At 37.7% G+C, this 72089-nt stretch overlaps 1 non-coding gene across 1 annotated transcript; it reads left to right on the plus strand.

The window, feature by feature from the left end:
- Positions 1-32274: 32274 nt before the first annotated feature.
- TRNAN-GUU (transfer RNA asparagine (anticodon GUU)) lies at positions 32275-32348 on the plus strand. The gene has a single exon. It is a non-coding gene; the product is annotated as a tRNA-Asn (tRNA).
- The last annotated feature ends 39741 nt before the right edge of the window (positions 32349-72089 follow it).

The raw sequence follows: 72089 nt of genomic DNA on the forward strand, positions 1-72089 counted from the left end.
GAGGACTGAGTAACAGAGAGAAGCAGCCCTGAAGATACCAAGGTCCATGCAGAAAGAGGGCAGGAGCTGCTCCAGGCATTGAGCAGAAGTTCCCTGTGGCCCAGGAGTGGTGGAGCAGACTGTCCCCCTGCAGCCCATGGGGACCACAAGGAGCAGATGTCCACGTATAGCCATAGAGGAGCCTACGCAGTAGCACTGGATGAGGCCTGAAGGAGCCGCAGCCCACAAAGAGCCCCTGCAGGAACAGGCCCAGGCTGGAGCTGCAGATCATGGGGAGCAGCCTGTTGTGGGGCAGGAGGACTGGAGGAGCTGCTGCCTATGGGGGCAGTGCTGGAGCAGTGCCTGAAGGGCGGACACTGTGGTATGGAGCTGTGTTGGAGCGGTGCTTGAAGAGCTGCAGCCTGCGGGAAGCCTACGATGATCAGCACAGGAAGGATGCTATCGTGTGGAAGGGACCCTTTGTGGAGCAGGGGCAGACAGGTGTTGTAGGCTGCCCACAGCCCTCATTCCTCATTTCCATGTGCTGTTCAGGAGAGGAGATAGGTAGGAGGGGATGGATGGGGGAAGGTGGTATTTGCTTTTAGTTTCTCGCTACTAAGTCTGTTACTAGTTTGCAGTAAATCACATTAATCTCCCTTTTGCTATTTTCCCCATGATAGTAATTGGTGAGGATCTCCTTGGCATGCCTCAACCTAAGGACTTTTTTCATTGCGGTTTCTCCCCCTTGACTTTTTGAGGAGGCAGAGTGAGAACAACATGGGCGAGCTGAGCTACCTACCAGTGTATGTGTGGAAGCATCACTGCTTTCTGTGCTTGCTAGCACAGAAAGGCCTTACTACCTGTATTGAAATTTTCCTGTTATTTAAAGGACATTTGTTGCCTTAAGAAATACATCTATCTGTCACAAACACCTCAGCATTTGACCTGTTGTTATAGAGGTGTAGTGCAACATGGAGAGAACACAGAAGACCACAGCCTTTTCCCTGAGTTATCCAGGGATGTACGGTGCAGATAGAGCTGTACTGTTGTGTATCTTTTTATGTCTCAGCTCGATCCGTCTTTGTTACCAGTTCCACTAAACAATCCAGAAGTCACAACTCTTGCAGTGAATTATGACATATGAACTCATTCTTTTTATCGTAAGACTTTGAAAAGTCTTTAGTGTTATAGTCAACTATAAGCAAATGAACTCACATGGAGATTACAGTGCCAGCGAGAGAGAAAATGGGGACAGCTCTTGTAAGTCTGTGTGTGTTTTGGAAATCATAACTTGACTATAATATCATACAGCCCTTAAAATGCATTAAAAGTGAATAGTTTGAGGGCAGTCAGTTACATACTCAGAACGATTCAGTGTCTTCAAAATTACAGTGTTAGGCGTGCTTATCCAAAGGAGTGATCTGATGGGATAACTGGATGAAAATTCCTTAAGTGCTTTATAATGGCTGTGGCTTGCAGAGTAAATCATACACATTTTAAAGTTAAAAATAAATTGAGCTCATGTTGCTAAAGAAAATACCGCTACTATAGTTTTGGGAGATGTGTGTCCCCATTATCATGCTTAAATCTAAGCATCAGTAATAACCTAGAAAATAATTCTATTTTCCCAGTGTAATTTTGAGCATTTTGAAACTGCTGCAGCTGATGAATAATTTAAATCCTTATTTATTTATATTAACTATTTATTTTTATAAAAACTATAAAGAAATAATGAAGTATTTTAGTGTTTCATTCTCAACATATTGAACATTGGTACTTGACCCTGAAATTTTCTTGTGGATCCACAGCAGGAAGAAGTGTCATCTTAGAACACGTTGCTCCACAGATAAAGTTCATCTACTCACTGTAAGGTCTCAGGAAAATTAAGACAGTCTCAAAATCATTACATGCAACAGAAGGTGGGATGGAGCAACTGTAGGAATAGCCTTGAAATCCTACCGGGGACCCAATCACACAAGTGTGGGTTGGTTGTATGCGGTCAGATATAGATTCATGTCTGAAATTTTCCAAGCCTGCCTCTTCAGAAAGCAGAGCCCTTGCCTTTGTTTGGAAACTTTGTTCGGAGAAGTTTGAATTTAGAAATAAAGCTCTCATTTCCAGACTCCACTGCTGTGACTTTTTATGAACTATGACTGCTCAGGCACAATGTGTAGGGTAAACTAGGAATGGGAACGAGAACCAGATATCACATTGACCCTTGTTTTTCTAGAGATCAGCTCTGTGCCACAGGTAAGGACAGGAAGTGTATTCTTTTGCTTTACTGATGTGACTCTAATCAAAGAGGAGGATATGAACCTTTAGGTGAAGGAGGATCAAATCTGTCATATCATATAGAAGTCCTTTATTAAACCATGGAACTACTTATTAAAACTGAGTCAGCATCCTCCTTCTGTGCTTCTGAAGAAAGTTCTGTTTTTTCTGTTGTATTATCAGCAGTGGCTATGAAGAAAATCTACTGAATGACATTTAGAGATTTACTTTATAGGGATGGTAACTTAAGGATCCTTCTTTGGTTCTGATATCACGGAATCACAGAATAGTGAAAACCATGTGGGAGCTCTTATGCAAAACCCATGCTCTACAGGGTGACTTAGAACAGGCTCTTCCAGCATTGTCTGTGACATGAGCAGAGGTTTATTAAAATATAAGCAGTTCTGTGTTCATGTGCAAATAGGGCTTTCTAAATTTCGCAGTAAAAAAAACAAAACAGAATTTATCTGAAGACTCATTCAAGGCTTTTGAAGATTACATTTTTAGCCTTAGATCTGTACTCAGGCACTGTGCAGGTGTAACTTAACTTCCAGTGGATTGCTACAGTATGTAATATTTCAGATCAGATATAATGTATATCTAGAAAGTTAATGTCTGTGGATCTCAAGGGTATTCTGTACGATGATATTCTGAAAGCAATTCAACTTTATAGGGAGAGGGTTCTACCTCAGTTCATAAGACACTGTGACCTCTTTATGTAGGGAGGGATTTACTCTGTTGAACTAGGTATACCTAAACAACTAAGGAAGATGCTCTTTTGGAATATTATTATATTAAATACCTGCCAGGATAAAGTGGATATGTGACTTCAGATGGATGTTATCCTGGAGCACAGTGCAGGATTTAATGGACGCTTTTGTCTTTGGGAAAAGTCCAACTATGTTCATTTATTTTTTCCACTGTACGGATTTCTACAATATTAGCTCTTTGGATGTTAGCCCACTCAGCACTTCTTTTTCTTTAAAGATGTCTTGGTATTTGTTCTGTCTTCTGTCAGTGCAAGTTTGAAATTTAGAAAAGACTGGATAGCATGAGCAGCAAATACAGTGATTACTAAAAGTGAAAAGCTGAAATTCCCTGCACCTTGTAATTTGGCTGTTTCCAAAGCAGTTAGATAAGAAGCCCTGTACAGATGTGATGGACTTTTGAATCCAGTATTATTTTTGTTAGCTGTGTTTTCACCCTGTGGCGTTGGTGGCAGTCATTACACACGTTCATTTCCTGTGCATGTCCTACTTGGAATGCCATCAATAGGAGAAGCAGGTTAGTGAAATAGTTGTTAATTTTCCACTATGAATGACTGCTCTATCCTACTTGGTAGATTTTTTTTTCCCTGCGAGTTCAATAAATATTTATGTCAGCCTTGCTGTCAAGTAGCACTCTCAGTAACAGACAGTTGCTAAATTAAGATACTTTCCTTGGCAGTAATGGAAAGCTAATAATGCAGTTGCCATATGCAAGACTTTTAGAAGATTTGCTGTATAATTATCATGAGAGGCTGAACTGCAACTTCAAGAATAATAAAACATAGGGGAAAGGCTGAATTGCCACCAGTGAATTGAGATAGGACTGAGACAACTTGAAGAAAAGAGCTTGTCTTCCTCAGTAATGCAGTTTCACAGGAGCAGCTGTAAGTAAACTTGAAGTAAGAGGGGCAGAGGCTGGAGATAATGCTGCAGACTGTGATTTGCTCACAGGAGTGTTTCTCTAGCAATGCGTCCCAGAGGAGCTGGGCTGTTGGGAGTCCTGCTTACCCATTAGAAGGCTCCAGCACAGACAGATTTGTGCTAGTAGACGGAAAGTGCTACACATTCAGACAAACCTGTTTTTTCCCTCCTTCAGTGTCTCTCAGGCTTTGCTGCCCTTAGTAAAATGGGCAGATAGAGAAGTAATGCTCCTTTTTACGGTTACAGTTCAGGAAAGAAATCTTGGAATTATCACTGATGGTTCTCTGCAATCATTGAGTAACTAAAATAGCTAACAAAATATTGGATATCAGCAGAAAGGGTACTGACAACAAGATAAGTATCAACATTTTGCCGTGATGTAAAACTTTACTGAATCTCCTTCTTCTGCGCTGTGTGCAGTTCTAGCCTCTGCATCTCAAGAAACACATGGTAGAGTTAAAAAGGCTACATACAGGGGTAAATAAAATGATCAAGAATGTGGGGCTTATCCAGAGACTGAAAGAGTTGGGAGTTCCTGTGACTAGGAGCACTGAGAGATCCTGGCGTACACACTACTCTCTCTACGTTCACCTTGTGCAGAGAAGTGGCTGAAGTATCCTCCTAGAACAAGTTATCTCAAACTTCTCCTGGATTCCCGGATTGGAACATAGTAGTGGAAAAGCATTGTAACAGGGAAACTACACATGATAGTAGAACATAATAATAGCAGCAAGGTGCAGTGGTGTGAATAGTATATTGTTTGATGTGGGAAAGAGCCCGTAGAAAAAAAGCCAGTCCTATATGAGGGCATACTAAAACATCCCCCCAAGAATAGACTATAAGTTTTTTCAAATGGGAGACTCACAAGATAACTCAGAGGGTGTTCTATGCTCTATGCAGAATAACCAGTCATAGAATAGGAGCTTGAAAGCTCTGAACTAAATACATAGGTATTACCCATAAAAGCTTTGTTAATTTAACAGATAGGGATTAAGACACTTTGAGAAAGTAAAAGTTACACAGCTGAAATGTTAGTGATATATATGTGCACATATATGTCTACATGTGCACTTATTAGCAGTCACACAGGCATATTATGTACATACATATGCATTCACATCACTATGCATCACTAAGAAATGTTTATATGGATAATGATTTATACATGTATATATGTATATGATTTGCTACATTTCCAAAGCTGGGGGAATGATTTGCATACCCTGCTAGTGGTAGTTCCATTGGTTGCTATTAAGAAGTCAACACTTATGGGATAAATGTGAAAGACCACTTTCCCTTTACTGGCACATACACGCTTGAAGAAAGAGATAATTTTTAATATCCTGCAAAATGTTGATTTTTAAATATTACCTGCTGTGGATAAAAATAAGTGCTTATTTATTGCTTCTCTTTTGCTATGGGTGTTTGGTTCTTGAGTCTTTCAAACTTGCTACTAAAAGTAAAGAAAAAAATCCTTTCCAGTTATTTACACTGCCAGGCTAATCCATGGAATGTCACTATATTTTTGAAAAGGAGTGAAATCCTGACTTAGTTGATTTGTAATGAAAAAAACCGCTTTATTTTGAGGAAACTAGACATGCAGACTTGCTCAAGAGATTGTTGGTTTTTTTTGGACATAAGTGCCTTGGGCTTAACAAGGAGGATGGATCCTGTTAGTCCCTCTGACCACTGGGGATATAATGGCTTCTTAAAGTGAACATAATTGAACAAGTTGTGCATTAGTACTGTTGCACGCTACAGTGAGAATATACAGTATTTAATGTAGTACATTGAATCCTGCTGAAATCCGTGTACTACAAGTCATGTTTTGTTGTGTTGCTGCAGAAACAGCACAGGTAAAAGGTAGAAATAACATACAGGGCCTTAGGATCCAAAATCTACTTTGGTCTTTGAAAGGGTTACTCACGATAAGTAATCCTTCCACAACAACCTGTGTGGGGTTACTGTACTAGGTGTAACATAATCCTAGCAGCCGTGAAAGGTTGGCACCAGCTGGTGTGACTCCCTTGCAGCTGGACAAAAACACTGCGTGCATCTGCCAAGACTTTGCCAGAGTATTCTGCTGCCTTGAGCTGCATTGCAGGGCACTGCAGATGAGACCCCAGAAAAAACTGCCTCACTCCACATACCTACCCAGTACTGCCCAGCTGTACAGTATGGTATGTCAGCTGTTATCTCCTTTCATAGTCTTCATGTCTGCAGTTTATTTCTACAGAAACTGGAACTTCAGTATCTCCCAGAAGCATATATGATCAGTGCTGTTTTGCCTTCCTGCTGGCTGAGTTCAGTGGGAGTGTTGCTGTTCTACACAGGCACAGTGATTCACCTTGTCCTGGTCTGAAACAGCTGCATCTCATCCATACTGGGCACAGGGCTTCAGCCTTTCACCCAAATGGAAAATAACATTTCTATTTCACAGCAGTAAGGGAGTCCAAGGACTTTGGTTAAGCTTTTCATATCCAGAATGACATTTCTCCCACATGTCCTCCTACCAGTACCCTAAATTTGCAGACAACTTCAAATACCTTTAAATATGAACGTCGAAGGACCTTTTTACAGACTACATCCTCTGCAAATTGCAGGCAGATTTGTCAGAATTTTGTCTTCTGCCAGCAACGAGGATAAAATATGTATACCAATCACTCAGAAGTTCAAAAACTGCAATTCCCAGGCTTTTATTCACAATATGCATATTCAGGAATAACAAGCTGTGTGTGTGCATCTAGTGACTACCCAAGAGAACTATTAGCCAGAAAACAAAACCAAATTGATGTGGCTTTTATCAGACTTTCAGAATTTGTCCCATCAAATACATTCTAGCTAAGATTAAAGAAAAAGTACACTTGCAAAAACCACATGTTCATTTAGACATAGAGCAGCTTTCCTCCTGAATTTTTGTATTTTAATCAGCTTTGTACAGTATGTTCAATCTTCCATGAAGGCAATTCAATTCCAAGAGTCAACAGCTTTATCATATTTTTTTTCACTGACTTGAAAAAGCTATCGCTTCCAAGTAGTGGCAGAGGAGAACTGAAAAACTAGAATGTATTTACTTAAGATGTCCCACCTTTCATGTGACCTTCAAATTATTTTAAAAGCAGCATAAGGAGCTATAACTGGAATAATATGTCAAATCCACATCGCAGAAAATATCATTTATGAAACTGCTTGTTTCTGCTAGCTAATGGCTACACATTACTGCTGTTTAAATCCATTACTTGGGTTTCCAAAACACAGTGCTAAGTGTTTCTCAATTACAAAGGCGTGAATGCTTGATTTTAGAAGATTATTCTAAATGCATCATTATGTAATAAGTTTTCTTACCGAGTATCTGTATCCTGCATGTTTTTGTGCCTAAGTTTGTAGAAACTGAAATCCGGACACACAGAAGAGGCCTGCTAGGTGCTGGGTGCTCCCCTTTTGCAGGAAGTAAGCAACTTTGCCCAGTCTGGACCCATAGGTCCACTTTCATTCTTCTGACCTGGTGTACCAGACATCATAGCTCAACATAACACTATCATGCTGGGGAGAAGCTTTTAGTATGATGGTGTACGGGAACTGCTGAGTCACGGCCTGAACCTCTGATTAATCACCTGAGGCGAGCAATGAGTCAGCCAGGGGAGCACAGGTGAAAGCAATTCACCTGTGCTGCAGAAAGGGGTGGAGCCTGGCTCCACCTCTCCTAGACCCATTTAAGAGCTGACTACCAGCATGGAAGGATCTCTCTCTCTTTGGAAGATCCACTCTACTGGAGTTTCCTGAGTGAGCCCATGGCATGGGTAAGCATCCTATTTGTTCTCTTTGTCTCGCTGTGCCAAATGGCAGCTGACAATATAGCAGTTTGACTAAGAAGAAATAATTATCTCCCTAATTTTGTTCTGCCATTGAACATTTGTTATGATGTAGAATTATAAAAGGAAATATAACAATCTTAGAGCAGCATGCCTACAGATATTACACAGCAAGAAAAAGAAAACAAATGAGGTATGATACTACATGAGAGAGCATGCAACAGCAGAGTTTAGTTTGTTCCACATTTCGTAGCACAACTTCCAGTTACTCTTTAGTATCTTTGCCTATGGAGTTGACTGCAGGTTGCTGGAAGTCTTTACCATCTCTGAACTAGTATTAGAGTGTTTTTACATGAGAAAGAAACCTTCCTAATCTCTAATTTGGCCTCTGATATGGCCAGTGTTCCAGAACCATGTCCAAATGCCTCCACTGATAAACTCCACTATCTCTCTGGGCAACCTGTGCCAGTGCTTGATCACCTGCACACTAAATAAATGTTTCTTGATATTCAGAGCGAATCTCCTGTGATTCAAGTTGTGTCCGTTACCTCTTGTCTTGGTACTGTGCATCACTGAAAAGAGCCTGGCTCCATTCTTTTTGCATTCTCCCTTCAGGAATTCATAGACACTGATGAGATCCATCTGAACTGCTTCTCCCCCAGGCTGAACAGACCCAGCCCTCTCAGCCTTTCCTTATAGGAGTACCTTACAGCTTCCTTCATCATCTTCATTGCCCTTTGTTGGATTTTTTCCACTATGTCCATGTCTCTATTGTAGTATAGAACAGGTGTGTCCTCACCAGTGCTGAACAGAGGGGAAGTATCATGTGCTGTCAGTAATTCTACTAATGCATGCTAGGATACCATTAGATTTATCTGCAGTAAGGCACATTACTAGCTTACGGTCAACTTGGTGTCCACCAGGTTTTGTGTCAGGCTGTTTTCCAGCTGAGTGGCCCACAGCATGTACTGGTGCCTGGGCTGGTTTCCCCCTGAGTGTAGGACTTTGCACTTCCCTTTGATGAACTACACAGGGTTCATGTCAATCTACTTCTCCAGCCTGTTGCTTTGGATGACAGCACAACGCTCTGGTGTGCTGGTTAGCTGCTCCCAGTTTTGTGTGATTTTCAAACCTGATGAAGATGCACACTACATCACCATCCAAATCATTAAGTGCTTGATTCTTTTCCTAGCTCTTACAGGTACTGTTAATTTTGAAAGCTCCCCTGTTAGTATCATTTTCTTTTGCTGCTGGACTGCCTTGTCAGCTATCTTAATGAGTGCAAATCTAAGCTTAGGAGTAACTTTTGATAGAGAAGGGTGAAGTCTGTGTGTCAGACTGAATAGACTAATTCTAGCAAAAATTGTGTTTTCAAGTAGAGCACGATACTCTTACAGTCCACTTTTTTGTCAATGCTGTTGGAACTTCTTATTTGAGACCTTTTTCTTTTTCTGTCATAAACCATACATCAACTCTTCCAATATAATGACTCATTATATTCCCCAAGGTCTGTCAAAATCCTAGCAAACACTAGCTTGGAAACAGCTCACATCTGCCCCTCAGTTCAGGTTAAGATTTTATCTTCTTGCTTTCCCTTGTAAACAGCATATTTCAGCTACTACATTGTCTACAGGATCTTTCATTAATGTCTACCCTGTAGATAGGCATTCTTAAGAATGCTTAAGACACAAGTAGGATTTAAATCACCCATTTGGATTAATTCAAGTAAGCTCTAGTGTACCCTATTAAATTGGGTGTGTTCTCCATATAACAGATTGGCCATTTCTTACTGGTTAGTGGCTAGTCTGGAGAGCTACATAGATCTCTGGCCTTAGGGGATCCATATTTTTTATAACAGATTTCTAAATATACTCTTGACAGACACAAGCTATTAAAACAATTTTTATGTGATCAGGTTTACTGATAAGTATTTTTAAAATATAATTAATTTAGTAATATCATCTGTTCCAGATCATACTGCAGTCTGTTTCTCAGACTACTGTTGTAATGGTGAAAAGAGAAATCCTGTCTCATTACTTCAAATACCTATGAGCACAGGCAATGATTCCAAATAGTTATTTTTATGTATTACAACAATTCTTGTTATTTATCAGCACCTTTCTATAAGGAACAAATTTTTTATGTATGTTACAATCCATAGATGCCTAAAGGTCACCAACTAAAGAAATTCATATTGTTCTGGGAGAACACCTAAGAGAATCCTGCAGAATGGAGAAACTGATTTCAGTTCTCAGGTAACTGGATTTTTTGCTACAGAAAATGAGCATTATAGCTATAGTCAAGATCAAGCTTAGAAACTTTTAATAGGCCAAGTGTACTAGTGTATTATCCCTATGATTTTGTAATGATAGTATTATTGCCCATGTGTATGTATGTGTATATGTGTGTGTGTGTGTATACGTATAAAATCAATTCCTTTTAGAGTCAATGGGAAATTTATGCCAGTAAGTGGGTGGCTGTTTGGGGAATTATTAGAATTTATCTTGACAATAAATACTATTTGAATAACCAAAGCTTGTGGTTGCAGAAGGTTAGAATTCAAGTATCTGTTATGAAAACCTTTTAAAAAACACTATAAATGACTGTTACGGGTGTTACCATATTATCCTATTATTACAGATACAGCAGAATAGCTTGTATTTTTGAGGTATAATAGGAGTAATTCTAAAGGCAGTATATTATTTTGAAAGGAAAATTCCTAACTAAAAGTAAAACTTTAAAGTAGTTTAACTCTTAATTTGTCTTGTGTCACTTGTTAAATAATTTATCAATGATTTCTAATTGAAAATTTCTTATCATAGTTGTCTTTAAATTTTGGTGGAAAATATTCTTTTATTTTTCTACATGTCTAAAGGAAATGAGTTTCAATTTCAGAGACCTTAAATAGTCTTTGGCAAGGCTACTGTACCATGAAGGCATATTTAAACATCAGATTCCAATAAGATGGTCTTTAGAATTAAGGAAACAGATACAAACCTTGGGATTTTTTTTTTTGGACAATGTCTTTTTAAAATAAAGATGATAGCTCTGATAGTGAAAGCAACTGTGGTCAGCACAGCTGTAAATGAAAACTCTCAGATTTGGTTTTAGTGTTCGTGAAACTGTAGAGTTGGTTGAGAGATATCCAGAAAAAAAACTGTATGAAAAAAACCACCACAAACAGAACTTGAAATTAAATGTACGTATAAAAAGAGATAATTGGGCAATAAATCATAAGATCTTCAGACCTTCACCTCTGAGACATCAGCCTCGCCCATTAGACCATCTATTCTTTTCACTGCAGAGAAAGTTTAAAGCCTGAACAACATCTACTATGCCTTACAGAGTGCAGCTGACAATCAGATCATCACAGAATCACCTTATACCTTATATTATTTTAAATCCAGATCCTCTGAAGTCTGCCCTCAATAATACATTAATGCTCAGTTCTTTTTTATTCTTTTTTTTTTCCCCCTACAAGCTGCAAATAAGCATTAATGAAAAATCATTTCGCTTCTTCTCTGGATTTTTACCTCAAGGCTTGCTCTGGAGAGAAATTGCATTTACATATTTTCTTTCTCTTTTGTGTTTTCAAATCTTTTTCAAATCTGCAAACATAGGAACAAGTTTTTAAGTGAAATTTCCCACTGTTCCATGTCTTTGGCACTGTGTTTGTGAAGAAAACAATCACAGCCATGTCATAATTGCCTAATTATGCTACTTTATGACTTGTCATCTAACAATATAAAAGACTATAGGTGAAAAGGTAAGATAGAAATTAGAAGCATTATATGGCAAATTCTACTTTTGTCTGTCACCTCTTCACAAAAAGTTCTTCCAAGAACTGTAGTATCTCTAAAAGAATATAGCTTGAAGATACATGTTGGCTTTTCTTCCTTATATTCTCAATTCATGGCTGAGAGTTCATTTTTCTACCGTGAGAATAAAGAAGAAAAATTCTTGTGGATTTTTTTTGTAATGATCCTAACAAGCAACTCTAAACTGTCTTGTCCTTGTTTCCTAGTTTGATCAACCATTATCTCCTGAAATTCATTTCAGGGAGAGCTCACAGGCAGACAGAAAACCAATAGCTTAAGTGTGATGTTGTACTGGGCCTTGTTGATTTCACGAGGTTTCTGGGTAATCATCACATCCTTAAGAGACTAACTTTAGGCTGTCACTGTAAGGGAATGTGTCACTGCCTTTTAAGATCTGAGCAGGCTGAAATGGCGTGTGCCAGGGTCGTTCAAGCAGCCTGCAAGAATCAGAGGCATGTGGCAGACAGTTGTATATAGCTTTTTACACTGTATGTCATGCTAGAGTCTTCTTTTTAGAAAGCTTAGGTACTGCATAGTACCCAGGGTGAAACTTGAAAGAGAGAAAATACTTAAAATGAAGAACAGCAGTGAGAAAAAGGAGAATTTAAAAAAAAAAAAAAAAGGAAATATTGAAAACCCTTGCTGCTGAAACAATGCAGCAGTCACGGAACAGAGTAAAATAAGGATTTGATATCTAGATGTGGGCGGATGGACTCTGAGGAAGAGAGTTTAGAAAAGTTAATGTTTCTTCAACTATTATGGAACTACAAAAGTCTTTGATGGTTTAAGCTAGGATGAATTTATAAGAATGAGGAATGCTGTATTCTCAAGAAAAGCAAAGCAACTGAAACATAAAGGTTGCAAATGAAACTGTGAAAAAAAGGTTTTTGACTAACATTAACTTAGCAAGTCAGATGTGAAATCTTGCTACGTCGGTAGATTATGTTATTGGAGATTTGATTTTGGTTGGAATCGAAGGTCTAAAATGATTGGTGAACCCTAAGAAACCTTCTCAGACCTTGCAGAAATCACTCAAGAGAAAATAAAAATACTGAAAACCACTTAAATGTTAGAGACAGCAACATTAGACCTTGTCTAAGGGAACATGTAGCCTGGAAGAAGAAAGATGTGAGGAAGCTAAATATATCAGAGGAAAATTATAGAGCAAATGCCAAAAAAAATTGAAGTTATAACAGAGGCTTGAAATGGGATACACGCAGGACTCCAGACATGTCCACCACTAGAAAACATTACAACATTGCAATAGCATTTTGTAAGAGCATGCAATCAGAATTAGTAAATTAAACTAGAAAAAAGAGCAGGCACATTAATGCTGATGTGTTTATCAGGATGGGAATGAAGAAAAATTCTGTGTAGAAGTGTAGAAAGTGGGGAAAAAAAAAAAATGATGTGGGAAAATGTACTTCTTTACTTCAGATTTGTGAAACTGTTGTGAATTATTAACTGGGAGTTAATGCTCCAGTAAATATTACATTAAAAAAAAATATTGTAGAATATTGGAGTAAGAAATATAAATACATTGAAAAAGAACCACTACCTCTTAGCATTTACAGAGAATACCTGCATTATGTTAAAGTAAACATAAGGTAGCACCAAAACCTGTATTAAGAAGTACTCTGGAACTATTTATTTACTCTTAATAATGAGCTAATAATATGTCTTAAATATGGCAATTTCTTGGCTTGTTTAAGAGAGTACCTAAGCATCAGATAGTCATGAATAAAAGTAAAGGAAATCTTAAATAAATCAAAATGTCAGAGGATGCAGGAGATGATTAGTTACACTAGCAAAGAATATATTTAAATGTTGAGTTTTCACTTTCCTCTAAGATTGCACATCCTATTTAAAACAGAATAGTGTGTTAAATTTGTATTTGATGAATACAGAATCCCATATATTTATCTAATGATGTTCAACGTGACCCTCGGTTTGAACATGTATCGTAAACTCCTAGTCCTCCTTAGCTGACAGTCTGGTAGAAAATATTAACATCACGAAAAAGATTGCAGATTAAGTAATCTGAAAAAAAGTCCAATGCTCATTGCGCAGAAAGAGCAGAAAAACTTTTCACTGCAGTCAAAAGTGTGACAGAAAATAGAGCTTAGGAGAATAAAGTAAGAGAGATTGAGATGTATCTTGCATATGTGAGATATCCTAGTCATATTAAGGGTATAGTGGTTTGTAGATGCAGTTCATCTTCATAAGAGCATTGCACGAGTCTAGAAGGCTGCAGCTGGCAGAAAGATTGCTCCTTGTCCTTATCTGAGCTCCTGTCTTTTGAGCAATTGGTTTTAGGACAAGAGGGAACAACTACAATTTATTCCTTTGGAAAGAGGAAAATGAAGGTGGAACAGAAAAGGCCAAACCATCTGGAAGTAAATTGGAAATGAAGGGTTTTGTTGAACCACTAATGGAAAGAGTCGAAGCTGCAAGTGAACAGAAATTGAGAGAGTTCTTTGCACAGCAATCCAAACTCCTAAAATTCCTGAAAATCTCTTAATACATGTAATGTGGATAAAGGTGTTACCTACAAGGATTATATAGGTATGTAAATCACTGCATTACACAACTTTCTGTTTAAAGGGAAGTGTGCAAATATCACCTCTTTGAAATCTCAGCAGTGAGATGTTGCCTCAACTGAGGGGACATGGGATGTCCACAGGCAATTACAGCCTGGGATTGCCACATAAACTGGACAGTTTTTATGTCAGAAAGACTCTTTCCAGAAAGCATCCATCTGAAAGTGATCATTTTCTGAGACAAACTACACACAAAAACCAGATTTCAAAATACTGTTTCTGTTCTTTGGTGAGGCATAACTTTTGCTGCCCTCAAAGGAAATTTCTGTTTACACTGAAAACACTGGAAATGTATGTCTGTATTTATCCTATTATGTTTTATCTAACGAAAGTATGCTAATAAAAGTGTAAACACAATCTGAGGAAGAAGTCCTCCCCATAGATCCATTTTGCTTTGTGGCATTACTTTAACAAGATATTTTCAGGAACCCTTTGAAACTCTCAAAAATCTCCATGGAAGGGTTGCTTACAGAAGTCACTGAAGGTTTGTTGACTAGCACATGCATAGCCACTAAGCAAATAATTTGGGGATTTACAGTTATCCTTTTCTGTACAGCAAAAACAAAAACATGTTTCCACAATTTTTTTTGTTTCCACAGTCCAACCTGAAAAATGTGTGCAGTGTTTGTATTACGCACATTTATATGGGCATAGATTTTTTGTCTCTCTGTGGAACAATGCTAGCTCATGGCTGAAGAAGAGAAGAGAGGGTCTCAAGTGGAAAACTGCAGCATCAATTATAGGAGATTTCAATTAAATAGGAGAAAATATTAGAGTATTTTATTTAACTTCTAAGCCACAGCTGATACAAAATACTTAAAATATGCTCTGTCAGACAGTCTGATTGTTAATGGATGTGTGTGACTACGGCACTTTGAGGGGTATTTTAGATTATGGATCTGACTGCTCTGAAACTGTTCTGCCTGAAGTACTGGTCTTACTACTTTTAACGATTAGTTTTCAGTTTATTGCCACTCAATAATTCCCTGATACACTTAATATCCTTTTTAGACATACAGAATTAATTGAATATTAAGGACTCAAGATATTTTTAAATGGCATCCATTATTGCAATCTTAAATCTTCAATTTTAAATAGATGATATAATCCACAGTAAATAGTGCTCATGATAAATGCTTAAAAATGATGTATCTACTTAAAATATTCTGTCTGACGTTACATTTCTTTACATGTGACTTGTTCAAGCTGTATTTTCACCTTTATGTACAGAGAATCACTGTGAATCCCTTAGTATTTCTAGTATTGGGCTGGTTTTTTTACATACAAAATTGGGAAACAGCAAATTGGAAACTTAGATGATAGCCATGCAAACAATCTAGCACTGATGTTTAAAAAGCCCTTCACTGTGTGGAGCTGAAGAGCAAACTTTGGTACATGGAATACCTTGCTTTTTAGATGTGGCAAAGCATTTCTTGTGGCTACACATTGTTAGGAAGAGATTTACTCATACGTGCAGATTTTATTTAAAAATCATACCAAGCTTCAAGTTTGCATGTTTCCATGGGAGCCTAGAGAGGTCTCTGGTCATCTTCTCTTTTGATGTCTCTTCTCTTTTGACAGTGCTTGCACATCTGATTTGCTAATGGACACTTTCATGCAACATTTTCCTCTTTTGGCCATTTATTTTGAGTCTAAAATGATGCAAATTTGTTGACTTAATCTCATGCTTTAAGGTTCTTCCTTCTTAAAGTCTACCTGGAAAGAGCTGAGTTACCATGAATATCATATCTTGTCATTCTTTTGTTGTTGTTGTTTGTTTGTTTTTCTCCACGCGTAGTTAAGAACTAGAGAAACTGATTGTTTGGAAAGACTGCTTAGATGGATATACCAGCTCAAGAAAAGGTTAATATGTTTGCTTAAGTCCAACCCTACTTTAGAATTTGACCTCAGATACTTACATGAAATTGCACTGTTAAGCACAGAATAAGCAAATACTTTTCTATTCTTCTAAATAGATTTTATTCTTCTAAATAGATTCCTAAATTGGAAACAACAATTTTCAGTTGACAAAGAATTTAGAGAAATGCTTTCCACAAATTTTAATGAAAAATAATATATTTTAACTAGAAATATCAGCAAGCATGGAAAACAGAATTCCAGACAGAATTAGTAAGAAATAATAGAATTATTTATATGAGAGTTACATATAAGCTGGAAGACTTTTCAGTTTGTATTTTATCCAACACAAATTAAAGTGAATGAGGTATGTAGTAGCTCTGCAGCATAGTATTTTGTGAAGTAAATGCCAACAGATTCTTAACAGAAGTATCATAGCCTTGGTATGACTGTAGTGTTGTATGTGAATATGTGCTACCGTGTGGATGGGTACATCTGTAAGCAAGTCAGGAGAAAGAAAGTCTCATTTTTTCTCTGTTCTAATTACCTTGGTTCCAGTGGATTAGAAAATGGAAAATGTAGAATTCAAGCTGAAGATGGATCAGAGCTCAATTGCCTGCCAAGTTAAGTCTGACAAATGGCAACTGTGTGTAATTAATACTGTCATCCTTCTGGACCAAAGGATGACTGCAGTAACTATAGATTGTAATTGTCATCATTGTCACATAAAATGTGCTGTTATTAACTTCAGGCTCAATTTTATTGCTAAGAATGCTCATAAATTGAATGGTCAGTCATTTAAATTACCAAGTAAAGAACTCTGCAGTTAGCTCTAGAACTACTATCTAAGGCAGTGTCTTTGACTTTAGACTCCGGAAACTATCTACATTCCTTAAAGAGATGTTAGACAGGTTGCTACCTATAATAAGAGAGGATGCTTTGACAGATGCACTGCATGCCATTCATATTTTAATAATCTCTACACTCTAATTTGTAATTCTTTGTTGAAAAGCAAGAGCTGCATATGCTGCGATAGCAACTTAAATATCAGGAGTTATTATCTTGTTAGTGCACTAGAGAGAATGAATGAGGCTGGTTTTGAAATATGGATGAATAAAGTGTAGTTGCTTAAGATGGAAAGATGAAAGGGGATGAAAAAAATTGATGCATTGAAAAGAGAATCTTGAGATCAAGGAGTTCCCTAGCAGGATCTGAAGTCTTTCATTCTGGGGGTAAATCACAGGTCAGCAGTGATTTCAAGTCTTTTCTATCTGATAACTGGATAAATAAAAATTTCAAAAAGGCTGATACAGAGTGGTTGTGAAAATAATTGTCAACTAACATATGAAGGTTTGAGGAAGTGAACAGTATCAGAAAGGAACTGCATTGTTCATCACATCCTCTTTCTTCCTATTAGAAATAACAAGTTCATGTAATATCTTTCATAAACGGATTGGCTTTTTCTTAATATTAGTTTAGGTATTTCTCCTCACCATATAGTTGCTCCTTCAGAATCTGACTTTTCTAATGGTCAGTAAATCTCTCTTTATTGCTCACTGATTTGTGTGCTAGTCTCATCCTTTAGTTTAGATTCCTTATATCCTTCTAGTTTGACCTCAACTGTGTTTATAAGATAAGATTGTATTTCTACTTAGCTTTTGTTTTCCAGGCTACGGAAGACAAGATCTTTTTCTTTAGTGTGTATATTTGATATTCTCAATCTCTTTGATGCTTCCTATGCTGTCAGCCAGCTGGTGTAAACCAGCTCTGAACTGGGAGCCACATAACCTCTTTCTAACAGTATTATGTATTCAAGCTAATAGTATATATATAAATATGTATTCTTTTTTGTCCTCCTTTTAATAAAAATTCTCATTAAACTGCATCCTTCTAACTTGCATTATAAAATATTGCTTTTCATATCATGGATATAAAGTAGCCCAAAAAATGAACAAAGAACTGTGCTGTAGACAAAAATAATGTAAATGCTGGAGTGGCAAAAGGACAAGCAGTATTTTCTTTTTGCAGAATTTGAATTTGATTTTCTTTTTGCAGAATTTGAGTTTGTGAGATATAAAAACAGTGTTTGTAAGTGAAAGAACGATTGCACTGTCAGTTTGAACACATCCTGTTTCTGCTGAAAAAATATTAATACCCTCTTTTGCTAGGGTGTCAGAATAAATATTCACAAGCCCAAATTGTAAGTTAAAACATTACCATGGCCAGGTGTTAGATGAAGATTACAAGGAAAATGCCTTGATAATAGGAAAAAATGGTTTTGTGTGGTTTTGCTGATCTCATTTGTTTTAGTATGATGTAGGCTTTCAAATCAAATGCGAGTAGGACAATGACATTTTAACAAGGTTGCTGAGAGATGTATCACAGTTAAGGTATTAACTATATCTGCACAAAGGATTGTTCCTCCTCTGCCCAGTGCACACTCATGCTCTCCACATAGTCTAAGTGCACTGACAGCATAATGCCCTCCACAGCCCATGGGCGTGAGAAGATAAACTGCAAGTATTAAATTGCCTCCCCAAGGCTTCTTATTCTTTCAGATAAACTCTAAAACACTTCTGTGTGTGGCTTGTTGTTGTTACTGGATTTTTTCCTAAGAAACTCTTCTGACTTGAGTGAAAGAAATAAAGAAAGCAGTTAAAAATCACATTGTTTGTCACATAAAACAGTAGGTGTTACACAAAAAGCTGCTGAATAAGATCCATTTAAATCATGGGATTGAGCCCATGGCTAAGAACTGTGGTGGAATTCCATCAGAGGAACATTCCAAACTGCAGTATTTAAAGGTTTGCTTCTGTGTAAACTGATATGGATTGTAAAACTTTCCATGATTTTGGCCGAATCTTGTGTTTTAATGTTAGGAAAGTAACCCCAAACTGAAAAATCGTTCTTGCCTTCACCATCCTGACAGGACAGATATTCTCAAACTTCACAATACATTATTTTTATCTAGTAAAATGATTTTTGCAATCAGCTCCCATAACTTCACAGAATCAAACAGAGCTGTAGGGGAAAGTGACTGAAACTTCACAGGTGTAAATTGAGTCACATCTGCTGGTGTAGACCTTAATTAAGTAAACCTTAATTTATTACTCCTGTTTTTAATCTCAGGAATTATACAAGAACTGAATGGCACTAATCTTTTATTTAACAGGAAGAGTATAATCAGAATGTACTAAGCAATTTTTTGAACAAGAGTTCCATATTTGTATTTGCATTTGTATCCCAGATTACTTTTTCTAGGCCAGATCTAGGCATGGCATCTACCCAAATTGTGATGGAAAAATTGAAATGAGACTCAGAAAAGGAAGAAGTTTAATTTCATTTCCTTATCTTGCTGCTTGTGTTTCTTATATCAGTGCAAGGCTGATGGTAAATCAGATATGATTGTCACGTCTGTACTTGCTTGGGTGCAGGAAGGCTGCTGTGCTGGGTCATAAGCAAATGCACAGGGGCTAGCAATGGTTTAGGATTGGCATGTGTTGGAAGGCTGCTTGAGATATGGTGTAGACTTGCTTTAGAACATTGCATGATCCTGGGGAAGATATACTGGTTATGCCATTGTGTGGTCTGGCTGTAGCACTGTTCCCTGTACTTGTAGGCAAACACAACATAGTGCTATAGGGCTACCACAAGCACTGAAATGGTTTCCTCTAGGCTTCTAATGATACTGCTCATTGTCACTGAGTGTTGAATTCAATAGACAGTGAATCAGGTCCACTTAATCCTTTTTACTGTTTCCATGTTAATTTTGCAAATTGAAAATGAAAAAAATAAAAAAGTCTGTTATCTGTATGTAAGTCACTCTGAAAGTAATGCCTCCTATTTATTTCCATGGAAACTATAGCAGATACAAAAAACACTATTACGCTATTTAATAGTGAAAATTATCACCCACAAAACACTGTTATTCCGCATATTCACTACCATTAGCTATGTATTTAGACCTGCCATGAACACGAGCCTGCATGCTGCGCTTGTCAAAATCTGCACCAGCAGAGGTGGCCCACTGTTGCTGTGTCACCACTGCTGAAATGCACCACCCACCACCTCACCGTGCTCACATCCACTATTTGGTCTCCACAAACATTCAGCAAAGATCAATGAATGTAAATTGGTGCCATTTCTTCTATATGGAGGAATTTAGTGATACACCTTTGCTTCATACACACTTCCATGTCAGATGCCATTTTGTCAGAGTGCACCTCTGCTGCTGTCTGTCTCATGGCAGCAAAATGTTATGGAATATTGGTGGAAAGGTTCAGCCTCTGCTGCCATACCACTAACATCTGCCTCTGAAGATGTGAGCCAACGTAATAAAATAGGAGGCAGTACTTTTGGAGCAGCTTTTTGTATATTCACGTAAATACATACATAACACCTTCACTGATCCCAGATGATTACTGCATAATGAATACTGCTAAGCACTATTGTCTTCCTACCCACATACTAAAAACTCTTATGCCTCTGTGGAGAGCAATCCATTACGGATACTAGTACCAATAATGTAGAATGGGTAGCAGCACCTGTTCAGCCTTGAGCCTAACCTACTTTCTACTTTTGCTGTTACATTCACTGATGCTTCCACCTGTTAACAGTGTTAATTAAGCTGTGATTTCATGTGCTATTCTAGGAGCTTAATTCTAGTTCCCTAGCTGTTGAGGCTTTCCGTTGGATTTTTGGAGAAGAAGTGAGCTATTTAGGTGTTTGGAGGCTGTTGAATGAGTGCAGGTCTAAACTAAAAGTAGGTGTTGATACATTTTGAAAAGCCTGGGTGTTTCTGTCATCAACTCTATATGTGGGAACTGGCACCACAGCTGTTAGTGTAAAAAGATATTCTGGATGGGTGGGAAGTTAAGATGTGGAAAGAAACATAATCACTGCATCCATCCTTTGAAGTTGAAAGGTGGGAGGGAGAGGAAGGCTGTTAGCTGTGGATAATGAATAGGCTATATCCAGATAAATATATTCCAATTTATTTTGCAGAAAGAGTGAAAAAGTGTTGTGTATCTATTTAAGGATTGAATAGTACTTATTGAATACATTCACCCAAGCTGTACAAAAGTGATTTTAAAATCATAATACATTGTTCCCTGAATAAAATAAAAGGTAAATGAGTATGTGGCATGAGCCATGCTGTGCTGTGGTACTAAGATGTAGCTAAATAAGGGAGAACTGAGAAATCCCTCTAAGGTATCCTCTTGAAAGCCATTCTTTCTCCATCACTAGGTGGTTGAGTGTCATGGAATAATGCTGTATTTATACTGATTGGAATGGTGTGCCTAGTAATAATTTGCTCTCAAAATCCTTTGAATATTATAGTATTACCTATAATATCTGTTGAGAATGCAAAGTATTTGTGATCTTCTTGTTCCTGGATACATAGACAAACAGCAAGGACTCTGCCTGCTGCTGATAGAGAGCATGGTAATTATTCTGTTTAAGATGAAGCACCATCCATGGAAAGCAATTGAGAACCTCACTACACTTACGAGAGTGGTAAGAGATTTTTTCCTTCATGAAGGGAGAGATCAGAACACAAATTACCCCAAAAATGGAGAAATAACCAGTAATGGAAGGTGTTGGTCAAGTATGGCATGTTCAAACTCGTATTTGATAAAATTTCTGCCTCGTGCTGTTGTTTTTTTTTTTTTTTCTTTCCAAGTGCAAGGGAAGACTGAAACAATTATGAAGCAGCAAAGTCAGTTATTCTTTTTGTTTAGACATTGTTTCCAGTTTATTTTTACATGCCTTTGGTCACATAGCCTTCCGATTCTAATCCCAGAACATCTTCTATGTAAATGGAAACCATTTCGGTCTCCTGGAAAGTCCTTGCAACAGCTTGCCATGAAGAGACTGCTGTGACCTAAGGGGGACCAAGAGGATGAAAAGGGAAGTGGGGGGCAATGGGCTGGAGGGGCCAAAAGCTTGCAGCTGAGCTGACACAGGATTGCAGTTATTCCTCAGTGCGAGATCCTAGTCGCAGAGCTTAATTGTTTTGTTTGCTAGGCTTATCATGCTGGTTGTCAGAACAATTCCTTTGTGTATGGCTGCATTGGACATGCGTACACAGTGCCAACTGAGCCTTCTGATATCCTGAGGGGGCCTTTCCTACTGCAAATAATTTTCCATTGAACAGAGGGTAACTTGAAGATTGGTCCTTATTTGTCCATATGGTAGCTGTTGTTTTCTTCCACTGTGGAAGTCTGATGAGGAGATTAGACACATTTGCTCAATACATGCTTAAAAGTATTTCATTCCCTGCGGTTTTCCTATCACTGGCTGATAGGAGATATATATTCATTGAGAATAATGAACTCTGGTAGAAGAGAATGCTTTCAATACATAAAGCAGACTGTACACTGCTAAAACGTATCAAGGTCTGGGTGACATTTCAGACTATTGCTGAGTATCTTCTTCCTTTATTTCAGTGAGGCAGGAATATAGGGGTCCTGAACCATCTGTCACAGGGTGCAACCAAATCATTGTATCTGTTCTAGAAAAGATGGGCCTCTGGATAAAAATCTTTTCTTCATTGTGTCTTTTCTTTCTTCCTTTCCCTTTCCCTTTTTCTTTTCTTTTTTTCTTCCCCCCCCCCCCCCATCCTTCAGGGCCTCTGAAATGAGCTTAAATGGCAAGGGGAGATGTATGTTTCTCAGCGTGACTGTAGGATACTGGATTTTAAACGATGAAAAAGTGTCACAGATTTATTTATGTAGTTGCTGCCTTCATACACACAGTCAGCAGATTTTAATGGGGAAAGATAGGGATCTGCATGATTGCTAGATTTTTTGACTGAACTGGAGGATTAAAGTGTGACAGAAATGCCTTAGGTTTGATGCGGAGTAGCCCACTGATGTTGCTTTGCTAAAACAAGAATAAGTGAAAATTGCAGATGTAAAAGCATGCGTTTTTTGAGAAACTCTATTTCTTCTTCTTGCCAAATCCAGGATTGTCTTCAGTCATTCAGTAGTTGACTGCAACTTGACAGCTGTGTGAATCCCACTCAATTCCCACAAATGACCAAGTGGTTCTCTCTCCCCTTTGCTTCCTCCCCCTTCTATCATTTTTCTCTGTTCTTTCTTCACTTCTTTCCTTCATTCTCAATACGATTGTTCTTTTTGTCTCCCCTTATGAATTTTGCATTTTAGATCCATCTGTTTGACTCCCACAATGTAAGAGATTATTCTTTTACATCGTTGTCTCAAAGCTTGCTGCAGACACAGATGAACAAGTCCAAGCAAGTCCTGGGCAAGGGTTGTGAAATCTTTTGACTGAGGGACACAGATGGACAAAACCAGGGGCAACGAGAGAGAGAGAGATAAGCCACAGATTAATGGCCTGGAAACAGTCTTTTGTGGGGGCTTATCTCGAGGAAGATGGCCATCTCAGGAGGTGCTGCACATGACTCTTACCCAAGCGCCCAGGAATGCCACGATGGCAGAAGAAGAAGGATAAAAAGGGAACCTTCAACCGTGAGGTTTTGGTTTTATGGCAACAGATTCCTCATGAAGAAGAAGAGGTTTCTGACATGAGAGGCCTCATGACCTGCCTCTCTCCTTCCTGGACTTGCTCTGTGCCCTACATGCATGCTGAAGAAGAACAAAGGTGTCTGCCATCAGATTCCTCACTACAGAATTCCTGCATGCTGACGGACTCTCCTGGGCCTGCTACCTGAGTCCTGCTGCTTCCTCCTGGATTGGCTCTGTGACTTCTTCCTGTTACCTGCTTGCTGCCCAAGGCTGGCCACGCAGCTGGTTCTCTCCTCCTGTGCTTTTGCCTTGGACCTTCGAAACAGCATGCAGCGGGACCGCTGCTGGATCCTGGTGGTGACTGTCCCTGCTTCACACAATTCTTGCTTATTTCCTATCTTTTCTATTGCCATCCTTCCCTTCCCCGTCACCCTAATTCATAATAGTCGCCATCCTTCTCTTCTCCGTCTCCCTGATTAGGATTTATAATAACTGGTCGGACCAACATTTGAACCATTGTTTCTTAATCTCACGCCAGGTATACGTATATTAAAAACAACCTCCTCTCCCTCCTGTAAATTGGAGCGAAACACAGTGGGCCTGATACCGCCCCAGAGCAATTCCTATTCTGTGATACTTTAGCCAGATACTAAAGCTATCCATTGGTGGAAAACATTTCATTCACTGTATGAGGCAAAGAAATTGTAGGGCTGAGGGTATGTGTGAGTGTGCAATTAAAAGTAATTTCCTATGCTTTATTTGGAGCATTTCAATTAAGTACAGCAACCAGAATTTCAGCATCTCATAATTTTGAATTCCTTAATTTTACAGTCTTTGCAACCCTAATGTTTCTTTAAACTGAAGCTTTCTTTTTTATTTTTTTATTTGTTGTGGTGATGTTGTCTTATTCAAAATACATACAGGCAGAAATATAAAAGCGTGCAGGATATAATTACTATCAAAGGAACTCAGTGTAGAATCTTCAGCTTCTTTCAGGAGAAAAGATGCTTTGCAAAGAAAAACAAGATCATGTAAAGATTTAATACATCTCAAAGCCAACGCAATTTGGTTTGATACATGACCCTTTTATTTTGCTGCCTTAAAATGTCTCCCTCCTGCCAAAACCATTTGTTACCTCCTTCCTTGGGGAAATATGCAAAGACATGCAGTTATGCTCAGGCCTCCCCACTGGAAGGTTTTTATTTCTATCCTATCAGCCTCTATTCTCACCAATCATTTTTCTTTTGTTCTCAATATCCATTCTTTCCAGTAATTCACTTGAGCTACAATATCTGAGAAAGACTGAGTGCCACAGTAATTTAAAGGAAAAGATCTTTTCAGGCTGATTTGGTTTCAAGCAGGTTTTTGTGTGTGTGTGTGTGTGAGAGAGAATGGTTCTCAGGCTCCAGACAATTAAATACACTAACCGAAGATCATTTATCACTAACTAATCCATACAGAAAACACTCTTATTTTTGGCACCAAAAAGCATCAGCTAACACTGGATATAGTTTCTTGCTGAGTGACAGTATAATGCTCAGCTATGCAAGTACATAGCTGTTGTTTGCTGCAGCTGTGACAAGAAGGTGTCAGGCTGCAGTGGAAGTGACAGAAACCTGGAGTGAAGCACTGATGATACCAAAATCCTCAGTCAGTGCCACCCGCTTCAGCAGGGCCAAGGTTTCTGCCCAACAAAACAAAGACTCAGATGGCTGTGTAGAAGTACAGGCACACTGTTGTGGCCATAGAGGAAATGAAACACCTTCTCTATGATAGACTAGACAAAGCTTGACAAGTAGGACAGGCAAAGGATTTTTTTCTAGATAAGCAGCCTGGACTGTAGGTCCAAACATCTCCAATTGCAATGAAACAGCCTTGTCAACAAGCTTTGTCATTTTGGAAAATGACCTGAATGTGACAATAGAAGAGCAGTAGAAAAGATAGAAGTGATGGATTTTGTTTTCTGGATTAAGTTTGGATTAGTCATTATACAGTTTTCTAGCAACAGGAGCAATCTGTATTTTTTCGAAATCTGCCTTCATCTGCTTAAGAAGGGAATTATTCATTTCCAATGGTAGAATTCTCTTATGTACCTCTCTAATATCACCTTTTATGTACCTCTCTAATATCAATCAAACATTTGCCTACTATAAGTTGTAGGTGGACTGCTTTGTTGTCAGTTATGAAGAAAAATGGATGAAGTCCGATGGTCTCATAAGGAGATGCCCTTCAAAATCTTATGCTACAGATCTCCAAAGGCAAGTGCAAGGATATTTTTTTGCTGACCTAAGAAAAAGTATTATGGGGGGATTTAGTAGACAGATATTGAACCATAATTAACATTTTTTAAGGACTGTATGATAGAGAAGAACGACTTCATTTGTCACCACAATGGGCATGTCCTTGTGATGGGGCTCTAAGTTCTAAGTTCCAGATAGGAGGAAGAAAGAGCATCTATTATTTTAATGTCAAAAATTTATTCAAGAATTAATGTGAGGGAAAAAAAAAAAAAAAAGAATACATAGGACAGTCAAGGCAGGACTTGGGAGCTTCTTTGGAGGGATGGAGGAAATATTCCTTCAGAAATATGTTAATGTCATGCTGATCTCTGGACAGGCAGACATGAAAAATCCCCAAGTGGATCTTTTGAGTTCTTTTCTACCTATCCCACAATATTTCTGAAACATGATGTCTCCACATTTTTTTTTCCCTTCTGTTATCATTCAAATTAGGATAAGGACTCTTTAAAGCTCTAGCACTTCTTGTGTAGGTAATAGGATCTGCTCTGAAAATAATGCCTCCTATTTTATTACATTGGCCAATGTCATCAGAGGTGGTATGGCAGTAGAGGCTGAACCTTTCCCTGCCACTGTTCTGTTACCATGTAACAGATGGCAGAAGAGTGGCAATCTGACAAAATGGTATCTAAAAAGGAAGTGTGTATGAAGCAAAAGTATGGAACTGAATTCCTCCTTGTGGAAAAAATTGCACACATTGATGTTCATTGATGTTTGCTGGATGTTTATGGATGCAAACAGTGGATGTGAGCACAGTAGACAGCAACAGTAGACCACCTCCAATGGTGCAGATTTTTATGAGTAGAGCATGCAGGCTCTTGTTCATCGCCGCAAAAATGCATAGTGAATTGTAATGACTGTGTTGAAAGATTGTGTTTTGCAGCTAAGATTTTGCTTTATTGAATAGTGTTATTGTGCTCATTTGATCTGTTGTAATTTACATGGAAATAAATAAGAGCTTTAGCTCCAGGAAATACTTTTGGAGCGACTCATATAGACAACATACAAGTTAACAGGGAAGTGAACTGGAAGCAAAATATCCAGTTTTACTATCCAGGCAACTCTCTTCAGACCTATCTCAGTTTAAATTGCAGTCAAGACAACAAAGATTGGAGTTACCTATGTACATATGTACAGGTTCCACTCTTTACACATGGCTAGAATCACAGCATGTGCTATGCTGGATTTCCTGACAAGTGACCCATTCAGCTTATTCATTCAAAGCCTGGAAAGGAACCATCTTATATACCATGCAACTCACTGTGGGTTGAGACTCCTGCTGTGCTCTTTTTCATGTTGGTGCAGATACGACATACTCCTGTCTATCATCTGTGCAAAATGTTTTAGAATCCCCAGGTAAGAAGGGCTATATGCACAGAATATATTACAAAACCAAGGTTGCCCAGAGAATGACAATTCAGCTCTAATTGTAGATATGGAAATAAGATCTTTCTTGCTGACTTGTAGGTAGAACTAGATAAGTTTTTTTTTTTTTTTTTTTTTTTCCAATGGAAAAAGTTTGCATCCAAATAAGCAGTTCCTTTGAAATACAAAGTTTTTTTTATTTTAACAATTCTCAGTGAAAAGCCTTCAAGTATTTTGTTTTGATAATGTTTAAATCTCTTTTATATTTCTCCTTTATGTCATAAATTCGAAGTGTGTGTATATATATATCACTTCAGAATGTTCTGACAGTTTTGAAAGAAAATATTCTGATTCATTTTAGAAATGGCTCTTTGAGGGGACATAAAGAATTTGCTTCTCCCACAAATCTCTAAATTTAAACTTTTACATTCAGATCTGGGACAAAAACAAACATCGAAATGTCAGAATATCAGATATGATAGAAATTCTTTTTTTCTTTGCCTTGTAACATTCTGTTTAGATTACCCTGCACAACATGTGCCTTTCTTTAGTATTTTGTGTTCAGAAAAAAAATCAGTTTGAAAAGTTTGAACAGAGATTTGCTTCTGGCTTTGGTCTGATGGACTTCAGAGCACCCATCACTCAGCTCACAGGTCTTAAGATATGAACTTGAGTTCAGCAATGGGAAAAAACTGGAAAAGCACAGTGAAAAAAAACCAACTGATGTTTCCAGTTTAAAAGTTTTTGTAATTTCATAGCGGACTTCTCACTCATCTCTTTATTTTCTTTTGTGCTTGTAAAACAAGACAGATGAGATTCCACCCTGTTCCAACAACTGTTTGGCACTGATAGCAACTGAGTTCTTCCTACATGTTGCAAAACCGCATGACTGAGTTGACCAAGAAACAGAAGCCTTGTGTTTGATTTAAACAAGGACTTAATGGTCGGTTCAAACTAACAGAACTTCAGCCAGCTCAAAATTAAGGTGATTTCAGGTATTAATGAACACTAATTTCCTACCTTTGGAAATCACATAAGAACTTCCCAGTTTGAGCTTGTGTTCTCTAAGCCTCTAACCAGCAGGTACTTTGCATTTGGGAACATCCTTTCCTGCAGATACTTGTGTCAGGCTTTTGCAGTTCTGTTAAGCATTCTTGGTTACCAAGTTCCTCAACTATCTTTTATATTTTATTTTTATTTTTACTATTGCTGTCTCATTTTCTGTAAGGAAAGAAGAACACAAGATGCCAAGAGGGAGATCATAACATTTTTAGCATTTGTCTCCGCATTAAGATATAAACATCTCTGTTTCTCTCTGTATTTCTGTCCCTCCTTACTCTTTATGGGCAAAGTACTCACTGTAAAGAACTCAGGATTTGCACTAAACTCTACCAGTGTTTCAGCTCTGAACTTCAGAAGTTTCCTTAAAGAGGAACAATTATCTGAAGTTGGTCTGAAATCTGTCTGTTCCCATTTGGGGGGAACTAGAGCAAAATAGCCATAAGAAAAATTGTATACTGATGCCTCCCACCTCAGCGTGGTGCTCTTTTAAACTTAGCTTTAAAATATAGCTTTTTGGATCCAATTTTCTTCAGTCAACAAAAGAGAAATTAAGACTCATTATGTTGCTAGAAGTGTCTGCCGGCTAATTACTGCTAATTTGTGTGAACATGGCTAATCTTCTATCAGAAAGGAGATAGGGTAATTTCAGTGGATGAAATAGGTTGACTTCAGCAGAAAAGAGCTGGGAATAGTTACGTAAAGTAAGGGTTAGTTTGAACACTAACTATACTGGTAGTAAATTCAGTACTCTTCAGTGAAGAGAAAGCTTTCAAGAATTCAGAGAGGTTTTTCCTCCCTTGCTTTCAGTCTCCCAGACTTGCATTAATGTACCTTAAGCCCTGAAGTCAGCAGAATCCTGTGCTGCTGTAAGCCTCAGCATGGAGCTCTGGGTCTCTTGGAAAAGTGGGATTGCTTCTTGAGTCTGAGTCTTTGTAATGCTGCACTGAAGCCTGTGCTTTTGAGAGGTGGGAGCACTTGAGCCCTCAAAAGTAAAGCCCCCTCTGATGCACTGACATACAAGTCAGTTCCAAAGTCAGATTCATCTAAACAAAATAAGAAAAACAAAAGCAAACAAAAACAGACACACAAAGGCAAGAAACATAAACAAACAAACAAAAATCCCAGTCTCTTCCCTCCAACCCATCCTTGTAAATTAGCCGGATTATGAACTTTGCTTTCAGTGTTCATTTTGCAGTTTAGCTGATTCTTTCTGTTCCTGCACAGCCATTGCCAGCCTTCTCTCCCCTTCAGCCTGTAGCAAACAGAACCAAAAAGTGCAGAAGTTATCTGCTTTTAGACATTACTCAGAAGGATGGATATTTGAGGTCTCCTGCTGCTAAGCAGCAGATTGTTGTTTGTGCTTGGTATATTGGACTATAAATTCACGGAAGGCAACTTGGAAAACAAGAAGTGTGTTCTCAAACACATGCTAGCAATGTCTGGGTGAGGTGTTGAGTATTCTCCACTGTCAGCATGTTGTCAATAAATTTTGGGAAAGCAGTATAAAAATAATCAAACAAAAATAGTGAGAGAGAAAAGAGAACAGTACTACACCTGTGATTCAAAAATGTGCAAAAGTAATTGCATGAATTGATTAGCAAATACAGAGAATATTGCAGTTATGGAGATTTTATTATTATTATTATTTTGCATCCCAGGGATGACAGATTTGGTTAATAAGCATTGTGTATATCATCAATAGAAAACTGTTGTTATCCCTAAAACCTGCTGCACAGATGAGCTTAATGTGCTATAAGTGATGCAAATTTAGGATGCTCAAAAACCAAAATTTGACTGGAGAGTTGTTTGTTGGGAGTACCTGTATAGACACAATCAGAGTATTTGTCTATGCCTTACCTCTCTGTAAAGACGACACACCATGGAGTACATGAAGCTCCCACTTAGAGGTAGATGGAGCTCTGGCTGCTTGCAATGGGCTTTTGCATCTCATAACAGAGGAAGTGAGAGAAGCAAACTCTCCCTAGGAAATAGCTTTATTCACAGTGTTTTTGATGGGATAGTAATAATATACTTAGTTGATGAGATTACTGTTTTCTCTTTATTCCAGTTATTCAGATAAATAACTGACTCTTCTTAGTGTGACTCATTGTATTACAAAGCAGAAAAAGCTCACTAGATCCTTCTCCATCATTATGCAACAGAAAAATGCAATAACTCAGGCTGATAGGGAGACGGGTCACACGTGCACACACAGGAAGCCCCACTGAAAGCCCAGCTCTTCCATGGAAGCTACAACAGATACAAAGAGCACAATAACACTATTTAATAGAGCTAATTCTCAGCTATCAAAAAAACTGTTTTTCAGTAATAATCACCACTGTTAGCTGTGCAATGTCAGCAATGAACAAAAACCTGCATGCTGTGCTTGTAAAAATCTGTATCGGCAGAGTTGACTTTCTGTATCACAGTTGCTATGATGCTGCTGTTGCTTGGAAAATGTTGCCCACATGGTCCATCTTTCATCAGCCCAAACAGATGGAAGTCAGAAGGTGTCAAATCTGGACTGTCTGGTGGGTGTGGTAGCACAGTCCAAGATTGGTAATGTACTCCACAGTCTTCAAACTAGTAAAGGGACTCAATGTTATTGTGTTACAAGAGAAATATTGTTGTCTTCTCTGGCCTGACCCTGGGAGTTTGAGCCTTCAGCTTAGTCAATGTTACGATGTGGCAGCCAGAGTTGATGGATTATCTGTGTTCCAGGAAATCCAGAAGGATAGCTCCTTTCCTAATTGTATGGGAACTGTTGAGTCACAGCCTGAACCACTGATTGATCACCTGAGGCACAGAGGGTCAGCCATGGGAGCACAGGTGAAGGTGATTCAGATGTGTGACCAGAAAGGGTGGAGCCAGGCCTCTACACCCCATTTAAGGGCTGACTACTGCTGTGGTGTTACAGCTATGCCATGGCTGCCAGGAGCATGACTTGTCTTTCATGTTTCTGCTGATGTGCACCACCCACCTCCTCACCATGCTCATGTCCACTGTTTGGTCTCCAGAAATGATCTGCAAGCATCCATGACTGACAGTGGGTACCATATTTTCCATGTGCACTTGCATAACACCACAAAAAAAACAACCCCAAACCTGTTACTACTCCAGCCCCCTGATCATCTTCGTGGCCCTCCTCTGGACCCTCTCCAACAGTTCCCTGTCTTTCTTGTACTGGGGGCTCCACATATGGACGCAGTATTCCAGATGGGGCCTCACAAGAGCAGAGTAGAGCGGGACAATCACCTCTCTGTCCCTGCTGGCCACCCCTCTTCTGATGGAGCCCAGGATACCATTTGCCTTCTGAGCTGCAAGAGCACACTGCTGGCTCGTGTTAAGCTTTTCATCCATCAGGACTCCCACATCCTTTTATGCAGGGCTGCTCTCAAGGACCGCTCCTTCCAGTCTATCAGTCTACCATGTCAGTCTACTTCATTATGTCAGAATGATGCAAAGAAGACTTGGCAAGGCAACGAGTCTGTCTCCCATTCTGTGTGTGTGGATGTGTGTGCATGCATGTAAACGTGCTTGTATTTCTACAAGAAATGGCCACTGACATAGGGGCAATATAGCCACAGATACTGAATTTATTATTTCCAAAGTTTTCAAAGTAGGACAAACATTTAGAACTGATAATGTGATCAAGAATCAATGTAATTTTCCAATTTGAGCAAAAATCTTTTATTAAATAAATAATATATGCCATGTGTGCCCAAAATTACAATAATTCTTTTAACAGGATTTACCTTTCATCTAGGAACCAAGGAGACAGCTGAAGAAGGTTTTGATTAAAAAACATCGTAAATATTTTCAGGCTGGCAATCAGTGTTTGATATCCATGGCCACCTGTGCAGTATTAGCAGCAATTAGAAATCTTACTGTAATTAGGACTCATTATTACTTGGGACTGAATGTCAGGCAAAGCCACCTCTACTTCTGCTAATATTTATTGCTTCCATAAATAAGAATTTTATGAAGGATGCTCATTTTTATGTTGCAGGATTGCAACCTTCTATATTCATGGGAGTCTCTGTGGCGCAATTGGTTAGCGCGTTCGGCTGTTAACCGAAAGGTTGGTGGTTCAAGCCCACCCAGGGACGAGCCACTCTTTCTGGGCTGTATCAAAAGAGAAGTAGCCAGCAGCACGAGGGAGGTGGGTGTTGTTATCTCTCTCTACTCTGCTATAGTGGAGACCTACCTGGAGTTCTGCATCCAGGCATGGGGTCTCCAGCTCAAGAAAGATGTGGAACTTTTGTTTTGGAGAGGGTACAGAGGAGGGCCAAGATGATGATTCCTCTGCTGGACCACACCTCACCTATAATGACAGGTTGAGGAAGTGGGGCTTGCTGAATCTGGAGAAGAGAAAGCTCCAGGGAGACCATATTATGGTCTTCTAATACTTAAAGGGAGCTTATAAGCAGGAGGGAAATTAACTTTTTACACAGGTAAAAGTGATAGGGCAAGGGGTAACAGTTTTAAAGAAAGGAAATTGAAATTAAACATTAGGGGGATATTTTTCACTGAGAGAAAGATGAGGCATTAAAATTAGTTGCCCAGAGAAGTTGTGGATGCCCGTGCCCCTGGGTATGTTCAAGGGCAGATTTATGGCCCCCACACCTTTATGGCTTTCTGTGTCATGTCAGGTGGTATGGAATAACACTGAGGCCACCTGTCTTGGCTCTGCCTTGCCTTCCCAATGCTGTGTTATAAAGTCAGTGGTGCTTCAATTGCTCAACATCAACCAAGATATCATTGTGATACCAATGGTGTACCAGCTGAAACCTGGATAATACTTCTTTTGCAGTGTTTATGCAGTTTTGAAAGTCTGTATTATGGGATTTAAAAGATGTACATGCGTCATTAAATCTTGGTGAAGACGAGGTAATGTCATTTTGGTAGTGTTTTGCTTTTCTTTAAGGAAGCCTTGTATGAGATATTCAGTGTGTTAAGTGAATGCTTTTTTTATTCTTGTTTCTTTTTCCTTATTGAATACTTTGAAAGTAGAGTCATCTGTTTGCCAACTTCAGCTGGTCTCCTATACTGAGAAGGATTCAGAAAGTGATTCTCAAGGTGGATTTAAAACTATTACTCTCTCATGGAACAAACTGGGGCACTGTATCTTTTTGTTTTCAAAGCAGTTACTGTTCTGACTGTAGGCGCTAATGTAAAATTTAGTAAGAAGTCTATTAACTTGTAATCTGATTTCTTTATTGATTTCTCTAATACGCTTAATAAAACCTTATGTAAGAACATAACTAGTGAGGAAGGAATTGCAAAGTTGAGATAATTATCATTTTTTTTAAAGCCATAGTATCAGAGAATGATTCTTGTTTACAGAAACACTGGAAATGATTGTTTAAACTGCCTTACTTTGTCCCACCTGTGACATTCCTGTGCTATGGGATTAGGACCATTTTGAGTCCTGTAATGAGACTACTTATCAAATTGCCAGTGAATGGGAAATGGTGGTTTGGTTTTTGTAATGGGTATCCATAAAAGCACTATAGCCTTAAGATACTTCCAACTGGAGTCTTGCTTTTCACTTTGTGCAAAGGAGCTTGTCATGGCACACAACCATGCTGCCCAGGACTATGATAACCCCCTGACCATTGGTGGCAGTTCAATTCAAGGAAAGAATTTCTTAGAGGAAAGAGTGGACAGACTTTTTTGCTGAGTTCCTCCAACTGCCCTGCGTGGCAGCTCTGTTCTTGGAAATGCACGTGACTAAAGACCCAGCCTGCTCTGCAACTCTTATTAGATTTCAGTAGGCATAATCACACTGATAAGCTATACCTTACCTGTCCCTAGAACTGTAGCTATTCCTGATATTCTGACTAAATTTGTTTGCTCAGGACAATACTGAGTGGCAGCTACTGTAAATGGTGTTATGATTGAGGAACCATGGCACTCTACCATGTTTCAGTTGCAGCAGTAATAATACCTTTTCTGAAAGTAATCTTTTAAAATATTTTCTAGGAATTTGATGACTGCAAAGATGGACATAAAAAAGTTACAGAGTGTCTAATGGAAAAGAGCAAATGGGAAATCTGCTCAGAAAACTTAGTTAGGAATTGTTGCAGAAATGTAGTTAGGAATTGTTGCAGAAATGCTAAGTCATGGCTTGAACCAATGATTGAACACTTGGGGGGAAGGCAGGGTCAACCCAGGGGAGCTCAGGTGTATGCAATGCATCTGAGAGATGGGAAGGGGTGCAGCCAGGATACACCCCTTCCAAGATCTCATTTAAGTGTTGGCAGTGGAGGCAAGGGTATCTTGCTGGAGATCTGTGTGTACTTGAGGTATTCTGAAGGTAAGCAGTAGCTTTCTTTTATTTCTGTGTCTATAGCTGTTACCTTTGAGCAAATCTTCTCTTGCTGTAGCCTAGGACCTTGCTGCTCTGCTGTCATTGCTGCACTTTCCATCATGTTACAGGAATCTATTTAGAATAGGGTCAGATTTTTTTTTCCAGAATTCATTTTATTTTTTTCTATTGCACATGCCTCCGTGTTATTCTATAGTAATGCTATATATAAGATATTTTGCAACAAAGTTTTCTTTTTTTTAAGATCCAGTTCTAGACATACCACATATGTGATGGATGTATCTGACAGCATAACAATTTGCTTTGTTGTTAGCCTGAAGTTAGTAATAAATCTGCTTGTTTAAGAAATACAGTAGTTGAAAACCTTGGTGCCAGTCACAGTACCACAGCGTGCTTATCATTGGAGAGAGGCGAAAGATGCATATGAGCTACAAACTATAGAGGCAGCTAGCATCCACATTTTTCTCTGGAGAGAAACAAGCTGGCAAGAAGTGGTAACACTTATTTATTGTCTTGAGGAATTCTTAACTTACCAAGTCACCCTCTCTTTCACATTACTTTTTCTCATTTGATAGCATGGTGAATTTATTTGCCAGTTCCATACATATATATTGCAGATCTTATGGTATCTTTTATCACTGGATCAATCCACACTATTGTATGATTAGGATTTGTCTTATGCTTTCGGTATTACATGATTATATGTTGGCTTTTTAATATAGTGATTTTTGTCTTCAATCTATTAGACATCTTAATATCCTTGGAGTTTACTATATGTTGTCCAAGCAAGTGCATTCAAAGATTAACATTTAATTTAAGTTGGATAATAATAGATAATTACAGAATTCATGTGGTCCTATTCTTCATATATCCTCTCTTTTACTTTCTGTCTCTGTGGACTTGTGATTTGTTAGTCATTTTGTATCATTAGTTTTCTGTTAAGTTACTTGTGTTTAAAGTATTTTAAGCCATTTTCTATCTTTTTAAGCATTGCTTCTTAATACTGGTATGGTCTAGATATTGTATAACTATTTCATATGTTGAACTTTGAAAAAATTGTTCACTTTTCTGTAACTCCTCCTTAGAAAGGGAAGAAAAGGAGGGGGTGAATAACTTAGTTTTAACTGTTCATGTCTTTAAAGAGCACATTCTCCCCTCTGCTTTTCCACAAATATTCCTTCAGCCTGTTCTTGGAAAGGAGAGATGGAAATAAAAATACTTCAGACTATTTCTTGATCAATTCAATTCTATGACACTTCAGAAGGCTACTCTGCAGCCCATTTCTTGAAGTTCTTGTGACACAAAAAATATCCCCAAACTACTGCTGTCTTCAGGGAAATAAACCAACTTCTCTACCTATAACTGATTATTTGTGAAGGAAAGGAATTAAAACTTTGTCCTGTAGTTTAGCATTTTATCTTCTGGCTTTTTTTCATTTATTTCCTCTGCTTACAATGCTGCTTTTTCCTTGGTGGGGGGAGGGGGAGAAGAAAAGATAAGAAGCAGAGGGCAAATTCTATGCAGTTATACTCTGAGTTCACATCCATCTCTACCTACTGTCAGAACACTTAGTTGTTACAATGGAAGTTAGGCACAGGGACTTTATCTTCTCTTTGGTTTCTGGGCATGCATGATATACTAATGAGTATATCTAAGGCTAGTTTTTCTTAGCTCAAAATTGCAAGTAAAAAAGTGATATTTTTTTTAATGTGTAGTTGCAGAACATATGCAGTTGTTCCTTGAGTTGCAATGTAACATGGGAATTAACCTAAGGAAAGTTTAACTCAATGTGCTTTATTCGTAAGAAGTAGCACTTCTTGTACAAAAGTCACATGCATAATGGCATGAGGAATGATGTGTTGGGGCTTGGCCCAGCTGGCTGCCAACCTCACACCAAGTTGTTTACCTCTCTGCCTTGCCTCAGCAGGCTTGGGGGGGGGGGTAATATGAAGAAATAGGGATAACCACAGTTACACCCCATCGCTTCAGTGATACAACTAGCAGGACAGGGTGGCTGCAGTCAGGACATAGCAATTCGCTACTGCTGCTCCTTGTTCTTTTCATCTGCTCCATACAAGTCCTTCGCAAGTTTGTGGTACAAAGGAATGTGGTTTAGTGGGCAATATTAATGGTAGCTGGACAGTGTGACTAGACAGTCTTAGAGGTCTTCATCCAACCTTTAATTATTCTATGATTCTAAGTCTTCCATTGGCTTTAGTCCCTCCAGGAACAACTGCTTCATCACTGACCATCTCCTCTTCCTGTTTCTGTTCTGCTTTCAGTGTTTTCTGCCTTCTCTTAAATCTGCTTTTAAAGTTGTGCCCCAGCTTGGCTGATGTACCACCTGCATCCTGCAGAGGGGCTTGTGGAGCTGTTTGAGATATAGTGTCTGCACAGGGCAGCCCCAGCCTCTCCTCGTGGAGGCCACACCTGTAGCCTCTCTGCTACCAGCAGACTGCTGCCTACAGCCAGTGCAGGTACACAGCGTGAATGTCTTCATTAAAACTGGTAGCAGTGGTGACGGTGACCTTTGGGAGGTATTACTGAGCACTTTTTGGGAGCAGTGAATGCTGATAAGTAAAGACAAAGGCTATAGATAGATTTTTCTAGTTTTTCCCAGTGCTGAAGGCACAGAAAACAAAATGCTTGCTTTCCTCATGCTTTACCTTTGTGAGCCAAATACAGCTGAAATAGTCCAGAACTGTACACGTAAGATTTAGTATGGACTATTAGATGGAGGCTGCCATTCCTCTGTGATTACTGAATTTTCTATTTCATGCCTTTGTAGTTACGCTTGGAATCATTAAACATGAAGCCTGCACAACTTAGCCTGAAATGACTGTGTGCTGGAAGTAGTGTTGCTAATTGCTATTACTGTTGCTAATGGCTAAAGAAAGACTAGTAGGATCACAGGAGGAAAAAAGGAAATTGGGTATTTTAACCAGACTAATGCAGATTAAAACATAGCTAATAAGCCTCATGTAAAAAGCTTATATTTGAATTACAAGAAAATGACATTTCTGGAAATTAGTATGCCGTTTAAAGTCTTGTTTGTTCATCACTTTATACACTGGGACCATGTTTTGAGGGTATTCATGATAGTAGAAAAATAAAAATATAATAAAGTGTTTTTCATTTTTAAATAAGATTCTAAATGTTAAATTAATACAGGTTGCATCCTAAAAAAAAAAAAAAAAAAAAAAAAAAAAAAAAGTAGCCTAATATGAGATGGCTGAATTTGTAGATTTCTTTCTCTTATTCTCTAGAAGAATAAATTTGAATTCTGATTTTTTCTGTTTTTCTGATTTTATTAGCTTACCCTAGAGTTCTGCTTTCTGCTATGTAGCAAGATCTTCATTATTTTACATCTGTGGTTTGTTCCTTATGAAGGAACATAGTGATAATTGGTAAACCCAATATTATTTACAGGATTTCTGGAGTGAATTCACAGGGAAGCAAACCGCATGACATCTGGATGGTGGGAGGGATACTGTAGAACAGTAGAAGCAACTGTTTATGAAACTTGCTTTCAGAAATATTTTCTATTGTCAAAAAGATCATTTTGTACATTACCAAACATCTGTTTAGAACAGTCGTATAGATAATTTTCCTGTGAAGAAATATAGAATAGTTAACACTCAAAATCCCTGCAGATCTATTCCCTGAAAACTCAAGACATGAACAGAACAAGGCTTCATAGAAATTAATGTTCCCAACAGCATTCTGTTTCAAACCTCAAAATGCATTTCTCAGATCTTTCACAGTACTGTAATAAGAATCATTTTAAAAAGACTTGAACTGCTAATTAGTGCTTTGTCCCAATTTGTCTTCTGTCTCTGCTAGGCTTTCAGAGCACATGCATTCCACATGCTTTTATTTTCTGGCATGCATTTATCTGAGAAATAAACGCATATCTTCATGTAATTGTATGAAGGTTGCTTCAAAAACAATGTCTGCTATTTTGTTATATTGGCCAACAACGTTGGAGACAGATGTTTTTATGGCAGTAGAGAATGAACCTTTCCACCAGTATTCCATTATGTTTTGTTGCTGTGTCACAGATGGCAGCAGAGGGGCAGGCTGACAAAATGGCATCTCAAGTGGAAGCATCACTGAATTCCTCTCTGTGGGGAAAAAATGACACTCACTGACATTCATATGGCCCAAGAGAATTTTTCAAATGCTGAGGAAGACCTTTTGCAATTCTGTTGGCTATGGGATAGAATTGCAAACATTAGAAATAAACATGTAGAGAAAATATGAAAGGAGCTTACCAAAGCAAAAATATGGCAAATTTCCTGTCTGAAAAAGGTGAAAGAGATAGGAAAGCAGTAATTTAAAAATAAATTGCGGTAAGGAAATTACAGTAGACAGAAGAAAGCAGTAACTGGCTCAGGAGAAAAAGATGTAGCCTTTGTTAGTAGCAAATTTGAGTTCATACCTTGATGACTAGAACGTGCTATTTCCGTAGATGATCAGTGTGAAATGCATTGTTCAGCATACATGTATGTGGACAGAAACACAGATGTAAACTTTCTCTGCTATAGTTCTGGAAATGCAGTATTCACATAACTGGGCTGAGATAAACTTTCCTCTGAGGGATTCTGTTCTGACTTGATGATCTGATACTATGGTTATGTGTTTTTTGGACCAAAGCAGTCATATCTCAGTTGAGAGCACAGTAGGGAATCTACTTCTGCCTACAAAATGCGCTCAACTCATCTGTCTGATCAATGGAAGGTTAACAGGGTGAAGAGTCTCCCCTGGTTCTTCCCTTATGATCCAGTAGTGTTAAGCTTGTGAAGCTGAGTTGATCCTACTGAACCTTCTGCACAATTGAAATCGAACATCATAGTATCCTATCTAGAAAGCCATCATTTTAGAATTTCAATTTCAATGAAAAGGATAAAAATGAAGGGCATCTCACTTTTTTTTTAATTCTGAGGCTATGTTTATGTCTCTTCTGTGATTTATACTAGTATAATCATAATTAGTTTTACTCTTTTAGTGAGGGCTGCTGCAGGCAATCCAAGTTTTAAGTATAGATTTACAGTACACACCAGGTAATAAGATATAATTCTATAATTCTTAATTCTGCATTTAAAAAAAAAATAAATCTATTCTCACTGGGTGCGCCCTGAACTCTAACTTCAAAAAGTATTTATTGTATTTTCTCGTTGCTTTTTAATGTAGTTTTGATGTTAGAGATAAATCATGAATTTGCTGTCATTAGAAATGAAACTAAATGCTGTATCACTGCTGCTGGAATCTTCAAGGATAAATCGAAAGAACTCAGTAACAACATAATTTTGTCTTCTAAATTGCTGACATGCTATGTTTCTGACATGACCTGAAGTTAGATTTGTTAATGGAATTCTTGCAAAAGAGGAAAATTTCCCTGTTTTATTTATTTATTAACTAGATAATTTGCCTTGTGAGGTCAGAATTTGTTCTTTCCAACATCAGATAGTTCCAAAATGTGAAATGAGCTCAGTTAGTTCTTTGGTAGCCAAATTTATTCTGTGGATGTGACTGTTGAGAGCGCCAAGTATTTCTCTAAATTTCGAAATAAATTCTAAGCATTTTTGCATTGCTTTGGTTCAGAAACGCATTTTTTGCCTTTTTGTCCTCTGCAATGTGAGTCCTCATTCCAGATAAATTGCTCTTTTCTAGAGAACAAATAGTGAAATTATTGTTGCTAAGGAAATGATTGGTAGTAATTTCATGGAAAATGAGACAAGATTAGTTACCTTAAGAGTACCTACAGTTGGTAAGGCCAAATAGTAGTCAACTATGATTTTTGATCATCTTCAAACTACCAACGTCCTTTTGATTGAAAGTTGATGCTGGAGGTGACATTTTTTTGTGTATGTATGCTTAATGAAGTCAGCAGTAGAATATTTTTAGAACATATTAGACCTATGTGCATATCCCACATCTTTATGGGAGAACCTGCTCAAAATTTTACTTTCCAGGAAAGTTTCTATATCAGTTGAGATACTTATTGAGAACAATTCTGGTGTGGGATGCTGCTGGCAGAAATGCATGGTTATTAATGGTAAAGATACTTCTGTTTCTAACACTGAAATTTAAGTACTCTGTTTTGGGATAAGGCCTGCAAATCATTCCTCTATGAGTATGAAGGACTGTGAATTTAAAATATATTCTGTTGTGTCTCTAAGATTTTTAGCTTTCAAAAGCTACAGAAGAGTAAAAAAGTAGTCTGAAGTGAATTCTACTGTTGGTATGTTGCTGTAAAGAAGTTGCCTAACATGCAGAATAGGTACAGTGAACTAGTTTGTTATTTTGAAAAGAAAATGGGGGCATGACATCTCATTATTTTAGAACGGATATGTTGTTACCTAGAATTGCTTTGATTAATGAGGAAATACAAGATTAATCTGCAATAACTACTACATTGTAAGTACTAGAGTGAACTTCACGTAAGAGATTTATGAAGCTGATAAGAATCTGTCACATTGGTTAATGTATTAAGGTCTAAGGAATGAAGTTAAGACGTTCTTTTTACAGTGTTCTGTATTTGATTTTTCCATTTGTACATTGTTTCTGTTTTGTATTCAGATCTCTCTTCATCTTTTCCTTATCCTTCACCCAGGCTTGATCCAGTCTCTTCCCATGCTATGTCCATCCACACATCTCTCATTGTGTACCCCATTATGCTCAACATCTCTTTCTTGATCTTTCTTAATCTCAGCTGTTTCTTTTGTGAGATCCCTTCCTTCCCTATTGCTGATTCTCTTCCTTTGCGCTGAAGAGTCACAAGGGCTCTATAACAGTAGACCTTTTCATGGTTAAATCTGCTTCTTTCTTCAGAAGCATCAAGAATTGGAAGCACTGCATTCTTCCAAGTGCAAGGCTTCTGTGATAGCTTCTGAGGCAAAGCTGAAGCTTTGGAGAATTAGGAAACTTCACTGAGACAGGACTGATCATGCTTTAGATGCCTCAGTTATCAGTGACATATATACTGTGCATCCATGAAAAAGTCACTTAGGCCACGTGGATGACATGAAAATGTGTCACTTGTTAGTTACCTTGAAATTAGTAGGAACAGCTTCTTAGCGGAAATGGACAGCATGGGCACTGTAATCTTCACATGTAGCAATAGCTGAAGCAGGTGTAAGCCCCAAATGTGGGTGGTCTGGAGGTTCCCTGCTGATTGAGTAATCATCTGGAAAAAGTGAAGTGCTGTTTGCCTTTAGATTTGGAGACCTATACATCTGATTTATTTCTTTTAAACAGACATGCAGGAGGAGTGTTATATGCTATGCATGCTAAGCTACTCCTGTGTTTCTGGATAGAAACAGATGTCGAGAATACATCTTTTGCAGAGGATTTTGCCATTTTCTTCCTGATGTACCATAGAATTGTCTTGGGTATTTTTTTTTCCAAACTCAGGATTTCTGTAAACTGATGTCTTCTCTTAAAAAACAAAACAAACAAAAAAGCAACCCAAAAAACAGTAATAGTAAGCTAAAATCATTTCCATGATTTGTAAGAGAAACAAGATTGCTATATTTAAAATAAAATAGAGAAACATTTAAAACCTTATGTTTTTCACTGAGACTTGGCATAATCTTATTTTCACTGTTTTTACACACAGTGCATCTAACAACTGGCTATTTTGGACAGATTTTCTGCTGTTTTTTTTTTTTTTTTTCTCTGAAGCAGAGGATATAATTACTCTGTTACAGAATGGAAAGGGTAAGTGGAGAAGTCAATGTTAGATTCAGTGTTTACTGATGTGTATCATACAGTCAAATACTTGCTTGCTTTGCTGGAATTTGCACTGCTTTTTTTTGTAAACAGTGAAATGCATTTACTGAGTATATAAGACAGGCAAGACCTACTGTGAAATAAGTATCAATACTGAGACGCAAAAATGTTCAGCCACAAAACAGATTTATGATGTCATCTTGCAGTACTGTGCAAGAATGGTTTAATCTCAAAACTAGCACTGCCATGACATACTAGACATTCATATATTCTTAAGTATATATATTGCTGTGAACTTAATAGATGTGTGCAAGTGGCTAGTTATTATCAATAACCAGAGAGCTATTGCACAGAATTTGCTGATGTGTGCTACAAAACCAAAACAACAAAAACCCCCACAAAACCAGCCAATGAAACAGCAGTGCCTGAGGTATCTGAGTTGCAACTCCTGGGATGCTACCAAAAGCTGGAATTTTTCTGTGAGCATCAGGTTCCTGGGTAGGAGAAGAAACATGGAGGTGGGAAAAAAAGCCCACCTTTTCTTTCGATAAGGGGCTAAGGAGGAAAAAAGATACCTGATTTGCTGAAATTAAACAGCTGTTGATAAGAGAATTAGGAGAAAAAGTATAGTAGGAAGAAAAAAGTAAAGTACACGTGAAAAAAACAAACAAAGAAAAAAAAAATCCCACCCAAACCACAACAAAACAACACTAAACTAAGACAGTGTAGAAAGAGGAGCCTAAGGAGAAATGAGGCCAGTATACAGAAGACTATGTGAAAGGATGAGAACAGAAGGAAGAGAGATCTGAAGACAGAAGGCAGAGCAGAAGGGAAAGGACTGAGGATTCATACCACTGTCAGAAGGAGGAAAATCCGTGTGACTGACATTTTTCTTTCCAGGACAAGAAACGAAGGTGATGGACTGCATGTTAAGACAAAGGTACAAAACAAATTTTAAAGCAAGCTGCAAGGGAATTTGGCTACTGAAAGACTGCAGAGCTGTTTCTACTGGGCTCCTAAAAGTGATGCTCTCTCCATGTGTTTTTGTCTAAATATCTCACAGCAGAAGGGCTATTTCTAGCGAAACATTTGCTGACTATTTTGAAGAGCTACCACAGCATTTCAGTATGTCATCTTTCCTATAGATCAGAGCCTTCCTGGGTGGCGAGTCTGGCTCTCGCAATGTTTGTCTGCTGCTAAGTTAGTTTAGCTATCACTGAACCACTTTTGATGATTCCTGATACACAGTCTGGACTCCCTGTGTTTAAAAAGAGAAGTTCTTTCTTCCTTCACTATTTTATTTGTGCCCAGCTTTTGGCCTTAACCCCTTCTGTGCCATGATGAGAAGTAGCAGGTTTGTACACAACAGGTCTGTGTCAGGAGCCTCAGAAAACGTAATACCTGTTGACCATAAATAAATCTAATGGAGACAGGACTGCATTTATATCTGTGTTTTATTTCAGAGTCCAATTCTGAATCATTTCTCCTGCTGATTCCCTGCTGTGTGTTAGCTTGGTTCACAGAGAGGTTTTGTTTTGCATCAACTAGAATCGTTTTTGGGAAAAGCTACCAGAGCTCCTCTGCAGGTGAGAGCTGAAATGTCCTCCGGCCTCTCCTGGATGTAAATGGATCCTATGTCCCTTGAATATCTATGAACTGCAAAATGAGAAAGCGCAGTACAGGTGACCAAACTGAACACAGTTTGAAAAAATGTTTCTGAATATCACATAAATGTAGGAACTTGAGCAAGATACTTGCTTATGGACACATTACTGTATCCTTCTTTCTTTTTTCATCAATTAGTAAAGTGAATCATGTGCAGTACTGGGAGTTGGGTTTCAAGAGGCTGGTAGAGCATGGATTCTTCCAAATCCAGTGAATGTGAGACTGCATTTCTCAGTACAGTTCCAGACTTTGATTGTAGGAGTAAAAACCTGTGTGTGTATATAGCAGGTGATGGACACCGTGACAGCTAAAAGCAGTCACAGATACTAAGTAACTGCAGCACCATATGGTTTTCAGTTGGAATTCAGCCTTCCAATGGAACTTTTTCCTTGCCCTCTAATAAATCTGTGTCTATATGCAGTGAGGTAGAAGACTGTCCAGGGTAGGTGGCCCTATTAATGTCCCTACTGTTCCTTTTTTATTCTATTCCAGAGCTATTCCTGCTTCATAATCTACAGCATTTTCTGTATATGTAACTTCAACACTGAGCATTTGGACTATCAGGCACTAGCTGCTGCTGCGCTTTGTTAAGGGATTTGATTCTAAATCTCAATGTCAGTGTTGTATTCAAAACAGTAGCTTAATGTGGAAAGTTTTGTTCCTGATCTCGTTTACCAGAATAGCAATCCTGAGCAGTTCTCAGTAAGACGCTTTCCCATGAAAATTCAACTCTGACAACTGTTTGTTTTTTTTCTTTTCCCAAAAGGCAATTCCCATGTGTCTCTGGTCAGGGCAAACCACCTCTTATACCATTTGGACACTGCTCCCATCTCTGGTTACTGAAGTGCTAGACTAGTGTTTGCCAAATACAATATTCTTTAAAAGATCATATAATATCCTTTTCTCAGTGTTTTATGTGTTCTCTGTGGCTATTAAATGCATCTGTGTAGCTTTTTTTCATTCCTGTTTAATACTAGGTTGAGCTATCACAGCCTTTCCTGGGATTTGGGATAATTTTACCTTCAAGACCCTTCAAAGATATTTCACAGTTTTCAACATCGTCTTTCATAAGGTATTCCCTTTATGCTTGCTTGCTTTCTAAATAAACCAAATTGTAAATCTGGACTGTCTGTCTTGTCCTGCTCTTTTCTGTGTGACTCTGATTGAGGAGCAGCTGAGAGAGCTGGGATTTTTCCTCTGGAGAAGAGGAGGCCCAGGGGTGACCTTACTGCTTCCTATAGCTGCCTGTAGCGAGGTGGGGATTTGGCCTCTTCTCCCAGGTGACAGTGATAGGATGAGAGGGAATGGCCTTAAGCTGTGCCAGGGGAGATTCAGGTTGGATATTAGGAGAAACTTAATCTTTGGAAGAGTAGGCAGGCACTGAAATGGGCTGCCAGGGATGTGGAGGAGTTATCAGCCCTGAGGCATTCGAGAATGGATAGAGGAAGCACTGAGGGATATGGTTTAGTGGGCAATATTGGAGGTAGATGGACAGTTGGACTAGATGATCTTCGAGGTCTTTTCCAAGATTAATGATTCTATGATTCTATACTATCCAAAGCAGGACACTTGCAGCAGAAATTTATTTTTTTCTGACTGTAAGCTGTCACTAAATCTTTATTTTTTGGCCAGAATATGGGACCTTGGTGAATTATTTCAGCTGGAAGTGAAGCTGCTGATCCGAGTCCAGTTATTCTCCTGTACAATCAGTTTGTTTTTAAAAGAATACACAATTTTCTGAATACAGTGAAAGCTATTTGTTATTTCTTGTGCACATTTTCCATCCCTGTCCTTAGTACATTGTACCTTTGCATCTTGCAGGATTGCAATTATCAGGGAGGTAAGCAGGTGATAACTGCTTCATTTTCTGAACTGCTCCAGGGAGAGTATGCTGGTGATGCTGTTGTGACTGCCTCTGTCCCACATTCCCAGTATGGATGCATCTGCCCTTGCCTTGTCAGGATTGCCCTTGTGACTTCTCTTTCACTCTAATGCTGCTTTTTTTTTTTTTTTTTTTTTTTTTTTCAAATGCAATCCCTGTATTGATTGCCACTTTCAGATCAGGGTTGTTAGAAAATCAGCAAACTGCTGGAGCACTTGGCACAGAGATTAGAAACAGCTCAGGTGCTGGTGTCCTGATATATTTCACATGGGCATTACCAAATTATTGAGACAGATTACTGGCTCTCTTTGGCTAGTATGGCTTCGTATTGGATGGAGTTTGTTGAGATGTTACTGCTTTGAGTGGTTTCCTCTCACTGTTTCTATTACCAGTATATAAAGAGCTTGCTGCTTCCTCTGTGTCTGGTACATAGGTTTCGTTCATCTTGACAGGTATCTATGATTGTTCAAATCATGGGCTCATTTGCTGATGACCCATAATGCTTTCCAAAAAAATTCCTCCAGCTTAATTTTGTTAAACATCTGTGTGGAGTTTTAAATACTAGCATTCTACGTAATCCATCTGTACAGTAAATACTTATAATAATATTACTCATTAAAAAGGCTTATAATTGGCATAAACCAGCCTGCTGGCAAGAAATCAATTTGAAAATATTGACTGTACTTGTGGAAATGAGGCATGTCCTTATAGTGTTTGTCAGCACCCTATTTAAGATGCATTTATACCTGCATCTGTCTTAGCTCATTCAAACTTTATTTTACTCAAAAGTACTTTCTGTAAAAACTCTTTCCACTCAAAAGAGACTTTCCTTCTGCAGTGATTAATACTTCAATATCTCGCAATGCTTATGAGTAGATCTAAACTAGACAAAGCTAACTGTGCTTGCCTTCATGTTTTCCCTTCGGTGAACTACTTATGCATAGCTTAGCCTTGGTATAAAGTCATACAAAGTGTCTGTAATAGTTAAAATAATTATAAAGCTAAGTTTCTTCCTTATGTCATAAATTAATTGAATAAGCAAATTGGTTCTAAGCCACTAGCTGTGCAGTGCAAGGAATGGCTCAAATCCATGCCCCATGGAATAGATAGAAATTAATTCCAGTGCACCTACAATTGATCTCATGTTGCAGATAGGTGATTAGTAAAAAGAACTTGGTGATTCTTGATGACTTCTCTTAAGTAAATGAATATTATTTTACATTTGTGGAAACAAAAGTCAAGGAAGGGAACAGGTAGAAGACGATCTGCTTTTCTGTAGGAGAAAGGAAACATGATGGAGAAAGCACAGAAATGTTCTAGCAAAAATAAAGTTTGTCTTTTTACAGCCAGTTTGTTTGAGTAGCTAGCATACATTTCAGTGAATTAATTTACTTTAATTATTGAGAGGTATTTTTATACATGTTTTCAGAGTACTTAAGAATACTTCAGTGTTGTGAGAATCAGTAACAAAGCTAGTTAAAAAGCATTTGCTAAGTGTATTCTGTTGTATCCTGAAATGTCTGCTGTTTAATAAAATATTATCACAGAAGGATGCTAATGATTTAACAACTTAAAGCTTGCCAGTTTGTGAAATCTTTGTATTTAATAATGGTAAACTTTCTTGTATATTTAGCTGTTATCAATGCATGTAGGAGATTTTGTTCTTATGCAGCTGTTAGCTCCACTTGAATACTACAATTTTTCAGTGGACAAATACATCTCTTCTTCATAAGCAAGAGAAAAAAATTTGCTTTAGCTCCAGATAATTTGTTTTATAGTTCTGTTTCATTTCCTTTAAGAATAAGTTTCTGAGAAGATATTTATTTTTATATCTAAACTGTTTAAAAATAATAATAGTAATAAAGTTAAATCATTTAATTTTCAAAAAATGCAAGCAAAAGATTTTTCCACTTTTTTCAGTTTTCTTATTTACTTTATTCATTTGAAGGTCACTTATTCACAACTTTGCCCAAAATCATAGTTGATTTTGTTCCTTCACTAAGCTGCGTTTTTAGTAAAATTTATTATCCATAAAAGTAGTTGATCCACTTTTAGCAATTTTTATCTTTTCTCAGACTATTACTTCACAAATAAAAATATTGCTGCCTTTGTCTTCAAGTGTATAAGTACATTTAGGGATATTTTATGCAGTAGTGAAGATTTGTTGATCAAGTCATTCATATTCTGTATTATAATCAAAGAAGTACTGATGCAAATCTCAATGAAATTAACAATTTACACTTTAAAGTACAACCTTTTCCTTGCCAGATCCTTTATGTTCTAGTGTGTGATTTTTCTATTTTTGTGATCAAGTTTGTAAGAAACACTTTCAATGCTTTGTATCAACAGCTCTTCTTTTTATTGCCTGTGCTCACAGGTGACATTTATAGAACAGATCTTCTACTTTTTTGAGAAATTACCAGTCACAAACAGTTTTCCTTAAAGCACACTAGCTAGTAAAGCTGAGAAAGTTTCAGTTAAGCTAGGTAACTTTTTATTTGTATGAAATCAATTATTTGGTAGAATGACTCATGGAACTCTGTGTAAGATTATCCTATGAACATCTAATATACTATTAAAAAAAAAAAAGCAGATAGTTCTTATTAAAATTCTGAATTTCTACCTCTAACACTGTTGTATAAAAGAATGTACTTGTCCACTGAAAGAGTGTATTAAGTGGAGATAACTGTTGCATAAGACCAAAACTCTTCTTCACAAGCAATGGAAAAAAGAGGATGGGATGATGGGCTGTAGGAAGGAAACATTCATGACTCTCACAATTTTACTTATACGATGGTTTCAGGTACACGTAAAACCTTAGTAAAAGGTTTTTTCCTGAAATGGAATTTCTAGGGATAGTCCAGCAGAGAGCCGCAGAGATGATGAGGTGCCCCATGACAGAACTAGGGGTAATGGGCACAAACTGGAACATGGAAAGTTCCCCACGAACATGAGTAGTACTTTCAAGATGGATAGGAAGAGGAGGATGTTCTTCAAATACAATTTGATTTGGATATAAACTTTTTCCCTTTCTTCTATGTCCCTCCCTAGCCTTTTACTTTTCGATTCATTCTCTTTCCTTTGCAATTTCCTGAGCATCAGTCAGTGCTGCAGTGGAAAGTGCCAAAAGTACTCATGAAGTGCTGTATTTCTGCTGCTGTTTAAAATACATCTTAAGGAAGTGGACCAGAGAATGTTCTCTTTTAATTACTACAGGCACTCCAATTCTTGAACAGAAATTGAAAGGGACCAATGTCCAATAGACCTAGCAAACCATTGCAGTACATTTCAGAAATAGCGTGTCCCTTGAAAGACACAAATTAAACTGTACTCTAATGAATATCTTAAACTTTCTACTTGGGATTAATATATTATTTTGTCTTCAGAGAAAAGTGGGCATTGAGTTTGAAATAGATTTTCTGTCAGGAACTCAGGAGAACTTCAGAAAACTTCTGGAATGGATAGTTATTATTACAGCAAATACTGAATGTTAAACTTTAACCATTTCCTAATGTTGTGCTGTTTGCCATCTGCTCACAATTTGCACACAAATCCATGCAAAAATGTAAGCAGAAGTATACTAATGCAAAAAAAAACAATGTAAAGAAATAAAGGTTAAGAATTAAATGTAGTTGCAATACATGTAAAATATTCTAACACAAATACTTGATCTTTCTCAAGACATACAAAAAAAAGCCAAGAAAGGCAGAGCTTCTTGTCATTTGTTTTCATTCACAAGCATTAGTAGCATTCCATTTATAGAAGGTAATCGATTCAGTATCTTTTAATTGAAGAAACAGCCATTTTTTCTTTCCTGCAATTTTCTTCACTTTTTGTTTGTGAATTAAGGGATTTGACAACCTGCTATAATGGTTGGACTGATCATCTGTACTTAGGTATCATTTTTTCACTTTTATACTTTCAAAGATGATGAGAATGATAGAAAAGGAGATATTAAATTGCCATGCATACTGTGCAGCTTTAAAATGAACCATAGCTTCAACAACTCGATGAAACCATAGCAAAAAGAGACTTTCAGTTCATAAATAGAAACTTGCATCAGAAACAAACATCTAGAAAAGAAAGCAAGCCTTGGAAATAATCTTATTTATGTGGCCTATTCTGTTGTATCTAGCCTTTTCTGTAATAAATGGTACAATACTGGAATTCCTATTATTTTTCTCCATAATGTAATGCAAGAACAAAACAAAATTGCTTGAACTGTAGATGATTTTCAAGTGCAGAGATATTTGAGTGATTTTCAGTTCTTTTTTGAAAGTGATTAAAATTTCAAAAAAAAAAAAAAGTGGCTGTATTTACAAACTACAAGGACTTTATGCTATTATTTAAATTCCAGTGATTTTTACTGATTAGAAAAGATCTAATCTAGTCAGGCACATAAAGTCTGACTTTGCTTAGTATGTCTTGAATATGGTGATGTATCTAAGAATTGGGTGCATAAAGTGCAGGGTCATCTTGGCTAATATTATATACGAATTTAAAGAACTCAATTTGCTGCCTTCTGAGCAAAAGCTATGCAGATCTCTGAATTTTCTCTTCAGCTCTTTAGTGATGTGTTCTTTCTTGATCTCACTGAGGCTGCACACAGTGTTGCAAACATTTGTGTATTGTAGTTACTGCTCTCTTAACCTACAGCCAACCACTGTTTTTACTGTTTCTACACATATTCCAGTATCCTGAAAAAATTATGACACTGTCAGTCTGAGCTCAGGTAAATACTAATTTAAAAAATTATTTTCTGTGGCCTAAATGTCCAGTTATATATTTGAGTCGTGATCAGAGAAAGTAAAAAGGCATCTAAAGATGAGGAGTACAATGAGCTTTCGGTGCTAGCTGCGATACTAAAATGACCTCTTTCCATTAATACTAGGGGAATTTCCACTTCCTGGAAATTCTACTAGCTGAAGATTGCTTGAGCAATTCAAGTTAGTCTTTAACTCTTGTGTCCTACAACATAAAGGAGGAAATGTGTAGCAAATATCACAAAAATAAGAAGAAATTGTGTTTTCTACTGATGAAGCTTGAGGCATAATACGTGAAGTGAGTTGAGGGCAGAGGTTGGGAGGAACTTGACTTCTGTCTTTACTGACAATAAACTCAACCCAGAGACTCAAATAACTTCTAAGTTGCTATGTGAGTTTATGGTACTGTTTTACGGTTTTTTGGAATTTTTTAATCTTGTTTATTTTTGCTATCTCTATCAGTTCATCCTCACTGGCTGCACTGGCTATAGGTAGCAAGGAGTTAGCAGTGGGGTAACTACATGGGTGTGTTTTTCCTCTTCCCTTTTCTTCTTTTCCCAATACCTAAATAGACTGCAGTACTTACATTACCTAGAAATAAATTAACTCAAAATCCCAAATAGATTTGTTTTGCCTGTGATGGTAATTGGGAAGTGTTTACTCTGTTTTTGTTTCATCCCCTTAGACTTCTTACTCTCTCATTAAACTTGTTTTCACCTTTCCTATCTCTAAAGGACCACCCAGCAGAGGTTGAAGGAGTGAGGGGCTGCCTGTGTGCCTGGCTGCCAGCTGACGCTAACCCACAACACCCGCTCCTCTGTCTTTGTGAAAAATTTATCAGTACCAAATGCTAATAGCAATTGGTAGCCACTTCCAAATGAGCGCGGCCACGCGTTGATGAATTACTAAGAGATCTCTCATGCCATCATATCAGAATCCCTGGGCTAACCTGAAGATCTTCCAGTAGATAAGCTTCATTCATAAATTCCACAGAGACCAATCATTTTCCTGCTTGCATCTATTATCTCCTTCTGAATATCAGTTTAAGCCAAATCGAGTTTTTCATGAAACCACTTTTCAGACTCCTGGTGCTTCTGCTCTCTGTCCGTAACTTCAGCTCTTCAGGCTACCCAGTTTCTCTTTCATTGCTGTTAGCAACTGTCAGCTGGTTTTCTTTCCTCTTTAAACAGGTCATGCTTTAGCTGTGTTACATCTCAACTGAAAGGCACATATGAGAACATATAGCAATTGTCCAGCAATTGTCCTTCTTTCTTCCACTATCAGTGAAAAGCCATGACTTTTGCATAAAACTCCTATCAGAATTGAAGCCAACAAAATCATTCTGATTAAGATTTCTTGTAGTGTTGGCAGTTATATTAGACATGAAAACCTGATTTTTGCTTTCAGAAAATCTCATTTGCTTAAGATTTGTATGATATTAGCCTTACAGTTTTGGATTCCTTTAACAAATAGGCAGTTTAACTAGAAAAAAGACCTTGTTTTGTTTTGTTTTCTTTCCTTTTTTTTTGTTTTTCTGCTACTGAAAATAAAGGTATGTCAGTTATTGCATTGTGCTCCTTTTGGAGTATGCCTGTGGGTGACACAATTCCTGGAAGATCTTCTGCAAGCAGTATACCGAAACAAATCAATGTGAACAAAGTTCCAGTTAGATTCAGGCCAAGGCTCCAAAAGAATTCTGAGCTATTTCTTTCTCTTGCTTTCTTTTCAACAGCACAGGAAAACACGACCTTAAAACTCTAAAACAAACTCTAATATAATTTAGGCACAGATCTCTGGTCTCTCACAGAGCGAAGTGAGAATGGAGAGATGTCTGATTATGAGCAGTGCGTTGGAATTAGATATTTTGCAATAGCTGTTCAGTAAAAAATCACAGTAGTCTTCTTTTGCTTGAGTTTACAGCGTTCCCACTGATACCTCAGTTCCACCTAATAAGAAACTACGTCAAGATGGGTGATCTAGTTAGCCGTTTTTGTTCAATCATATTGTGGAAATTGTATAAAATTATTTTTCTTCAATTCACTCACATTCCACTCTCTCTCCTTTTCTTCTTTCTTTCTTTTCTTTCTTTTTTTTTTTTTTTTTAATAGAAAGCATCACAGCAGATAGAATATGCTTTTGAAAAGATTATTCTGGAAGTACTGAAATTGCTTTATGCTGCCATTTTATTCAATTTCCAACTAAAGTTTCACAGTACAAAATGCAATTACATCTGAAGATGTCTTCTATCCTAAAGAATGTCCATTTCCTGAACAATATATTCTATTCAAAACCAATCTCTTGCAATCACCATAAATAGCTCTTACACTCTGTTCATCTATTATCAATCAATACCGAATTAATCAAGATTGAAACTTTTCAAGGAATGATATTAGGAATATTTTCCTGAAATCTTTGAGAATCGGAGTTTCATTAAGCATTCTTGAAATAGAATCAGTTGCTTAGAAAGTTTCTTCTTTTTTTTTTTTTTTTCATTGTATAAGGCTCAAGAATTCAGTGTGAGTGGAGATGTCATCTTACATACAAACATAACTTAAAGTAGCTGTATCTTTTGCTGTTTTGCTAGTGGATTTACCTTTAAGACTTTTATGATGCTTGTGAATCTTGATAATGATGACCTGAGAGACATTATTAGTAGATTCCAGATCATGAATTTTACAAAGCTACCTATCAAGTACATGCCTTGCTGTATAGCTTCAGGATTTCAGAGAAGAGGAATGAACTGAATGATGTGACTGAAGATAGTTAATTAAAAGATCTTCAAACTCTCTAAAACATGTAAAAAAATCATTACACGCGAGGATGTTGAAGGAAGTTTTAATTTCTCATGAATTTTCTTTACACAATATAGGAGGCAACAATCACACAGACTAGAAAAAAAGGAGAAAAATGTATTTTTAAATAGCTTGTAACAGTGCTTGAAGCCTTTGATGAATTTAATACAGCTGGGAATCTGCTTCACTGCAGATTCTGTAGATTCCTTTATCCAGCTTATTTGTTGATTGGTAGTCACGTTAATGAAAAGTTTTCTTGCTCATGTATGATTGATAGTGAGCTATCAGAAATAAAACAATGTTTTTTTGGAGACAGCAAGGAAGAATCATCTTTGTCTCCTTGCCACTGATTTTGTCGCATGTTGTACATTTCCCATTTAGAAGGACAGAAATTTACTTACAAAATTTGAAAGCGCACCAGAATGAACAAACAGGCAATGCTTCTGTATCCCTGGATAATTCATAAGAAATTAGAACAAAGACCAGAGAAGTAAGACAAAGGTCAAGCTGCTAAGCATTGAATACTAAGCATTAAAATTTTGTGCGTAACAGTGCCCAATGTTTGTGTTTTATCAGGTGATGTATTTGTCAGTCTGAATCAGCAGTGGCTGAAAAATTGGTACCACCTGTGACTCTAAGGTCATGTTCAGCTATGTTTGTACTCTACAGACTGGGAAAAGAAAAAAAAAGGAGAAGCTAATGTTCTTAACCAACTATCAAGACTGAGGTGCTTTAGGATGTATGTGTTCACTGCAGCATCCACCAAAGAGATCCCAGTGACGCTTCCAAATGTTGCTATACTTTTCTATTCTTTCCCACTGTGTCAGTTTTATGGATAGAACTGTCAGTGCACTTAGCAACTTTAATGACCACTAAAGGCAAAGAAAGAATGGGGGGGGAGGGGGGAAGGGAGAAAAAATAGTCCTTAAGATTCAATACATTTCTTATGTTTTCTTGGTTAATTTATTTCCTATGTGAATGAGATTTTTAATGAAGATTAGCAGGATATTTTTTTTTTTTCTCTAATTGCATAATTTGGGATGCCTGTTTTGGATTTCATGTGAAAGCCATAGAACAAAGCATTTATCAGGCAGATAGATTAAATACGGTTAAATAGTGCTTTAATCTGTTCTGAATAAATCTTAAAGGGTATGATTGAGAAATCCAATTCAGAAAAAGATTTATCTGGTTCAGATAAGGAGCTTCCATCTCTTTTGAACCACAGAACTCATGTGAATTGACAGATTCCACACTGGGATACTGCTCTGGGAAACAGAAACATATGGGTCTTAAACATGGAGTGTCACAGAGTTGACTTGAAAAGAAACTGAGGATATTGGTATTCATTCTTGTTTTACACCTAAGTGGTCTCAGACATCAGCTATCACCTTTATGCTCCTGTGACTCCAGAAGCACAGTGGGGAATTAAATGTGTGTTTGTACACATGTATTAATAAATGCAGTGAAAACTCTGTGGTTCTGTCCATGTTTGTCCACGCTTGACGTGCTCATTTAGTTCAGAGTAAAAACGAACACTACATGGATGTAGGGTAAGATAATCCTTTGCATCCATATAAAAGACTGTACTGCTGATGAAATCAAAGAACTCAAAGGGCCCTAAATTATTCTTCTTTCTTCTTTCATTTTTATAAACTTCTTCCCCCCTGCATCTCACCTCCCCTTTATTTTTTTTTTGCTATGGATGTAATCAGAGGCAGAAATGAATGATTTCCTTTGTGGCACTTACTTACTCCATTGACTTTCAAAGTCACTGTCTGGTTTCCTCTCATCTGGGAACAGTCAACTGGTATTTCAGATAAGTCTTTCCTCTTTTTTACTCCAGTCCACTCTGTCTTGATAGTCTTACATTTCTTATTTATAGGTATAGTAAGTAGTAAATAAAGAGAACATGTTGTGATTTTGCACTATAAACAAGAGAAGAAATGAGAAAAATGTACAGTGGGTAAGTGCATCCATGAGTTTGGAAAGAAAACTTTGGATTTCATTTGTAAGGAAAAAAATATTCAGACAAAAACAAGTTTTATGGAAGTGGTATGTATGTAGATAACAGAATTTATGCAAAGAAAGATCAGAAATGCATAATCAATAGTTCCTTCTGACTTTTCAGCCCTCTACCCTCATGCAGAAAAGATCTGGGTATTTCTTATTTATAGACTTTAAAGAAGAATATAAATCTCCAAAACACAGAGCTGTGAAAGAAGGGGGTGGAAAAACAGTCCCAAAATTGTATTCATGAACACAAAAAAAAAAAAGTAAAAATGAATTTGTAATTTACTGCAGCTCAGAGGCAGCAATAACTAATACACTGGAAATTTACCCATTTTATGCATCTATTTTGCTTGCTTTAGTATTGTGCTGTTCATAAAAAGAGCATTTATTTCAGCAACTGTCATGTCACTTGGCATTTATGTGATCTCTGAGCTGTGTGTGAAAATGCACTTTTTTTTAAAGTTCCAATTTTTATTGAAAAGTTATTTATTTTACAAATTGGTATCAAGGTGATTTGTTCTCCTGTCTAACTAAATTTACAGTTCTATTTTTATTATGCTTATTCTTATCACTTGGGAATCAGAATCATACATCATTTGATTTTGTTTTTCACATCCTCGTTCCTATCATTATACTTGCATTTCATCCTCTGTGCACTGTTATCTTAATACCACTTAGATATTAACTGGGAAATTAAAAACCATACTTTTCTATTGTTATACATTTTCTTAGCCTTGCACCACACATAAGAGGTGCTCTGGATTGTCCACTATGTTATGCATTCAGCAGTGCCTTTTGATGATTTAATCTGCTTTTTGCAGGTTTTATTATCTCTTGCCTATGTACTGTAGACCTCTACCTGGGAATCAGATATGCTCTGTGCACTGCTCATGGGTACAGCCAATGGGGACATCATCTGTCTTGCACAACTTCCAGCATCAAGTGTGGGATGAGGGACATCAGATGCATAAAAGAAGTTTAGAGGGGAAGTGCAAGACTGTCACTTTCTGATTAAGCTTGGCATTAAACAGAAACATGGCAAAGCTGAAGGTGGCTTTGCAGGTGCCTGTGGAAAGTCTGAGAAGTAGAATTTCCAGTAAATATAATTTGGCTGCAGTGTCCTACTGCTCATTAGATCAACTGCAATTTACCAGTATGCTGCATTTTGTCTTTTCCTTTGGAGAACGTTTGGGTGGAGCTAGTTGAAAAGATGTCAGGGAAACATGTTATTCAGTATATTCTTATGAAACAAATATTCTCTAGGACTTTGCCTACTTGTGACTAAATTTCAAGGAAAAAAAGGCAAACATCTGTAAGCAAACAGCATAGTCTTGGGCCAGTTCTCTTATCTCATTTATCAGCTCGCAAGGTAGTGGGATGCTTGCCTTGGTCAGCCCCATGATCCTGATCTGACATGTTGAAAGTGCTTATGAATTTGCAGCCTGTTGACACTAGTTCCATTATTCTTTTCTTGATTAGCACAGGACAGCTGCTGAAGTTTATTGACTATACAAGTTATGGAGAATAAGATAAAGTGTTAAGTTTCTCCAGAGTTTGTATCAAAATTTGTTTAAATTCTTGTATCAAGTTTTGGTGAATATGGCACCAAACCTTTGAGGCTGAGAAGTGCTATGAGTGAAATTACTGCTTCACCTGCAGTAACATTTCTTCAGAGAGCTTTTCATCATGTAGTACTGAAATTGTGAAAATGACAACTGAAGATTCTTAGGGATGACATGAATGCACCTGCTGAGGAATTTATTTTGTTCTGGGCTAAAGTCTTTGGTGTCTGTTTTGGCAGTTGCAGAGATCTGCTATGGTGCCATGTACCTCCTTTGAAATATCACATTTCTGGAAGTTCTCCAGGAACCACTTAGGGGGAGCTAAGAATCCTGGGAGCCTGAGAGGCTCACTGTAGTTTCCAGGAGGCATTTCGTTCTTACTTCCACTTCCAAAACATGCCCAAGAGGAACTGGAATTAGCTGAACTAGACAGTTAAAAATCAGAAACTTGCATTTCTAACACCATATATTAATTCAACCATTAAACAGACCTTTAGGTCTAATTGTTTTTCTGCTCTCTTGTTGTAGCTCTTGGCACTAATATTTTTGTTTCTTTAAGAAGATTGGCATTAAATGGCAGCTGTTCATTTCTAATCTCAAGCTTAAATTGTTACAGGACTGTGTTACTCCTTCTTGGTTTAAAATGGATCGCAGAATAAGTGTCTGCTCAACAGCTATTGACAGGAAAATCTCATCTGTTACCTTGGCAGTTTCAGTATATTTAGAAGCAGAGAACTCAGATGTGAGTACGCGTTGTGCTTGTTTATGGCTAACACATTACACAGGGCTGCTCAATCCTGTAAAATATTCAAGGTTTCTCCCTTGCTTGAGATAATTTAGTTGCAGTGTCTTTACTGGGCTCCATGCTTTGTCTTGACACTTTGTAGAATTTATAGGGAAAGGGTAATGGTGGAATGCAATCTAATTTTGTGAAAATGACTTGGAATTACTATCTGCTGAGCATCATCTGTGAGACAAAGAATGGTGGCTGCCTCAGTGAGGAGAGCCTACGTGTGCCACAGGTAGTTTTACAACTGCACTCCTGTTCCCATGGCAAAGCTTTTTTTGCATTCATTTGCAGTACTGTGTCAGATGTCTACAAACCAAACACCAATTGCATTACAATTGTTTATTTATTTATTTATTTATTTATTTTACTGTATGGGCAGCCTGGTCACTGGCCCATAAAACAATAACCAGAGAGATACAGCAAACTCTCTGAGAGATCTACTTATTTAAGAAGCATTCATAAATGCTGTGTTTCTATTTACATGCTGCAGACCTCCTGAAGGAGAACCCACGCATTGGGGATGATCTCCAGATAATGAGTGACTTTTGGTGGAGAGGTAATGCCATTTCATTGCACCTGCTTTCAGACATACCATTGAAACAATGCTGCCAGTTAATATTTTTCCCTTGCCTCAGAATCTGGATTAACAAAAAAGGAGTTTGCTGACAAAAACGCAAAAACACAGTCTATGTCTAACATTTCTTTATTAAGCCTCATACTCTGCATTCAGCAGCAGCTAATGCCTCATGCTTCAGAGGAAATTCAAACCCCGCAATTTGTGCAAAGCAATAAAATAGGAGAAGTATTCCTTGCAGAGACTGCAGCCATCAGCTTATTCCCTGAAGCATGAGATTTGATTATATGTTTGTTTCTTGGGGAGAAGAGCTGTGAGTATTTAAGCTTTTCAGGCTGGAGATCATGCATTAGATTAACCTGGAGGAATCCAAGGCCTGTGTAGAACAGATTGTGGAATTCCCTTGGCAGAAATGAGCAAAGCAGCCATTACTAACATGCTGTCATATTGCTAACTGGAGCCGAATGACAAATTCATAGGAAATTATGCTTCTATTTCTGCTCTTGAGCTATCAGTAAGAAGCTTGAGATTTCTTCTGGATGTAAGTAGCAACCTTATTTCTCACATAGTTTCTAAGTTTGTGTTATATTTGCAAACAGTGTAATCTAGTATGAGCAGTAGCTGGGACTGAACAGCTGGGCCGCACAGCACTATCTACATCTTTACTTGCGGGCTTCATGCACGGGCTGGAAAGCAACTGTTTTGGCTCTGTTCTTTCTTCTCTATCTACCTCTGATTCATCTTTCTTCTTTCTCTACTAGGCAGTACAAAGAACTGTCATTTTTAATTAGGCTTTGTTTTAAATTACTTGTGTCTGTTTGTTTTCACTGGATCAATGTAATTATTTTGCTAAGGAAACCAAAACAGACAGTACTAGTAGATCCAGTCACACATAGTTTATGCCTGCTGCAGGCTTTGTAAAGAAAATTCATCTAGAGAAGACATTTAGAAAAAAGAAAAATGTAGTGATTTGAAGAATTACTCTGTGGCTTGGCAGTGACCTCACAAAGGTGCAAGTAACTACGAGGAGATTTCAATTTACAGTATATAGAATATAGTATAAAGAATAGATGCATTCATGTATTTCCAGGCTCACATAAGGGAAGAACAGAGAGGCTTTTTGAAGCTGCTACATCTACCACCTTTCTTTCTAGGGCTGTGGCACTAATGGGCTGCTAAACAGGGAATTTTTTTCAGTCACCCTGCACTATCAAGCTGGCCTCAGTTATGGACTGTCAGTAGACCCTGCTGACTCACAATCTGCTATCTCTAGTCACCTATCAGATCTCCAGTGGTTCCACAGAGAAGGTGTTGAAAAAGAATCTTAATGCATAATGACAGCATTATCTTTGTTGATTCACTCTTCAGTGCTTCAGAGGTCCAAAAATCAAAGTCCACTTTAATACCTTATGATTGGCAAAAGCTTCTTTTTTTCCTTCTCCTGTTTTGGAAAGAAAGTGCATTTTGCTTTCACGTAGTTCCTTGTCCCGAGAAAGATGGAAAGTATTGTAATATTTTCTTCAAAACTGGTAAAAGGTCTTTTAACTGGAACTAGATGGGAGGTTGAACTAGACGATCTTTGAGGTTCCTTCCAACCCAAGCCATTCTATGATTCTAGGTTCCAGTGGGAGCTGAAATGGTTCCTGGTACCCTGGATCAGACTTCATGACAATACTTACATTGCTACCTCTATTTTTCACAACAACTAGCAGCATGACACTTGCATGTGAGTTAAGTCTCAGAGCTCTGCTTGCACACAATAGCCCAGTTGTCTTGTGGATGTGGTTTAGACTCCATTTTGATCTACCAGAACATTCAGACTGCAAATCCCATCCTTTCTTCAGCTTGGAAGGAGGTTCTATGCTCCAGGTGTTATCTTCACCCACCATCAGAAGCCTAATCTTCTTCTCTTAGGTGCACAGGAAAGAGGGTGGGCGGCGTGGGGTTCAGGTACTGTGATAGGACTGAGGGACATCTAATTCTAGGAATGTGTTCTTGCACCCCTGCTTACTGCAGTGATGGGTGGATCTGGCTAGTTGTCTGGGCTTGCTGATTCATTTGCACTTCACATTTCCCTTGTGGACATTGGATTGTTGGTGGAATCTGTCAGTGTCATCTGGCCGACTCAGCTCATCTTATTCAGGTACTGTGTCCTGAGTAGAGAGGTCATATCCTCCTAGAACATCCACTTTGGATTTTACTCCTTGTAGTATGAACCCATAGTAGCCCTGAACAACTGAGAAAGAAACCTAACTTTCAGTCTGTCTTGCAAAATGAAGTATTTCTGATAACAGAGCTATTGGACGTTAAGAGAGAAAATAATAAGTGAAAATGTATTATTTCTAAATTATGATATTTCTTGTCTTTCATTCTGGCATCACTTGAGAGATCATCAGCTGGCTGTTTGTGTTCTCCCAAACACTGAAGCAGCTAATATAGGAAATGATTTAGACCAGAGTTCACATACCAAATGATGCAATTATATTGAGCTAATAAAAAAACGATTCAGCATGAAGTAACTTTTTGCTCTCTGCAATAGTGAAATTTAATATCTAAGATATTCATAAAAACTTGAATTGCGGCAAAATCCCAATCTGTTTACACATGGGTATGCCTGCTTTCTAAAAGCATGTCTTCTTCTCCTAAAGAATTCTGTATTCTGATGCTAAGTATGAATCTGTATAAAATTGTCAAATGCAGAATGGTCCCTTCAGGTCCATTTTCAGTCATTTGAGTACCTGGTGAAAATTATTTTCTGTATAGTTTCAGAAATCTCACCCCCCACATTTTTGTTCTTTTAGGAGATTTATAATTTCAGTATAATCATTTTGATGTTAACATAAAACATAATTCTGTCTGAACAAAGCCTGCCATCCCACTACAATCCTGGAGTCCAGTTGTTGTAGAAGGCCGAATACAAAAGTACAGAGTAGCTTTAGTGGGAGATGATGCTGTTTTTGCTGCTATTCTGAAGTTGTTAAAAATTACTTAATCTAAAATGTTTTAAGAGCAGCACTGTTATAAAATGTTTTCAGACCATCAGCACAGTTGAGTTCAATTTCCAAATACTGAAGTTTTGTGTTTTCTTGGAGGCAGAGTGGGAGATCAATGCTGGTTTTCTACTAGCTTGTTGCAGGAATATTGCTAGCATATTTGTGGTGTAAAATTGTAAAAAATTGAATGATATTGCCCTGTGCAGACAGACCTCCTCAACTTTATTTATATTTTTAACCACTATCTCTTTTTAAAAATAAAAATTAAAAAAAAAAAATAATTGTTTCCTATTGAAGGTTTAAAACTTTACTTCCTCTTCTGCTTGTTCTTTGCTAGAGCTGTTCTCTTTTTATTCACACTGTGATCTGCCCCAAATCCAAACCAACAAATCAAGTCAGCAATTTAACAGAAGTTACATTGATGGAATTTCTATAACAAGTGTCCTTGGAATTCAGGTATGTCTTTCGTGTGACATTTTTTAGTCCCGAATCCCTGAAATTATAGAGAACAGATGTATTGTTCAATCTGAAAGGAAAAAGAATCACTACAATGTCTTGATTCCTGTTTAGAGGGCTTTACAGTTTGTGTCTTGTAATGCTGTTTATTATGACAATATTGGCATTGCCATGGCTTATTCTTCCTATGGTTTCTCTGTTATAAAGCATTTACTACAAAATTCATTAAAAAAAAATATAGAACATTAAAATAGAGAAGAACAGGCTATCCTCACAGACAGCTCTATACTGCTGGGAGATAACTCGTAATATGTAACGTGTATTGTTATTTTCATGATGCTTTGGAACATCATGCAGATACAAAGTAATGCTGAGCTTTTCAGTCAGTTTATCCCTTAGTAGCACAATGCATTCATTGAGGGTTTTCATACATTAGTTTCTTCAGTGATTAAAATAGCATATGAGATAAGAGATTTCTCCTCACAGGAAAACATTTCAATTTACATGAAAGTGGAGAGAGATCTGAGAGGACTGAAATCAGTCATTCTGACTGCATTTACACTAGTAGTTTAGAGTTTAGCATGGAATCTTCTTCTGATGTGAATTCCTTAGAATTTGTACTTGCTGAACTGTAGACAACAATTTTGTGCATCGCTGGTATGAAGAAACAGAATTCTTTCTTTGAGATGATCTGAATAATCAAAAATTTATGGCATGAAAATTATCAAGCAAAGAGGTGAGTTTTTTGATGCTATAGTTCTTTGTTTGCTTAATTTAGCCCTGTCAGTTCTCAAATCAGTGTTACTGTGCCAATATAGATGGAGGAGCAGGACAGGTGGTAGGAAAATCTTAAGCCAGTATTGCCATCAAACCCTTATCTTGCAAAACCACAGCTTCACAGTACTTGTTACTCTCTCCTCGATTTGCTGTGTATCCTAGCATAACTGCTAAGTATTAGGTGTGGAGGAGGCTTGTTAGTATCAAAGCTGGTTTCTGTAGAGCCCTTCCCCTCCAAGGTGCCTGTTATTCTTCGTGCCTTACTGTACTTTAGCACATAAACACAAATGATCAAAAGCTCACTTCAGTTTGTTAAATGATAATTTTGGAGCTGTGAAGAAGCAGAACACAACAAGCATTTTCAAAAGATGTTCTATTAATGAATTGTTGCCTCTGACCTCAGCATCTAGTCACTAATCTGGGCCTTGCTAGCTTGTTCTTCTCAGGAAGAGAAAGTGATAATATAAACAGGGCATTTTTCCTGCTGTCGATTACTCACACAAAGCATACACAAGAGGCCTGGCTTCCCCTAGGCTGTAGGTGCCATCCCTACTCAGTTTTCAAGCCTATTTCCAGCTATCTTCCTCCACAAAGAATCCTAATTGCTCCTTCCATTTAGGCTGAATGAAAGGTGCTGAACATGCTTCAGAGCTCTAAACACGTCTGATTGCCTGCAGATGAGAGCCAAGTCTGAAGGCAGCCGTTAACGCTATTCCATGCAGAACCCCACCAGGGCATGACCAAGCCGGTCAGGAAGATGTTCTGCCCAGGGAAGAACAGCTGCCTCACCCCGGGGCTTTGTAGTATGCTCAGCTGCTGCCATTTACAGAACTGACATAGTTTCTCCTGGTAGGAGGAAAACAATAAGACACAATCATATCTGTTATGATTAAGTCCTGATATAACCTGCATTTTCTTTGGAAAGACAAAAAGATCTATTAAATACACCCAATATAAATATTTATTTTCAAGCTTCTTTTATTTTTATATGGGGAAGGAGCCTGTAGCAAAAAACAAACAAACCACCATACACTAAAAACAGGCTGCATTTAAGAGTTAAAAAAGAAAATGAGTGGTTTAGAAAGCAGCCAAAATAATGGAGCAGAACGAGCAGTGCACAAAGGGCTTATTACAGGTATTGATGTCTCTGACTACAGTCATATCAAGACCGGCCATTTACTTTCTTGGCTTTCGTTGAAGAACAGTTAAAGTTAGTTTTCATCATTTCGATATTTGAATTAATGACCCTTCAGAGGAAGTTAAATTGCTATGAACATTCACAAAATCATAGAATTGTTTGAGCTGGAAGGGACCTTTAAAGGTCATCTAGTCCAACCCTGCTGCAATGAATGGGGACACCTACAGCTAGATCAGGTTGCTCAGATCCCTCCCCCCCTGCCTAACCTTGACTGTCTCCAGGCATGGGGCATCTGCCACCTCTCTGAGCAACCTGTTCCAGTGCTTCACTGCCCTTATTGTAAAATACTTTTTTCTTTTATCCAACCTAAATCTTCCCTCTTTTCATCTGAAACAGTTTCCCCTTGCCCTATCTAACCAACCTTGCTAAAAAGTCAGAAAATAAATAATAATAGAATAGAAGGTAGATAATAATGTTTTTTTTTTTTTTTTCCAAACAATGCATCTTTAAAATAAACATTATTCTTATCAGTGACTGTAGCAGAAATGCTAAGTCACGGCTTGAACCAGTGATTGAACACCTAGTAGGAAAGCAGGGCTAACCCAGGGGAGCTCAGGTGTATGCAGTGCAGCTGAATGACTGGAAGGGGTGCAGCCAGGATCCACCCCTTCCCAGACCTCATTTAAGGGTTGCCAGGGGAGGTTAGGTTGTTTTTGCTGGAGTTCCCTCTCTACTTGAGGCCTTCAGAGGGTAAGCAGCTTCTTTACTTTGTTTCTGTGCCTACGGCTGTTGCATTTGAGCAGATCCTCATTTGTTGCAGCCTGGGACCTTACTGCTCTGCTGTCAATGCTGCGCTTTCCATCACGTTACAGTGCCCTTTCTGTATTCAATTGTTACTTGTCAGCACTGGTGTGTTTTTAAAAATAGCCATTTGTGAACCAGATGCTTATTCATCTTGAATGATATCTTATAGGGTCAAATTTAGGAATGTAATTTTTTTCAGGAAGGCATATGGCATATATTCACTTTGTACTGACTTGGGGGATTTTGCTGCATATTGCTAAGCGTATGTTAAGAAATTTGTGAATGGGCATGTATTCTGATTCACTCTTATATGATTTATGGCTTTGGAGTTTGTGTAAAATAAATAAATAAATAAACTGTGTCATATAAATATCAAACTGTTAGCTGAATTGATCCTCATGCTGCTTTGTAAATGTTTTTTTGAGATATTGTGGTGCCAAGGATTATAAGAAGAGCTTACAAAAACATCATCTCATCGCATACTAAGGAAATGAGTAAAAAGCCATCTTGGTCCTCTTCTGCACCTGTATTAAATAGTGCCTTTTAAGTATCAACAAACTGCTGAAATCATCTATTGCAGAATCAGAAGTTGCAGCATGTGATTTGTGTTGACCGCTATCTGTCTTTTCAAAAAGTCTAGTTTCAGTCTCCAGACGGACAATCTTAACCTTTCCTGGTTCTTTCTGTGGAATACTTCTACCACTCAGTAATAATTACTCGCAATCTGCTCAATCTATTGATACAAATTTGTTTTATTTCTCTGAGTTTCTAGTCAAGTAACAAAATAGATGGTGCCCTTAGTACAATATAGAGTTGATTCTGATCTAGGAGTATTTTGTAGTTATACTGCAGTTACCCCAAACTTCTAGAAAAAACTTTAGACATTGACTAAGCAGGAAGATTGTTTTTTCCTCAAGAAATATATATTACAGAAATATTTTTCTTAGTGCACATTGAAATGTTACAATATTTCCTAAAACAGACCACCCACAAAATGAGGGGATGGATTAACACCTATATGAGTCATATGCAACAATGGAACAGAACTTAATTTTGCCTGAGTAAATATTATAGCCATTACCTTCCTTTACAGCAATGAGCAGCTAAGTCTGTTAGGCCAAACTCCAGAAACCTCACCAGAATGTCAGCTATCAAGATGACAATTTCTGGGACTCAGGCTATTTATCACTCACTGTAACTGGCTTGGCAATATCCTGCTCTTTCTACTTCCTAAATACAGGATCAAATTCAAAGCTGTGTGAAGTGAGAGACAAGGAGAAATCGTATGGGAGTTAAATAGCACAGCTGTGAATCAAACCCAAGAAAACCAGAGTAAAGAACAGTTTTAAGATACTACTGTACTACTATCACCTGGCATTTTTTCCCCTCTTTATTATTGAGACGTATAACCGTAAAGCCAAAGTATTAAATGTAGGCATACACATGAGATAAAGGACACCTGATTTGTAGGGCTTGGATCTGAAGTAGGTATAGCAGATATGAGATACAGATAAGCTCAGTTTAGCTACCTGCATGCTAAAACTAGTCCTTTATTTTTTTATGTTTTGATTTATTCAGGAGTTTAGAAAATGAGGGTTTTCTTTTAATAAACAGTGCATTAAATATTAGCAAATTAATTCAATTTCAAAAACATAGTTTCTATTAGAAATTGTGCTTAAGCATTCCAAATCAGCTCTAATCCTGGGCTCTGTCTATTCTAATTTCCTTATTACGCCTGTCTGTTTTAAACCTTGTGATCAAATGTTGAAACAAATCCTGTTGGTGTGAGAGATCTTACCCATTAAAGAAAAGGAAGTTGAGTAACATGAGAACTACAGGACCCTTACAGACTGAATTGCCAGGACCAGATTTCTAGGCCTAAGGAGATTTAATATGTTGTTAGTTTATATCGTCATTGACAAGTGGTGGAGTCACGGTGCCTGGAGGCATTCAAAGGAATGTGTGGATGTGGCACTGAGGGACATGCTTTAGTAAGCATGGTGGGGTTAGGTTTATCGTTGAGCTAGAGGATCTTAAAGGCCTTTTCCAGACTTAATGATTCAATGAAATGGTAAAACCTGTGTCAAATACTACAATCACAAGAATTTTGCCAATTTGTACTGCTGAGTTGAGATGTTTATTTTAAAACTATTCCCCCTTATCCTATCACAATCTACCCATGTAAAGTTAATTTCCTTCATGATTATAAACTGCTTTTAAATACTGGAAGGCCACAATGAGGTCTCCCTGCAGCCTTCTCTTTTCTGGGCTGAACAAGCCTAGTTCCTTCAGCCTGTCCTACAGGAGAGCTGCTGCAGCCTCTGGATTGTCTTTGTGGCCTTTCTCCAAATGCTCTACATTCTAAGGATTTACTAATATGGAGTAGGGGAAGGTATTCAGAAGATGGCACTGTATGAAATTATCAGGCAGTTGGTTTACAAGAGACAAGGAGAAAGAATGTTTTTTCCATGCAAAACATCATTAGGCAGATGAACACAAAGATCTGGGTAATGAAAATTTGCATGAGAAAGTAATGAAACATTGAGAAAGAAAAATCCATCAGGGTGCTTTAAAAGTAAATTTCTAGACTGCATCTGCCTTCAGTCTTTGGTTCAGAGTATAAATCATACCCTGTTGGACAGTGGGATGACATATCAGAGGATTTCTACCTTTCAATAAATCCATGTCTCTGTCAGTGAATGGTATATATGGCATGTATGATCGTTTTATTTTTTATTTTTTTAGCCTTAAAACAACTTTTTAGGGGGCAGTGAATAATTTTTGCCTAGTCAAGTTATAAAACAGGAATATATTCTGTCTGGACAAAAGATTAGGCGTATCTTAAGAAATCACTTTCATAGCATTATGAATAATTGTGATATTCCTAACTCTAACAATTACTGATAATGAACATCTATTAAAGGCGCCTTTTAAGTTATGATCCAGTTTGTATAAATTTTTATGGAAAGTTCTATCTGTCTTCAGGTCAAGGTCTTCCTTAATTATTGACATTTAATGTGTGGACTCTTCATCAATGTCATTTTTTCTTCTGGTCACTGCCAACTCAATTTGGTCTCTCACAAAAAGAATTTGTCGTTTTAGATTATATTGAGTGGTAGTAGGATGTGAAATTTAGGCAAGTGTATCTCATGGCATTTCTTTTGTTCTTTCACCTTTTTCTATTTTAATGAATCCCTAATGTCTATTCTACCTTTTAAAATAAATCTTCCACTATTATAAGTGACCTTGTAACACTGCTTTTTCTGTCACAAGGGTTACTCAGCTGGGCATTCTTGGTGAGAGGATGTTTTTGGTTTTGTTTTTTCTTTTCAGTTTTTATAATCTGATACAAACTTACAAGAGATTCCAAAGAGGATGATGAGAACTGCAATATTATTAGATGTGATTGTGCTTCTGTATTATTCACAAAATAGACTATTCAAATTCTAGTTATTTAGGTATGTAGATTATTTGTAGTAGACTTGGCACATATATGACTCAGGTTCCTGCATAGTTTTTAGGAAATTAAACCTGAATTTCATGCTGTAATTTCTGACGTACAGACCTTTGGTCCATTAATAAATTCATTTGCTACTCTCTTGAGTGGAAAATAATTAAAATTATGAATAGCAAATGCTAAATATGGAGCAAAACAATTCAAAGGTGAATTGAAATATACTCAGAACAGTGTGTTAAACAATCTGTGGTAATTAACATATTTGAGGAAGAATGTGTCAACAAATCCCTTACAGAATAGAGAAGTCCCTTACATGCAGCCATTCAGCTATTTCCTGTGGATAGGTTTTGCAGCTCTGCGTTAATACACACGCTATTGCATTCTGTCTAAAAACACTTTTGATTCTGCTCACATTCAGGGTGATTATTTTAACCATCAATCCTGAACATGAGAGGTATGTAAGTTATAAACAAAAGCATATTAGTACAGAGAAGATGTGCAGGAAAATCTACCTGGGGAGATATGGAGAAGAAGATGTAATTACTATTATGGATGATGGGATGTGGCTGTATCTGTCACCCTAATGGGACTGGAAAAACAAATTATACAGCTATTCAGTCTTGGTAAACATAAAAATTAACAATCCCATGGGGGGAAAAAATCTGCAACCTTGCAGTAATCCTGTATGTGAAGCTGCAAGATTTGGGTTCCTTCAGAAACTGCTGGAAAGTAATTAGCATAGAACAAATTAGAGCCTAAAATTTGAGCACTGCAACACACAGAAGGGAGTGGGTTTTTCTTGGACATGCTGGCTACTAAGACTATCACTAAGTATCTTGCCAGTTTTGCAAATGTAACTCACTTCTTTGCAGGGAAGCTCTTAAATTACTGTTAGGCCTAGCCTACTACTATACTGAATATAAAAATTAAACACTAATAAAAGTTTCTGCTAAGGCAACAGGCTTTTAACAGTAGTAGCACAGCTACCTCTTCTTTGACCAACTGTCTCGAGGCTGGAAGTCCCTGAGAGAAGGGTGGGATGAGATGATAACACCATTACCCAGTGCTAAATCATGCTGATCCCAAGTGTTCTCAATTGCATCATTTGAATTTCATACCACGATAACTGGGTTTTGCATTTCTAGCATGAAAAACTAGATTTGTAAACTTTGCAATACCTCAGATTAGCTTGAGCATGGACTGGAAGAAGCTGTCCGTTCCTAAGAGAGAAGAAAGGCTCTGTGGGAGATGGCCAGGCAGGATCTGTGAATGTGTATTTTGCAAAGATGTTTCACTGCGGTACAGACTAGAGTGAGAATCTGAAGGACTGTTTGGTGTCTCTGTCACAGCATTTCTCCTAACAGTTTAAGTACCCCTTTGCTCATGTATGCTCTTTTATGCATCTTGTTTTAACTGTCATATAAGCTTAGTAGCTTAGTTTGGTGCTCTGGATTTCATAATGTAGTAGAGACACCAATAGTTTAGACTTGAAATATGTCCTTGTATAGATCTAGGCTTTGATCAGAGTGTCCTAAAGGGGAAAATACAGGAAGTAAATCTGCAGAAGTTGTAAGTAGGATCTCATCTAATAGGAAAAGTTCCTATGTATCTACTGAGAGTCACCCAGGAAGCTGAAAAATATCAGGAGAAGAGACTGCTCTGTAACTCAAAGTCTCTTAAATAAAACTGAAACCTTTAGAAAAGTGTGCAAGAGTGCACGCATGATGAGCCCCTCCACTGTTAGCCTTTTGTTAAAATCTGGTAAACATAGGAATGTCTGTCCTTACATGAATATGGCTTATTTCTCTGCGAATACGTTGACTTCATCTTTTCCGTTTAAAATACCTTGTGTATAATTATGTGTTCAAGGTTTCCTGTAACTCAGTTGTAAGCTTTTTCCATCCCTTTGCGAGTAAAAGTCACAGTTGAAGGTGAATTTTGTGTTTAACAAATGCTGTGTTGCTGAGTGGTGAGAACTGACCTTTGGGAAATGTAGGGAAAAGATTAAAAAAAAAAAAAAAAAAAAGAATCAGCTATAATCTGTTGGTTTCCTGGTAAAAGGTGAATTAATAACAGATAGCAACACAGAAAATTAGCCTATGAATTCTGCATCATAATTTGCTAATTTTAGTGAATTAAAACATTTATGAAATAAATGAATTAGTCCATTTTGAAGAAGAAAGACAGTTGATATGAAGGTAACTTAACTAGCTTACGGAAAGAAATGTTGGAGACCTGCCTGTAGACTACAGGGGGATGCTTCTGATATGCTCTCTGTAATGCAAATTTAGGTCTAAGAATAATACAGCTGACTTTCAGTCCTGTTTTTAATCTGCTCCCTAAAACTGCACATGGAAGTATGAAGTATTTGATCTGTCTGATTATCTTGTCAGTGAAATGAATACATCTAAAAGAAAATTGAACTTGAGGCTTTGAGCAGATCTTGGTGTGGGGAAAAAAATGAAATGTAAATACACATAACAGTATGAGACAGAGAAAACTGCAGGCAACGGTCATCAAAGGGGAATGGTTTCAAACTAAAAGGGGAAATTTAGATCAAATGTAAGGAAAAGGTTTTTCGTAATAAGGGCAGTGAAGCACTTGGACAAGTTCCCTGTAGAGATGGTGAATGCCCTGTCCCTGGAGACACTCAAGGTCAGGCTGGACAGAACTCTGAGCATCTGATGTAGCTGTAGGTATCCCTGTCCATTGCAGGAGGGTTGGACCAGATGATCTTTAAAGGTCCCTTCCAACTCAAACAATTGTATACATCTATGACACTAGATATACTGAGTCAAGTTGTTAGAATGAATGTTTCTGTGCTAAGATCCTAATTCTGAACAGTATTTGTAGTGTGCTTTTCAAGAATAATCGCTGCTTGTGTCATAATGATTGTGATTAGATGGAATTAGCAAAAATTAGTTAAAACTTGAGCATAGAAAACATCAATGCACGATTTGTTATCAGTCAAAAAAAAGACTCATCCTCTAGGTAAAGGTATGAGCTAGGATTCAGAAACTGTGTTTTGTAAAAGGCCCACACTTAGAAAATATAAAGAAAGTATAGAGAGCAGCAATAAATAAGGTTTTGTTTACTCTAGCCCGCAGCTGTGAAGCCACTCCACATGCTATGCACTGTTTACACAGATTTATGGTGCCTTTTGTACTGTGTGACACGTTTATTCTGTGGCCCCAACTAAAGGTTAACAACTTGGTCACAATCTTCATATTAAACATGGTGCAAACACTAACTTGTTATTCATGGGTCATGAGAGAGACTCAGGGTCGTGTTTTTATAGGCTTTCAAATAGTCTCTAAATTTACACCTGTTAGGTTGCAGGTACCCAACACCATTTGGCTGAATACTTAATCAAAGAGCAGAGGTCCTGAATAAAAAATATTTTGCTTTCCAGTAAAGATCAAATAGCAAAAATTTTTCCTTCTGTTCAAAATACTGTGGAGTCTGAGGAATTTCTCTTGACCTTCCTGCATCTATCTTTATTATCACAAGGCTAATCACTCAATGGAGGATCTTATCTCAGTCTTCTATAATTACTAATACAGGCTAATATAAGTCATCCTCCAAGCTCACACAATGATCTGGCAATCAAAATATAAGCTGCAAGGAAGAAACAACTACAAAACATATACCCAAATAAAAAAAAAAAATGATTTATCAGAGTCTACAGTGATATTTCTTCATGACTTTTCATGATGTTTCTTGCCATAAGCATAGCCAAAGAAGCCATATTGACCAGCCATACTACATGGAATGTACACGTGCCAGTGAGTAGGCAATCAGGAGATAAGATAATGTGATGCAAATCTTCTGCTTCTGTCTACGTGGTGTGCAGGTTCCCAAGTCTACGCTGCAAGTCTTTTGTCTCTTTCACTTTGCCTTTCTTCCAGTTCTCCTAGATCCTTCCTTGTGCTCTGTGTGCTTGATCTTGCTAGCAGCAGCCTGCACCAGATGGCTGCTGATTCTTGAAAGAGATTTCTCAACTGTCTGCCCCTCAGCAGTAATTCTCACACAGATCTTCAGTTCTCCTGCCAACTTTGACAAAATGTGCAAAGTTCAGTACATTTGTAATCACCACTTTAAATTATTTAAGACTAAAATTGT

The sequence above is a fragment of the Phasianus colchicus genome, chromosome 6, assembly GCF_987193195.1.
Source record: "Phasianus colchicus chromosome 6, bPhaCol1.hap1.1, whole genome shotgun sequence".
Classification (NCBI taxonomy): Eukaryota; Metazoa; Chordata; class Aves; order Galliformes; family Phasianidae; genus Phasianus; species Phasianus colchicus.